This window comes from Cydia amplana, chromosome 9 (genome assembly GCF_948474715.1).
Source record: "Cydia amplana chromosome 9, ilCydAmpl1.1, whole genome shotgun sequence".
Taxonomy (NCBI): domain Eukaryota; kingdom Metazoa; phylum Arthropoda; class Insecta; order Lepidoptera; family Tortricidae; genus Cydia; species Cydia amplana.
In genome coordinates, this window is record NC_086077.1 from 1,902,904 (window position 1) to 1,974,992 (window position 72,089).

General features: G+C 38.8%; 2 protein-coding genes across 2 annotated transcripts; one reads left to right on the plus strand and one right to left on the minus strand.

Moving 5' to 3' along the window:
- Positions 1 to 10,264: 10,264 nt before the first annotated feature.
- LOC134650906 (outer dynein arm-docking complex subunit 4-like) lies at positions 10,265 to 31,355 on the plus strand. Its single transcript, XM_063505851.1, has 13 exons — positions 10,265 to 10,366; positions 11,012 to 11,081; positions 12,818 to 12,911; positions 14,952 to 15,109; positions 16,715 to 16,864; positions 16,975 to 17,181; positions 20,587 to 20,765; positions 21,405 to 21,528; positions 21,902 to 22,038; positions 25,997 to 26,142; positions 26,946 to 27,112; positions 27,823 to 27,974; positions 31,208 to 31,355. Exons 1-13 carry the CDS (start codon positions 10,296 to 10,298, stop codon positions 31,353 to 31,355), a joined length of 1,803 nt encoding a protein of 600 aa, XP_063361921.1. The 5' UTR covers positions 10,265 to 10,295.
- Positions 31,356 to 39,234: 7,879 nt separating this feature from the next.
- Positions 39,235 to 40,113, minus strand: LOC134650809 (uncharacterized). Its single transcript, XM_063505743.1, has one exon. It carries the CDS (start codon positions 40,111 to 40,113, stop codon positions 39,235 to 39,237), a length of 879 nt encoding a protein of 292 aa, XP_063361813.1.
- Positions 40,114 to 72,089: the final 31,976 nt, after the last annotated feature.

The following is a 72,089-nucleotide window of genomic DNA, read 5'->3' on the forward strand; positions in this document are numbered from 1 at the left end:
GATACAACCTCAACTGATCATTTTTAAAATAATCTGGTTGGAAATTCGAGATTAAAAAGTTCCGCGCAACCGGATATTTTTATTCGAAACACGACTTAAGTCATTTTCATCTTTGTTTTGAATAAAATTATAAGGAAAACGTTTTTTAAATATGTATCTAAGGTTTAAAACAAGGAAATCGTTGATCATAATAGTCCGTCTAAGGAGTCTTCACCGTGTGGTGATATTCCCAAAAACACAATTATCACTAAAATAACGCCAAAATTGCAACTTTGTATTACGGTCCATGAGTTTCATATGACATACATAGTTGTTAGGTACATACAAACTGTGTTATAAACTTATAACCGCGAAATCGAAGTTCGCAAAAAATTGCGGGCATCTTTCTCTGTTACTCTAATTACGCCTTGTCATGGAGTAAAGGAAAAAAACAGATATTTCCCTTGCGAAGTGTCAAGAATTGCCGAAAATTATTTTAAATCTTGTGACAATTGTCATAAACTTCGCAAGAGAAATATCTGTTTTTCCGATATAATAAAGTTTTTTAAATAATGCAATGATGGTGGCAAACAGGAATACGGCCCGCCCGATGGTAAGCGGTAACCGTAGCCTGGATGCCTGTGACGTCAGCAACAGTGATGTTTTACAATTGTCGCACCTGTCACCGATGTGAAATTGGGGCAGGTCAGTGATATGTTCCATTTCGAGCAAGACCACAATCACTATAGAGACGTGTACACACTCGTGCTTCATCAGAGCGGCCATCCCAGGTATCAAAGCTTTGACGAAGAGCACACAGGCATCACAATTACTTAGACGGAAAGGCACTAAATGGAGAATTTTGTCCGGTGTGTGAAAGCCTTACGAGATAGAAGCCTTATTTGGATACTAATATGTCAACGTTTTGTAAGAGAATACGGATTGTGATTTAAATCGACTTATTTCACGTCACTAAAATGTAACTTTATCACGATTCAAAACTGACCGCTTAAGCTTTGGATTCCTCCGAAAACGGTGCCGTCATATTACGGCCGCTATATAGCGTTGACTGACGTCACTAGAACGTTGTCTATGTAAACAAGATGGCGCGGTTTCCTAGACGGCGTTACGTTACGTTGATTGTCAACGTAAAGCTTTGGATTCCTCCGAAAACGGTGCCGTCATATGACGGCCGTCATATAGCGGCAGCAAAAGACGGCCGTCTTTACGGTGGCGACATGTGGAAAGTACCACGGCGTCATAACACACCGTCATCCACCAAGGTCAAAGCGGCAAATTTGAAAAATGTAGGCGCGATGGGATAACGTCCCATAGAAAATTTGAATTTCGTGCCTTTTCCTACTGACAAGATTTGCTTGATCATCTATAATTTACTTGGAGGATGAAATATCAGCAGAAGAGGAAAATAATCGTAGTACGGAATCATTTATTAAAATCTCGTGTCATTTGTTCAAAATGGCGTCACCGCTATCTAATAAAACGTTCACGAAACTATCGACAAGGTCATGACGGCCGTCATCTTACGTTACGTTGACAATCAACGTAACGTAACGCCGTCTAGGAAACCGCGCCATCTTGTTTACATAGACAACGTTCTAGTGACGTCAGTCAACGCTATATAGCGGCCGTAATATGACGGCACCGTTTTCGGAGGAATCCAAAGCTTAACGTAAGATGACGGCCGTCATGACGGTGTCGATAGTTGCGTGAACGTTTTATTAGATAGCGGTGACGCCATTTTGAATAAATGACACGAGATTTGAATAAATGATTCCGTACTACGATTATTTTCCTCTTCTGATGATATTTCATCCTCCAAGTAAATTATAGATGATCAAGCAAATTTGCCGCTTTGACCTTGGTGGCTGACGGTGTGTTATGACGCCGTGGTACTTTCCACATGTCGCTACCGTAAAGACGGCCGTCTTTTGCGGCCGCTATATGACGGCCGTCATATGACGGCACCGTTTTCGGAGGAATCCAAAGCTTTAGCATGACTAAAGGTACCTTTCCAATTCTGACTATATTGCAGCGCAACATTAATACTATCGACTGCATTACTGCAGTAAATATCAAAAATTCGGTCGCGCTGCAATAATGCTGCAGTAATGCTGCCGACTACATTACTGCCGCATCAATATAAAATATAAATAATAATAGTTTATAAAAAAATATTATATGTCCTTCCCGGGCCTAAAACTATCTAAACCAAATTTCATCCTAGGTACCTAATAGACAAGCAGGCAGACAGAGCTGCTTCATATTTATAATATTAGTATGGATGTACTCAACATAACTTAATAAAATTAGGAATACCTACTTAGAACCAACTTAGAACAACATATTTTAAAGAGACGCCCAAATAAAATTCGCGTGAAATTCTCGATTTATCGCCACAGGGAAAATATCAAATAACTTGCACACCTACTAGTTTTCAAACGCTGTTGAAGAGCTCCAGTTACAAACACACGTGTATTATAGACTAAGAGCCATCGCCGAAAAATGGTACATGTTTAGGGGTACAACAAATCCGTATTAGTTATAATTCCCCTTCATAGGTACTGTAACCAGAACTCTACAACCATCCTGCATGATTGTATTCTCTAACTTCCACCGATGACCAGCTGCCAGACGCCTTGATACAGTTATAGGGATCGTATTGTCTAGTTTCGTTGCTCTGGAAAATTTGAGCCATTATCTCGGCTACTGATGTGCCGTCGTAAAGTCTCCAGAATTGTGAAATTACCACATGGAACATTTTGAAAATGTATATATTTTTTGTACGGTAGGCAGAAATTTTCTTCTTTGTTTCTTGTGAATTTTTTTTGAAATTTCTACAACTTTCACATCTGTAATTCCAGGGTTAGCTCTCCGCCTACTATTTTCACAAAGTGACAACCATTAGTCAAAAGTGAGTCAAAACAACTGAAAACGGCGGCCCCGACTGTGAAACCGCCACTTGTAAATTTATACGTAACGAAATACCTCAAAGTGGGTCATATTTTATCGCGGGGAAACCGCATACGCTACATTAGTGTAACCGAAGTAGTTTAGGCAAGGTGGTGTAAGCTGTTGTTTAATGTGCTGTGAGGAACGGAGCACAACCTCGGGGATCAGATTTATGACAAGGCAAGTTCAAAACCTCACACAGCTGAACTGTAGGCCTAGCACATGATTATGCGCGATAGATTATCCGTCTTTTTCTAACTATATTAACTAAAGGGGGACGGTTAGTCTATCTCGCCGCGAGATACTGTCGCGCCAATCATGTGCTAGCCCGGGTGTGGAATGAACTGTCGCCGTGTCGGATACGAGCTTCATACCTTCATGAAAAGAGCGTATTACCATCTTAAAGGCCAGTATACACTTGAAACCACTCTGGTGTTGCAGGCGTCCATGGGCGACGTTAATTGCTCGCCATTAGGTGATTAATATGCTCATAATATTAGTAGGATATTAGTAGGAGGAGGAGTTCCGTCAATAGTAAGTTTAAAACCCACAGAAAGCTCATCCACCTCAGGTTTCGTCAAAATAAAATGCATATTTTCACATAAGTGAGTTTAACTCACTTAAAACTTATTATAATTAGGTTTCTATCAGTAGATACCAACCATTAGGTTGTGAGGTTGTGACAAAAATAGTGAGGATCTGTTTAAAGGCATATTTGGCATCGTGTTCTGATTACGAAAAGTAGAAGCAACATTATTTGACGCGAATTTTTTTTCCTTCTATGGGTCAGGTCTCAGGTCGTCCAAGTCGGCCAACCCTCAACACATTCGCTTCCGAGTACCTACTTCGGCTGCTGACTTTATCGAAGAGGACTCCGTCTCCTTTAAATTAGGTGTTGAAACTTCTGTTTTGACTCCTACAAACTTGGTTCATCGTGTTTGACTACCTCTAACAGGCCAATTCGAACGCAAACTGATATCAAAATGATATTTGAATCAATGTTATGTAGTTATATGTATAGGTATAGACTTGAGGGCCTGCGACGTTTCAGTAGACGACACGTTCGATCGCGCGAAGTGGAGAGAAAAGACCAGAAAAGCAGACCCCACAATCAGATGGGAATAATAATGCTGAGGAGAGAGAGAGAGAGTGTTATGTAGTTATATATCGTACGTCTCACCCGCGCCAATGCATAGTAACCTACAGACAAGTATGAGCGAAAACCACGATAACTGAATAACATCAGTTAAATGTCATTCCTGATATTAGTTTACGTTCGAATTGGCCTGTTAGCTTAGTATACGGAGTTGAAACATCTATACTTGGATTAATTAAAAGGTCTGAGCTCCCAAACTATAAGATGGAGACAATATTAGCATATAAAGTTTAGGTATACTTAAAACGTTTAGTATCTATTTAATACGTACATAAGGTGGTAGGTAGGAGGTATACAGTGTGTGGCCTATAACGCGGGCGAAAAATTAAAACGTAGATTCTACTCCTCAAACTAGACAATGTTTGTTCAGCGACTTTTAAAAATAACTTGTGGTTTGTATTTTAAAACACTTTAAAATTTAATCGAACACGCAATGTATTACGAAATTGATTATGCCTGTACGGTGACAAGACTGACGGGCAATGTCAATTAGACGGAATTTAAAGTACATTGAAAATATTATTTAGTTTGTTTGAAAAAGGGACAATTTTTAGACTACATAATTTCAAAAAGTTGTTGAACGAAAGTTTTATTGTTTGAGGAGTAGAATCTACGTTTTAATTTTTCACCCGCGTTATAGGCCACACACTGTATAATAGTGAAGTACCTACTAGATTATATGGTTCTAGTTGATGTCTGTATTATTGTATTTTTTAAGAAAAGTTTTACATATTTATTTCAAACTTTATTGCACATAAAAAAAGATACAAAACGCGGAATACAGCGTTATGTCCAAACAGAAAATTAACTTTTTTCTTAAATCTTTTTTGTTTTTTAAGTTTTTTGAAAAAGTGCCGAAGCCCTCCAGTGGTGAAGGCCGGATTCACTTCACTCGCGAGTCGGCGTCACTTTTTCTTTAAGTACTTAATCTTCTTCTTACTTATGGGACATCTATTTCAGTTTACAATTGTATTTGTTTTAAGGAATATTATTCAAAGTGCTAGTACCTAAATAGGTTAAAAAAATATACTTCCAGTTCTTTTTTAGGGTTCCGTACCCAAAGGGTAAAAACGGAACCCTATTACTAAGACTCCGCTGTCCGTCCGTTCGTCCGTCTGTCACCAGGCTGTATCTCACGAACCGTGATAGCTAGACAGTTGAAATTTTCACAGATGATGTATTTCTGTTGCCGCTATAACAACAAATACTTTTACTTTAGCCTTTGGTGTGTCCCACTGCTGGGCAAAGGCCTCCCCTCTTTCCCGCCACTTGACTCTGTCCAATGCACACTCCCGCCACTCCACACAGAATGCATCAAGGTTGTCCCGCCATCTCCGTTTGGGTCTTCCTTTGCCCCGAGATCCATCCTGTGGGATCCAGTCCAATCAACAACAAGTACTAAAAACAGAATAAAATAAAGATTTAAGTGGGGCTCCCATACAACAAACGTGATTTTTGACCGAAGTTAAGCAACGTCGGGCGGGGTCAGTACTTGGATGGGTGACCGTTTTTTTGCTTGTTTTCTTGTTGATGGTGCGGAACCCTCCGTGCGCGAGTCTGACTCGCATTTGGCCGGTTTTTTATTTTATTTTGCTTGTTTTGCTCTATTTTTTGTTGATGGTGCGGAACCCTCCGTGCGCGAGTCCGACTCGCACTTGGCCGGTTTTTTACATGTTATATCTCCAGTAACTTGATCAAAATTTAATCCCACGGGTAAATAAATAAGATTGGCGTGTAAAGTTTCCTTAAGGTAATTGTACTCTTTCAGCAGCCGGAGGTAAAAAACCTTTTTAATTAAACTTGGGGAAATAGTCCCGGCGAAGTTTGTTATGTTAGAAAGAAGGAATTGAGCAGTAGAGTCCCCTGAGTACGGAAGGGGTGAGGTGCGTTGAGGTGAATTCAGTATATCCATATTTTGTTACAGAAACACTAGATGCTGGCCTTAGGCACTGAATGAGTACAAAACTTTTTTCACTGTCTGGGAAAGTACTTTTTGGATTTCAAGGTACTTCCACTTTAAAAAAAAATTACGTGTGGCCTACACAATTTTGCCATTCAAATTAAATGGATTGTATAACTGGTGTTCTATTTTTTTTTCATCTTTATATTTCATATTTTCTTACCATTTCAGAGCGATTACTTCCGAAAAAAATCACTTTATCAAAAAAAATAATTTGAATATCCCTATATGTATTAGCACTTTGTCGGCGTTATATACCCATGCCAAATTGAAGTATTAATAATCTAGCTAGCACTAACGATCACAAGAAACTATACGGATTCCTAGTTGTCTATGAAAGTCTAAAAAAACGACAAATATACCAAAAAGTTTTTCTACGTGATCACAAACTTGACCATAATGAGCCCCAAAAGTATTATATTTAGCCCAAAAACAGAGCCATACTTAGCCCAAACAATATTACAATTGCCCCAACGCACCACACAATCCTCTTACACGATGACGATCCCTGATTAGGTTTTGGTCCTCCGACCGTCATTCCGTGATAAAGGCAGCATAATGAGACTCGGGTGCGAAATAGACCGCACGCTGCGAACACACTTATTTACGTTTTCCATTATGTTACATACCTGTCTCCGATCTACAATCGAAACTAAACCTTAACTCTTAAGAAACACGTCATAAATTCTATAAAAGTTTTACCAGACACCCTTTTTATTGAATCCTGTATGATATTAGATCAACGAGGTTGTTACCCGGCATTCATTAGATTCCCATTTTAAGGGCATGGAGAAGATTGTAAGAAATATTGCTGCTTTGTAGACGTAATGAATGAGATAAGCACCTGTATAACATTTTCAGATTCCATTATACATAGATGATTTAGATTTATTTCATAATATGAAATTACATTATAAATTATTCTAAGCTAATCTATACGAATTTATATTATGATCGTCAACTATTTATTATATACAAATGTCAATACAGATAAAAATCATCATCAAATATCAATAGCAAAATAAATTCATCACAAAGTCAAATAAATATTGGGAAATAAATATACAATGTCAAATGATAGCAATTGATGATGTTGCAATTCATTGAAAATAAGAGCTAATAAAACTGTCTACCGTAGGGAATCCTAACTTTAAACTTTAGCGTTTTTAAAGATTCATCCCCTAAGGGGGTTAAAGTGGAGTGGAAAGTTACACTCTCGCCCCCCCCTCTCCCCCCCCCCCTCGCCACACTCTCGCGCCTTTTAAAACTTTTTTTTTCTCATTTGCAATTTTGGCGCCCCCTTTGCCATTTTGGCGCCCCCCTTGCCATCCGGCGCCTAGAGCGGCCGCTCCACTCGCTCTACCCTAGATCCGGCCCTGACAATACAATAGGTATGCGATACGATACAATTGATACTTCGCACTAATTGTTCATCTTCGGAAGATTGCGGGTCACTTCTGGATGAGATTGGCTCAGGGATAAGTGGCGTGCTCGAAGAGAGGCCTATGATCAGCAGTGGGCTAAAATACTGATATGATTATGATGATGATGATGATAATGAATTTGTTAATTTTTAACGACTACTTGGTTTGTTTGCTTGCTTGATGCTCAGTGAACTTAATAATACCGCCTACGACTAATCATATTTGGGGCATTCTCTATGAAAAGGGACCTTATTGTCGATGGCGCTTACGCCGCACGGCGTCGCGTGGCCGCGTATTTATATCGTAGCATCGTTAATTATGGCGTAAGCGCCATCGACAATAAGGTCCCTTTTCATAGATAACGTAAAATTTTTGAAACTGTTTTCTTAAGTTACTCTTGTAACCTAAAGTACCTAGGTTTCAAATTTAGTAAAACTGGTAGACTAAGAACAAATTTCCTCTATCAGCGCTTAAAGTCAAGAAGTTTACTAACTTAGTCAGCATTTGAGATTTATAACTTGAATTCAGCCTTCCCTTTCGGCGATTCCGTATTCGAGAGACGGATTGTGTTTTCAATTTGATAATGTCTTTTATATTATTATGATACGACCTTGAGTATTGTCATCAAGAAAATAACGCGCACTTGTAAGTGTATAATATTGACTTCTTGGGCTCATTTTACTCAGAATCATTTGTACATTCACGCCTCATACATGAAAAAATGTGTCCCAAAATGTTGTATGAATTTTTTTTTCCAGTGCGTCACGTTCATTCAAATAAAAAAAAATTTCATACAAGAATGTAACGATCAGGAAAGGAAATTTTTGGACACATTTTTTTATGTATGAGGCGTGAATGTACAAATGATTCTGAGTAAAATGAGCCCAAGAAGTCAATATTTTGAAGACATGAATGAAATCTACACTTTTTTTGGAAAACGCTTAAGTGCGAGTGAGATGCATTCGGGGTACCGTTCGGATTCAGACTACATCAACATTACAGCTGCAGCATTGCAGCACGACACTGTATTGTTGCTGCAAATGTCCTGCGCTGCGCTGATTGGCTCTCACAAAGTACAACTAGGAGTAGTCTCATACTCATAAGGCATCTCACTTGCACTTATTGGTGCATCATATCACTACTCCACGTACCTATCAAAATCTATCTATCTAATCTATCTAATACCTTTAAACGAGCAATTCTTGTTTATTTATTATTATTATTGCGAGCCTATTGTGTCCCACTGCTGATGGGCAAAGGCCTCCCCCCTCTTCTTCCACTCCTCCCGATTTTGAGCTACATCTGGCCAGTCGCTCAAAAAGGAGTCTAAGTTATCCCGCCATCGCCGACGAGGTCTGCCGGATCCCCGGTTCGACTCACGGGGCACCCACTCTGTGGTTATCTTGGCCCATAAGTCATTCGGCATGCGGCAGACATGACCAGCCCAGTCCCACTTTAACTTGGCCGCTTTTCGAGCTACATCTATTATTTGAGTTTTAGAGCGCAGCGTGGTGTTCCGGATGCGATCCCTTAGTTTCACACCTAATATGCTGCGCTCCATAGCTCTCTGACAAACCCCGAGTTTGGACTTCTGAGCTTCCGTCAAAGACCAAGTCTGAGCACCATAAGTGAGGACTGGAAGTATGCACATGTCCATGAGCCTACGTTTGGTAGACAGAGGTGTTTATTTATATATTTATTTATTTATATATATATATATATATTTCGGGGATCTCGGAAACGGCTCTAACGATTTCGATGAAATTTGCTATACGGGGGTTTTCGGGGGCGAAAAATCGATCTAGCTAGGTCTTGTCTCTGGGAAAACGCGCATTTTCGAGTTTTTATATGTTTTCCGAGCGAAGCTCGGTCACCCAGATATTAAAATTAAAATCATATCAAATTGTTGAAACAGAATCGTTTTCTCCGTCTACAAAACTTGGCAAATTTTGCAATTTCCGTATTCGGAATTGGAATAAATCGCGGTCAACTGGATTATACTTGAAAATGACGAGCGACTGACAAACCTATTACGGTGAGTACTTTAGTGATGTGGACGGCTCGATATCGAATCAATCTGTATCGATTACAGATTATAGGTATTCTATAGATTATAAATTATTATAGATTATAGGTACCTATATATTACATATACGAGTATATATTATTACTTATACTTATACATCCAAAACATCCGTAACTAAGAAACAAGTATTTTTGATAAATGCCCTTACACGTAGGCAGGGTCACTACCGACTGGATAAGGAGGTAAATTATCAACTTCTTGCATAAGGGAAAAATATATATGTACTTATTTGGTGTAGGTATGTTTACGTGTGCAGATATAAACAACGACATAGCCACTAAAAAAACTGTGTATTCTTTTCACGCGATAACCGCGAAAATAGAAGTTCGCAAATTGCGGGTCATTTTCTCTGTCTGCGAATTTCGGTTTTCGCGGTAGCCCCTCAGTGTCAGTGACTATGGTATACGTAGTGGAAATTAACATGTTCACTGACGATTATCTTGTTACTAGTAGATATCTATTGGAATCTTGTTAAAATAAATCTGCCTATTTTTCACTACAATTAATTATAAACAGGACAGATTGTTTGTACGAGTAGTATTCAGCTAGGTTGTCTTTCTTAATATTAGTCAAATCTAAACATTGTTAAGTTCAAATGCCAAAAATTTACATACATTTCTGTTCGAAAACGACTTAATCAATTCATTACTATCGATATATATCACGCCCCATCACTAATCACTGTATAGAAAAAACTAACGAGTCAAGTCACGATTTAACATGGTTCGCAAGAAATTAGAGTTCGAGGAGCGACCAATATGTAACGCGGTTACAGTTTACAGATCAAGAGGGTACGTATCATTAACCACACGAACATAGCCGCCATCATACAATCGATATTACGGTCTCATTATGACATTCTAAAATAACATGAAATTTTACATGGACATACAAGTAACTTCTATGTCTGGGGCCCGTTTCTAAAAAGCTTGTAACTTGTAATACTAGTGGAAGTCCCTTTCTAACAAAGGCTATCAAAAAGTGACATCCGCTTGGATTACAAGTTACAAGCTTTTGAGAAACGGGCCCTTGGTACTAATTATCGTTGCTAGATTTTTTTTATACCAATTAATTAAACTGACTAGTTACTTACAGCTTTTAAGAAAATGACTAAAAATTCGGTCAGAATCCTGAAATGAATTCAAATTACATCTTGACATCAAACTGATGCCATTTTGCTATCACTCGCCCGTGCGTCTTGCTGGCGCCAATACTTACAAGAAAAATGGCATAACTAATTTTGATGTCAAAATATAAGTTTGTCATACATAGACTAGAAATTAAACTCTAAATTAACACGTAAGGTACGGTGCTCGACGCGGTCCCAGTACATGTCATCTTGAAACTTAAGTCATTGTCAATAGAGGTGACAGCAGGGTGTCATCTATTGGACATTAGCATGTCGAGCACTAGTACGTTTACCTTACCGTTTGCAGACACTACTTGCAGCGTCTGGACCTGTTTGACAAAGCGATACAAGCGTACAATGAAGCACTCCGGTGGAATGTAAGTAAAATACTAAATATTAAGCGTTTACCTCATCTTTACGGTCGCCAGGCATTTTAGTAAGGGGCCGGTCAGCGGCTGCTACCACTACCACCCTAGTTAATACCCTAACAGCAGTTTTCCGTTCACGTACCTGATCAGGACACCGTTACCGATATACTCAAAAATAAATCTACTTATTATTATTCACAACGACGGGACTTAATCGCGTAAAATTAAGTTTTAAATTTACTTTCGACGTTTCGAGGACGGCGATGTCCCCGTGGTCTCGGAGAAGACTGGCTAGTTGACATCAACATCTTCTAGGCGCGCGAGTTTTTCGAACTACCCGCACTTGGTTTTGTTTATTAACTTGAACGTTTATTTGCGCACTAGAGATGTCACCCAATCGACACACAAGACGATGTTCGATTTTTCAACCTGCGATATTTGTTATTACTTACATTTAGGTACTAATGACTAGAATAAATCTACTTTTACAATCGACATTTTTAGATGAGTTTAAGTGTAAAAATATCAAACATTAAATATTTTTTGGCAATTTAGTTTTTTTTCCGCAAACGCAGCTCGGCCAATTCCTGCCCGGGCAATCAATAGACCAATGGATCCCGGTCCCCTTTCGCAAGTGCCTGGCGCAAGTGCAAGTCAATCTAGATGTACAGTCACCTGCAATAATATGTTACTCTTCGAAGGCCGCAAAAATATGTGTCACGCTCTTGTGGCTCTATACAAATAAGATCGTGTCAGATATATTTGCTGCCTTCGTTGTGTAACATATTATTGCAGGTGACTGTACAAACAGCAACACTCTTAACTGTCCATCGGTGGACCTTATGGCTCTTGTAATAAGGTTTACGAACTGTTAGTTAACGGTGAGGGCGATGGTACTAGTAATAAGCACATTAAATAGAGAAGCGAACTATCTGCTAATGAAAGTAGCTCCGTTACATGTTTAAATAATTTACCTAACACGCATAACAGTTGTAACAGGCACTGGAGATTAGTTTGAATTTAGACCTTGTTGCATGGGAATAAGGTTAACATTTGAATGAGATTTCCGACGGTTGTTACTACTTTTATCGCTAAAGGGGTGGTATTTTAGTCAAATGACCAACTAGCGCTAGCAGCTAGTTATTTGAGATGAAAGTTTAAATGTAAATAATTCCTGTTGCAATTATATTCGGAAATTCAAAACGTATTGTTATTTTTGTTGAAAAGCTTTTTAACTTTAATCCGTGAAGTCTTTTGTTTCAAAACAAAAGCATTGGTGTATTATATTTTTGGCTGTAATTTTAGTTTTACGCATAATGATATTTTACTATTTTACTCACATATTACCTACTCATAAGCTTGGGAACAATACGCTTCCTAGTAGGTACATAGTCACCTGGTTATAATAAAGAGGTTAATTATGTGTAATTTGGTCTTAAATTACTTAATTATTGCACTTTCCTAGTTGTAGGGTCTCGCGATGCCCACGAGTATTTAGTGGGACCTAAATAGATTCCACTAGATACGGTAGGTAGATGTAAATACATCTAGAGTCTGTGCGGAAAGAGAAGAGTTGTGGAATGTATTTGGCCCCATACAATCAACGACTCTTCTCTTTCGACACAGACTATATATTTGCGTGATAGCTACATATACTTTTGACGCGTAGTGCATCCGCTGTATCATTATCCGTCTTTGTAACACCTTTAAAGCGTGGTATAAAATAATAATGTGTTATATTACAGCAAGATGACGTCCATTCGCTGCTCGGCCGCAGCGTGGCGAGAGCGAAGGCGACGTATTACAGCGGAGCTTTAGCGGACGCCATTCGAGCTACCGGTACCTGCGGGCTCAGCACGGTTCCATTTTTTATCCACTAGGGTAAAGGCACCAGTAGTCAGCCTTATAACGACTTTTTTAAGTTTGAACGTTCGGCATTTCTACAGGATTAGTCGGATAATTAAACAAATGACATGGTTAGATCAATTGTTTATCATAGTTTTAAAACAAAATATTTAAAAAAACAACAATCCTCTTTATAATATCTCTAATTAAGTTTAAACAAAAAGTGGCACTTTTCTCCAGTAGTCAGCCTCCAAAATCCAGTAAGCAGCCTCTGTGTACCCAGTACTCAGCCTATATAAACTATTCATAATAATTAGATCAAAATCACTAATATATATATCAAAATCAACGATATTATAATATATATTTTTTTATAATGTTTGTTACTTATCGTTATTGTAGTTAGTTGTAGTTTTTAATCTTAGTTTATATATTTTTTGCATATATGTATTACTTACCTACTTGTTGCCTTATTTAAAAAAAATCTTATAGGTACATACAATTCTTATGACACGAAATTTGTTGGCCATAGGTACTTAATTAACTAACACTATTCTTGCAAACTAAGAATCGCAATATTTATTTTCTAATAATTAATCCGTCAAAAATTAACGAGGTAAATCAGGTAATATAATTATAATTATGTTCCTAGTAGGTATTCGGTAAAAAATAATTAATCGAGTCTATGCAGATCTAATTATCATTAATAAACAAAGTCATATACCGACCAGGAAAAAGCAAAATGATAGTTATGTATAGTTAACGTCAAAAATATGTATACACTTTTGAACCTTATTTCAATGAGATAGGGTTTAAAAATGTGGACATATTTTTGGCGGTGACGTACCAAGCAAGGTCAATGGCTGAGTACTGGATCCGCGAAACCCAGTGCTCAGCCGCATTAAAACGTTATTTCAAATGCGGCTGACTACTGGGTTTTACTTTAAATTGACTAGGGCATGCCTAACTAAATTTGAAAATGTAAATTTAACGGTCCTAACGGTAATAATAAAATAAACGAATAACCCAAAGGTCAGCCGTGGGGGGCTGGGCACTGGATTCTTTGGAAAAAAGTGTTATCCAGTGGCCAGCCCCCTCAATTTATAAGTGAAATATTGATATTTTCATTCAAATATAATGCAATTTAATAGATAAACTAATAAATAAACCAATCATTAACAAAAACAATAACTTTTAACATTAAAACATAGTTTTTCTTGCCTGTTAAGAGAACACCACGTGCAGTAAAAAATATGGCGGACATGATACTATTGCACTCGTCGACAAACAGCACCTGTATGAACGAGTATATTTCTTCCCCCCGTTCCCTCACCGCACCTGTCGTGTGACGTATTAACCAATAAGGAATCAAAGCTCCTATTTGAGTACTCGCGATTCGTTTAAACGAATATACCAGATATTTATGACCAATAAACGACTCAAAAGGCTGACCACTGGTACCTGGCTGGCCACTGGTGCCGTTACCCTACCACTAAGCCCGTCACTTTCGCACTTACATACTTGTTAGAACGTGACAGGCATGGTGATAAATGATAAAAATGCGACCGTGCTACTAGGGCTGGCTTTATACTTTATACTTAGGTCCAGAATTTAATGTGTTACCGGATAGATGATACATGTGCATTCACTACTCGGGCAGAGTGAGGCGAGAGCGGAGGCTACGTATTACAGCGGTGCTTTAGTGGACGCGCTTCGAGCTACCGGTACTTGTCTTATTCGAGCTACTGGTACCTACTTGTCTATATACTTTATACTTAGGTCCTGAGTTAAATATGTTACGCCCTAGAGAGTCCTAGGGCCTACCTTTAGGCTACCCGGTCCAAATTATCGATTAAACAATCTTTGAAAGACTAGCTAGGCATCTTTGACTGTTTTTTTTTCTCTTTTATTACTTAAGGGCGAGCATTAGTCCTCCTATACGAATCTCATAAGGGATTACGATATAGCGAGAGAGATGGTGCTGCCATCTATACAACTTAGAGAACAATTTTATTTCCTTTATCTTTACTTCAGAAATAGAACCCGAGAATGTATCAGCCCTGCACATAAGAGCTCAAACGGCGTATGAAACATGTGCCTTTGAGCGTTCCCTTGTCTTGTCACACCGCGGGCAGTTGATGAGGAAGCTACCGCCAAACTTCGCGGAGTGTGCCAGGAATGCCGAGGAGACTGTATGTATCGACCACTATTAAATAAATAAAAAATATTATAGGACATTTTTACACAAATTGACTAAGCCTCACGGTAAGCTCAAGAAAGCTTGTGTTGTGGGTACTCAGACAACGATATATATAATATACAAATACTTAAATACATAGAAAACAACCATGATTCAGGAACAAATATCTGTGCTCATCACACAAATATTCGAACCCAGGACCACGGCTTCACAGGCAGGGTCACTACCACTACTCACTAGGCCAGACCGGTCGTCAAAATTTGAGACTATTTGAGATAGACCTTCAATTGTTCTCTAAGGACTTGACGACGGCCTATGGCCTTGAAATTGACGTTAGATATTATGATTTACTAAAACAGGACGTACACGCGTAAAATTAAGTTTTGAATTTAACTCCGACGTCTTCGAGGACGGTGTTGGGACACGGGACGTGGTCTCGAAGAATGGCTAAAGTTGACATCAACATCTTCTAGCAAAAACAGCTATGAAGTTCATTCTAGTGGTTTGGTGATTAAGTCCCGTTTTAGTAAATAATTATTAGTAAAAAGTCGGAAAGTTATAAATTGACGTTAGTTAAACAGTTTTTGATAAAAGCTACTTATTTGTTTTAGCGAAGTAAAAAAGTTATTGATTATCTTTACAAAGTCTCAAAGAAAATCTCTGTTTCAATACACCAGTCAAAGTCAGGGCACTCTATTTCGATGTTCCATCTTAACAAGATATTCCACGTCATCAATACATATAACAGAGCAACATAGGCTGGCAATCAGAGAGTTTGTGCAACTTGTAACAAAGTTAGTACGACAACAAACGTACACTCGCGAACCCGGGCCCGGGGGAGTTGCGGAGTTCACGCTTGCCATTCAAAAAGTATTTTCCTTGTGGATACTAGCAATATCATAGCAGTTTTCAATGGATTTTTTGAAGTGCATTACAATATAGGTAAAGTCTGTTTCCATAACTGCAAACCATTGACAAAATAAATAAAATACCGCAATATTCAGCAATATTAATATCTTAGCACCTTTGCATACAAACTTCTATACTAGGGTTCAACTGACTGTACCTAATAACAACATTGTACATTGTACGTTAAATGGGACTACCATTTAACGTACATTTTGATTTGACAAAGTACCAATGCAATATTTGCAAAAGTAGGTGTATTAGGCGCGAATAGCAATTCCTGTTGAGCCATCTTGATAGCTAGCTACTCCACTTTACCAGCAACCTGAAATAACTCGGCGCTATATCGGCGTAATCTGAAAATCAGCAGTTAAGTTTATCAGGCTTCAAAGGTTCTCCTGTACGAACACTTACATAGAATAACACTATAGGTATAAATAAGCCCAATATAACTGAATTTTTTTATTTTTCTCTTTTAGTATACTGGGTTTTGTTTTTATAGAATCGGATTACACTCTTATGACAAACAAACTATTCAGTATTCACACTAGACGCTCGACGCACAGTTAGAACGCTCGTCACAATTTATTATTTCAGGCACATGTAAACCATCACTATATTTTTTAAGTCTTTGTTTTATATGAGTGTGAAATAAATTATGTTTATGTTTAAAATGATGTTATTCATCTAGATCAGAGTATGCACCGGAGAAAGTGCAGGAAAGGTGCTGCAGTCGGTTAATCTACTACGTTCGGAGGCGTTTGAGGAGATGACCAAGGACGAATTCACGCCGATCGTCATTAAACATCAGAGTCGAATGTCACATCAGGCAGCACATAAGGTAATCGGCAGTTAATAATAGCTTACGTGACTACTACAAGTGCTACAGAATGCCGAATTATTATTTTGATAATAATTATAGGCATAATAATAATTTTGATAATATTTTAGGTCCAAGATATGTCACGCATTGAACAACAGAAGAAGAATCAAATGACCCGTCTAATGGCATCGAAGTATTTAGAAAGAATGGCCCACGACAAATACTTTCTTACAAGTTTGTGTAAGGATGAGCGACTGGCGTCGGCTAACAAGAAGGGAGCCGCGAAACTACAGGAATTAGCTACTAATGCGCTCATGGACGTAGAAAACAGACAGGTAAGGTCAATACGGGTAAGTGTGGCTGCAAAATAAGTGTGGCTGGTCTTTAAATTGGGGCCTGTTTACATATTGATTAGTGTTTATTGCGAGTTCATTGATTTTCAATTGAATTTAAGTAACAAATGTATGAACTCCTAATAAAACCTAATAATGTGTAAACAGGCCCAAATGTGAAGGATATCTACACTTAACCGTATGCCACTCTTACCAGCACTTAGAAGTTTTATTACCTACAGTAGTTCAATGAATAAACTGTGCGTCGATAGGTGTATTTAGATTTGGAGAGAAGACACAGACCTAACTTTAGTACGTATTTTTATCAAGGAGATTAGAATTTACTACTTAGCCTACCTATTGTTTATAGGTCCAGATTGCAGAGATGATTTGTAAAAATTAGGAACAAGGTAGGATTCAAAGTACTTCCTTGAGAAACTCCATAAATAAAAGGTAGGTCGCGACTTACCACATCACCTAGAGCAACATATTATTTACGCTCGCTTAAATAATCGTTAAATACTAGATTTAGAGTTAAACCACCTTACATTTTGTCCAAGAGCACCGACAAACATATTATGTACCAACTCAAAAGCCTTGGCTAAGTCCATATATTATAACGATAAACATCTTTTAATTTCGTTGAATGTTTTTTTGACAGTAATAATTTTAATGTTGATATTAATATCCTTTGATACAATATTTATTTCGTTAGTATACAGTTTTGCTTAATAGAATAGTCCACTATAAAGTTTACTAACTATCTATCTACCTTTAGAAATAAAGTTTCCTAATCCTAATTGGATCCAATCGCACTCCGGCTTTGCAGATAGCATCATTTTATCGAGCTAGGGGAACCGCTAACGGCATGCAACGACTTCATGCCTCATTACCCTTGCCGGCGAAGAATCCTAAGTTAAAACTATAGAAACTTTAGTGGATTTTAATGCGTTCTTTTGACAAAAATTAATTACATACTTCACCTGATACTACTTTGTTTGTCATACTTACAGGAAATTCCTGAATGTATAATAAAAACTAAAAGACGAGATAAGACCTAGCTAGATCGATTTTTTGCCCCCAAAAACCCCTAATAGCAAATTTCATCGAAATCGTTAGAGCCGTTTCCGAGATCCCCGAAATATACCTATATATAAATAAATATACAAGAATTGCTCGTTTAAAGGTATTAGATAGATAGATAGATGTAAAACTTATCCATTATTCTTATTTAATACCAACAATACGAGGATACATATGGGCTGGATGCATGCAACTCCAAAGGTGTCACATGAACTGGTGCACTTAATAATTATTTCTAAAAGTAACTAGAACCTGCGTAAGATATGATCTGAATGATAAAAATTTCAAAGGAAAAATACATCTCGAACAAAATCCGGAAAACGCTGGCGGCAATAACAAAATGATTATGTTAAGTTTGTATGTAAATGGGGCAAATCTGCATCAGGGACTTAAATCAGAAGGCACGGAGCCAAGCTATCTCAATAGAATAGATGCAAAATCAAAAACATTTTGGCACGGAAAGACATCCGTTTCTGCTGGCCGAGTTTACTTAATACTGGCTTTATTTGAATTTGGAAGTCTGTTCTCGAATTAAAATGAGACGTTTGAGTTTTGGCCTGAAATTGTATTTTACTTGCGTACCTTTTTATCGTTAATGTAACAGGATTCATTCGATAGCATTCAGAATCAATTTGACTCAAAAAATGGTAGAAGTTGACGTGACTATTGGAAGCTTAGTGTTATATTTGTGTAATTAACTGTAGGTATGGCTACAATATTTTGTGATAAGGGACAACTTTACGGAAGACCTGTAAAGTTTTAATCAGACATACCTGTGTATTGGTGAATGTCATAAACATATTGATAATTTATATACCATACACATACGGCGATATAGGATAGGTAGCGATACAGCAGTGGTCTGTGGTGTAGGTACCTAGTGAACTATACTGTTGAAACTTGGTAAGTAGATGTATTCTGTGAACCGCATTAAGATTTTCACACAAAAATAGAAAAAAAAAAACAATAAATTTTGGGGGTTCCCCATACTTAGAACTGAAACTCAAATTTTTTTTTCATCAAACCCATACGTGTGGCGTATCTATGGATAGGTCTTCAAAAATGATATTGAGGTTTCTAATATCATTTTCTTTTCTAAACTGAATAGTTTGCGCGAGAGACACTTCCAAAGTAGTAAAATGTGTCCCCCCCCCTGTAACTTCTAAAATAAGAGAATGATAAAACTAAAAAAAATATATGATGTACATTACCATGCAAACTTCCACCGAAAATTGGTTTGAACGAGATCTAGTAAGTAGTTTTTTTAATACGTCATAAATCCCCTAAATACGGAACCCTTCGTGGGCGAGTCCGACTCGCACTTGGCCGCTTTTTACATTAGAGTAAAACAAGAAGAATTCAGGCCCTGGCTTTATTTGTACGCAGCCGGTGCTCTTATTTATGTGTTGCATTTTGTATGTCTCGTAAAATTTCGTGAATAAGCACAACAGCAGCGTGCTTTAACAACATTAAATATTCATTACTAGCATAAACATAAACAAATGAAGCCTGACATGCGTTAAGTTGAGTAATTCCGTATTTTTTTTTTATTTACCTATACATAAGCAGCAGCTTTTGAAGATGATGAGTGTATATCACACAGCACTTGTGATTATTTTTTTTCAGTTCTAAGATATAACATCTAGCCTGTTTTGTCTGTTCACTAACGGTGAACTAACACTAACAACAGTTTCTGGTATACTTCAGATTGTCGGGAAACTCCGAAAATGAACTCTAATTTTGGGTGATTTTTAGGATTCCCGAATTTACTTTATCCGCAAAATAAACATGTATAATGTGGAACCATACAATTTATCATTTACCCCTCAGCAAACATGTGAAACCCTGGAGTTGCAATGCAAGCATCTACTGTCTACTGCAAGCACTTATCATTCAGCTGTATGCTTATTTACCACCGACCTAGTATTTAATTTATAATGGCAGCTGCGACAGTCACATGACTATTTCCATACATTATTTAAGTTTAGATCGACGTTTTTTATCAAGCTCTGTCACGTTAGCTAGGTCCCCAGCGGCGGTAGCACGCTCGCATTTTTATCGCTTGTCACCATGCCTGTCACGTTCTAACAAGTATGTAAGTGCGAAAGTGTCGGGCATAGTGACAGGCGATAAAAATGGAACCATGCTGCGCTCAGACTTCCAAGTTTAAGGGTCGGTTGCACCAAACTGTTCGTATCGTTAGAGTTCGCAAAATTTTTATGTATGGAAAATTTCATAGTAAAGCGCCGGGGCGCGCTGGCTGACGTTGATCAGTCTGTCAAATGTGGTTGATGCAACTTGCCCTAAATCCTGCTAACTTGACAGGCTGTTCTACGGGAACGTCGACCCATGTACGCAACGTCGCCAGCTGAGAGCGCTGCGCGCACGCGTCTCCGACAAGCCCGTAAAGAACAGCGGGAAAAGGCGCGGCGTCAGAACGTGACTGATGCCACCCGGCTTCTGTCAGCTGCTGTGGCTATGCAGGAACAGCATGATACTAACAAGTACCTACTGTTCATTAATAACTACATGAAGTGACGATTACGTCTCCTGACGTAGAAAGTGTTATGAGCAGTAAGAGAAAGCCCAGCGCCAGAACGTTATGGCTCCTCTACAAGATGGCCCACTGGACCAGCGAGATGGCTGTGCGATGGTTGAGAGCACGCACTATCGAATGGGCCACGTGTAGGTGTGTGAACGCACCATCGGCATCCCGCCGCTCTATAAGCTATCCGACACCACTACTCTCTCTACACGGTGGTCAGCGTGGACCAGCGTATGATGGCCCATCGTGTACGGACGCCACTTGGTGTCTGACGCTCCACGTAGGTATCACTGAGAGTTATCCCTTCTCTATAAATATACCTCGCCCGTAGCTTTAAATATTACCCAATACACAATTCCCCGCTATTAAAAAAGGTGTTATTGCCAAAAAAATAATTCTATGTTGGCTATGCAACAAATCGCATGCAAGTTTGCGCACCTGCTTCTCATAGTACAAGCTTTGCTCAATTTCGGGCTAGGTCGACCTCTTAGATTGTCCAAATATTCAAACTCAAACTCAAAATATACCTACTTTATTCATGTAGGCCTAGCAACAAGCACTTAGGAACACAAACGTATTTATTTATTTTATTGTCTAGATGTTTGGAGTTGGCCGAGTTCGGCATGCAACAAATAGCACGCAAGCCTGCGCACCTGCTGCCGGACAAAGAAAAGTTCCTGCAGGAGTTATACACCACTGTAGCCCTTGCTTTTCTGGACCAGGTAACTGTTGAAAATTATAACTATACTTGGTCAAGCAGATCTTATCAGTAGAAAAAAGCGGCAAATTTTAAATATGTAGGCGCGAAGGGATATCGTCCCATACAAAATTTGAATTACGCGCCTTTTTTAGTGACAAGATTTGCTTCACCAGCTATAGCTGTTGTCGTGGAATGTCGTTAGTAGACATCGGAAGGCGAGGGCATTTTTTATGACAGTTTGGGAGTTCATAGTTCGGTAAATTCAATTGCAGTTCCTTTTTTCATGTGCCAGTGATCCTTCCATGGTTTGTTTGTAAAAATAAAATAATAACTCAATTCCCTTTTTCTTCATTTTAATAGTTTTTTAAGTCGTTATACGACTTCACTTATTTCAGAAACGAGTCGCAGAAAGCATGAGCGAGGCGGACCGCGAAAAGAAAGCATTTCTCATGCTTGGCATAGCTTTGTCGAGGGAACCAAGCAGGGATTCGCTCTGGCGGGCTAGACCTATGGCGCCTCATACTGATGTCAAGTCAGTCTCTCTCTCTCTCTCTCTCTCTCTCTCTTGGTGATGACCTCACCAGTTCTCTCTCTCCGATAATAATCTATTAAGATTTGAAAGAAAGCATTCCTCATGCTTGACATAGCTTGGTCGAGGGAGCCAAGCAGGGATTCGCTCTGGTGGGCTAGACCTATGGCGCCTCAGACTGATGTCAAGTCGGTCTCACTTTCTCTCTCTTTCTCTCTCGCTCTCTCTTGGTGATGACCTCACCATTTTTGGCAGTTTTGGCATCGCAATATCGTGCGAACCGAGCAGGGATTCGCTGTGGCGGGCTAGACCTATGGTGCCTCATACTGATGTCAAGTTAGTCTCACTTTCTCTCTCTTTCTCTCTCGCTCTCTCTTGGTGATGACCTCACCATTTTTGGCAGTTTTGGCATCACAATATCGTGCGAACCGAGCAGGGATTCGCTGTGGCGGGCTAAACCTATGGTGCCTCATACTGATGTCAAGTCAGTCTCACTCTCTCTCTCTCGCTCTCTCTTGGTGATGACATCACCATTTTTGGCAGTTTTGGCATCGCAATATCGTGCGAACCGAGCAGGGATTCGCTGTGGCGGGCTAGACCTATGGCGCCTCATACTGATGTCAAGTTAGTCTCTCACTTCCTGGCCAAGCCAAGACGTAAAACTTTAAACAAACCACGGGCGGTAGGTAATTCGTAAAGCCCTCACCTTCGGTTCGGGCCACAAACACCTGCGATCTGGAGCATTCACTAATTCACCTCCCTAGGTATGTAATGTACTATTTTATGCTTACTTGTACATATGCTTTACAGCTACTAACTAGTATTATTCCTTTTTCAGCGATTGCTGAACAATACAGCTCTAAATAGCACATTGTTAAATAACTTCTTTTATTTATTAAAATTATGTGTCTCGATAAAAAATTCAAGAAATGGCGAGAAGCAGGGAACTTAAGACGCTTTACTTTTTCACTCAACTCTAAACGGGAGTTGTTTAGCTACAGGGTGTACCTAACTTGAAGAATAAAATAAATCTTCACACTGGAACAAAAAAGTCTCGAAATGAGAATTTAATAAAAGTAAGAAAAGACACGTGATTATTTCCATACATTACCATTTAAGTTTTGGTTGGTATTTTCTATTGACAACCGTTATCCTAGCCCCCCAGATGCTCAAGTTTTACAAGCAACTTTCATCAAAAACGACGTTTTAAACTAACCAGATTACATAATTAGATACACGATACTACTATGATAATTAGATACACGACAGTGTTCCTTTAAACCGATTAAGCCTCTTTAATCCACCCCGTATACGATTAACCCGCGTTCCCCATCGTAATGGAAACCTACAAAGCACTGGTCACAGATCACTTTACTAAGATGGATTAAATATCCACTACTCATTTTCCCGGATTCATAAGTTCATAAGAGTGGCCATCCTACTCGCCTGATCTAAATCCAATGGATTATAGTTTGTGGTCAATCTTAGAGACAAGGGCATGTGCTACTAAACACAAAAATGTAAACGCACTAAAAGCAACACTTACCAAAAAATGGGAAAAAATATCCTTGGAGGAGCTGCGGCATTTCGTTGAAAATTTTAACAAACGTTTGCGTTTGTGTATCAAAGCGAAAGGAGGCTATTTTGAAGACGATTAATTTTTGTTGCATAAAAAGAGTGGTTTTAACTTTTAATTTTTAACTTATTTTGAAGTAGTTACGTAAGTACCTACTTAATAAAATAATTAGAAAAAAACTGTCAACGTATTTTTGGGCCACCCTGTAAAAGAGCGCATATGTCTGTGACTTCGACTTCGCGGTATTCGTAAATGGTTTACGAAGCGGCGTCTGTGCATGTTCGTCTATAACTTGGAGGTATGTCCCGCATTCCCTGCTCTCGTGGTTCTAGCGTGAAACGAAACCAACGTCCGATGCCAGTGGAAACGAGGTAGGTATTTCCTTTTGCCTTTTACCAACGGCCGACCATTTCGTAGAGTTACTGATCAGTGCCACAAAGAGACTCAAATATTTCTAAGCAAAATGTATCTCAATATACTTCTGTCCTATGCTAACCACCGTTTAAAGTATTCGCCCGTATTGAATTTACACATATATAGTCTGTAATATGTCAGTAGCAATGTAAAGCAAACTGAAGTATGGCATCCCTAGTAAACGAACAAAAAGCACCAATTTACATCGAACAACGATGAAATCTAAACAAAACAGTTCCACAAATAAAATATAAACGTAGTGTTGCTAACCCGCGTTTTTAAAATTTTTACAAATACAAATACAAATACAAATGCTTTATTCGTCGATCATAGGTACACAACATGATATTGCATATGATGGTAAAAAAGGAAAAGGAATTTTGTCGCCTTTTGATACTGACAAGATTTGTTTGACCAAGTATAGTTACGAGTATAGCCGGGCATTAGTCAAAAAGTCATGGCCGGTAATTTTTCTGTAAAAGAAACTAAATACTATTGAAATTAGAACATCGAAGTCGACATAATTCAAATCACTTCTTGTCAAAATCATTATTTGATAGAATTTTATACAAAACACATGTAACAAAAAAGTTAAAATATTAAAAATCAAAAACCATTATAATATATTCAAAATTATACCACTTATTTTACAACAATTACTTTTTTAATTTAAGTAAATAATTTGAAGCACCTAAGCATAATGTCTTGTGGACCGTGTGGAGGTTGCTGCGGGTCGTGCTGCGGCTGCGGGCCTTGTGGGGGCTGTGGACCTTGCTGTGGAGGTTGCGGACCTTGTTGTGGCGGTTGCGGGCCTTGCTGTGGCCCCTGCGGTGGCTGCTGCGGAGGGCCGTGCTGCGGCGGGCCGTGCTGTAAGCCCTGCTGTGGCTCGCCTTGCTGCGGGTCGTCGTGTGGGCCTTGCTGCGGTGGGCCTTGCTGTGGACCATGTGGGGGCTGCTGTGGGCCTCGCTGCGGGCCGTGCGTCCCCTGCGGTAACTGCACGGAGCCCTGCCCCCCGCCGTCCTGCGCGCCCTGTCCTCCCCCGTGCGGTCCCTGCTAGCTGTCACATGGAAACCTAGAATCTGTGAATGTACCTTGTGAATTGTTTGTAAGAATACAATGGTTTACTTTAATTTTCTGTTTTATTTATGGTGACCGACAGAAATATTATAGGATCGTATAGTCTCCATCAGACATCATATACATCGGACTGGCCAAGGCGCTCAAATAAATATGTATGAGAATTCACCTTAATGTCTTGATAATCGAGGCTTTGTTCAGATGTTTGTGAACACCTTGGCTGCTCCGATATACTGGTGAAGAGTTGAAGACTGTGCCATCACGCTCTGCAATAGTTAACCCTTTATTGGGTAACTGCAACATATTTGCCGTCATAGGCATAGTCGTCAGACATTTTTTTTCTCAATGAATGCGTTGTTAGTTAATATAAATTTGAGTTCGCATTGGAGAATATACTCGTGTATCTACAAAAAACCGGCCAAGTGCGAGTCGGACTCGCGCACGGAGGGTTCCGCACCATCAACAAAAAATAGAGCAAAACAAGCAAAAAAACGGTCACCCATCCAAGTAGGTACTGACCCCGCCCGACGTTGCTTAACTTCGTCAAAAATCGCGTTTGTTGTATGGGAGCCCCACTTCTTTATTTTATTCTGTTTATAGTATTTGTTGTTATGCGGCAACAGAAATACATCATCTGTGAAAATTTCAACAGTCTAGCTATCACGGTTCGTGAGATACAGCCTGGTGACAGACGGACGGATGGACGGACGGACGGACGGACAGCGGAGTCTTAGTAATAGGGTCCCGTTTTTACCCTTTGGGTACGGAACCCTAAAAAAGAGCCGATAAAAGTTATCCCATCTCTTGTAAAATGTTAATTCTGTGGCCAGATCTTAGATATTTTGATAATGCCTACATTTTAATGACTCAATGACCAGTATCGATGTTTTACAGGACTCGCTTGCGCACGCTCGAGCGCTCCGTGGTCCTCGCCGAGCGCGCGTCCGAACGGTGTTACATCCTGCACGAACTAGCGCGCCTGTACGCTGATACCAAGAAGGCACAGAAAGCCAGATACTATTCTACCAAGTGCCAAGCAGGTTTGTGGTTGGCTAAAACAAATAATTATACTCTGTGATTCAGGAGCCGTGAGAAGTAACCAACTCCTACTAGTGTTGTGAATAACGCTCATTTCGAGGTTTAAAGACTCGAACCCTTAAGGCTCTCGAAGCTTAACGCCTCAAAGGCGGCAAAGACGATTTCTTACATCCATACGCGTAAAATAAATAAATATAATTCTCAAAATATAGTCGAGTCTTCAAAACTTACGAGTCTTGAGGGCTCGAGTCTTTAAGCCTAAAAATAAGAGTTATTCACAACACTGACTCCTACGCATTCAGTTAATGATAAGCTATCTACAGTATCATACTAGTCTGTCAAATCAGGGTATGTAGATGCAGGTAGATGTAAAGTATTTAAGACAGATAATTGCGACAAAATATTATAGTACAGTCAGCAGCAGAAGTTGCTAAGCGGGCCAGGTGTTCAAAATGATCTTGACGCGACTTTATTATTAAAAGGATAAGAGCGTGTCCAGGTAATTTTGAACAGCTAGCCCGCTTAGCAACTTCTGCTACTGTACAGTGTACGAGCATGTACCCATTGAAAATAGAACTAAAAGCTTAACCTTTTCGACGCCATGTCAAACACAAAAGCTGTCTCTCAGACGCCACGTCATCGAAGTGTCAAAACTGAAATTGAACTTTATCCATATGCACCTAGGTCTATGTTGCTCTGTGGTCTATGACCGATTTATACGTCTTTGGCGTTGGACCTGCGGTGCGTATATATTGGTCATTGGCGTCCAAAAGGTTAATCACTTAAATAATTTTGTTTAATCCAGAAGCTCGATCGTCAGGTCAAAGCGTGTGGCTTCTCAACGCGACCTTCCTCGTGGCACGATGTCACGTCCTTCAAAACAACAGACCTGACGCCCGGGCCGCGCTGCTGGAAGGGTCCTCTATGGCTCGAGCTTTTGGATATGGCGATGTTTCAGATTTCTTTGACACAGTACGTATTTTCTTAATAGTAGATGCTTTCTTCTGGAAATATGATACTACAAAACAACAGACCAGACGCCCGGGCAGCACTGCATTCTTTGACACAGTACGTATTATGTTTCTTAGTAGATGCTTTCTTCTGGAAATATGATACGAACTACAAAAAAATATTAGAACCGACGCCCGGGCCGCGCTGCTGGAAGGATCTTCTATGGCTCGAGCTTTTGGATATGGCGATGTTTCAGAGTTCTTTGACACAGTACGTATTATGCTTCTTAAGTACTCTTAGTACTTACTACTTTCTCCTGGCAAGATGCCACGTCCTTCAAAATAATAGACCTGACGCCCGGACTGCGCTGCTAGAAGGATCGTCTTTGGCCTCGAGTCTTGGGATATGGCGAAGTTTCTGTACCCCTAGTGTAAATTTCATTCGATTGCGTGACCCATAGACTAGGAATCCTCTAGACGGAGTTTAGAGCAATTATTTCATGAAACCGATGCTGCCAAAAATACTGGGGTGCGGGGGACGAGGTGAGCGAGTCCCGTGCCGTGATTGGTCCGTTCAAAGACACAGACGTCAAACAAAGACACTTTGACTCGAAAATGGAGTAAAACTACCGTATATTTGTGGCAGAGGGGGTAGCGCGTGACCCCTTCCGTTGTCCCTCATTCCCTTCTAATATCCTGTCTTTACGAGTTCTAATAAAAGTAATCTTGTAGTGTGCCAACGTGTCGAGTGAAGGAGAGATCCTGCTTTCCGAGGAACCACTGTTGAAAAGAGAGAAAGACATGGTGAGCCTGATGCAGGATGATGACATGAAGTCTGCCGCCGAACTACTGTTCAGGAGGATGTCTACAGTCCCCGTTGCCAGGTAAGAGGGAATATTACGCGAAACTCTGCGTAGGGGGCGCCACTCCCACAATCAGTCACAATCTTAGGGTCTACCGCAAACGACAGAGTCGAAATTTTGTCATTTAACCTCCTGACATTTGCGGCAGTAATGCAGTAACAGCATTTAAAATAGCCTCGTAAGTCCCCGTGTACTTGTACAAGTATAAATTAAATTCGAGTTTAGAACTCGTATACAAATAAAATAACGTTCCAAATACAAAATTGCCCTAGGTCCTACGAAAAAAATAAAATTGGTAAATATCTAGATAAATTGCCATTTTGACTTTTCTGACAGTAATGCATTAGGAGCTGCAGTTAACATCCTAAGATCACCTTGACTGATATAATTGTTATTTATTCCGCCCATTAAATAGGGCCATTGCGCTAGTTTTCGTCCAACTCCAGTTTTCGTCCACTTGACCTACATTGCTGCACAAATTTGGACTACATAAAAATGATATTTCCCAAGTAGCAAATTAAAAATGAAATACAATTTTTGATAATCCGTCAAGTGGATGAAAAGTAGACATATATTATACTGTTTTTGCAACGGAAGGGATAATAACCAGAGATCGGACAGATTGGCGTCATTGCTCGCAATAATGTGGACATGACTCCAAATTTGATTAAATAATTAATCATTTAATTATTTTTTTACCTGAGATTTAATTTTGTTCCCTAGTCAATAAATAGCACTTAAATATATTATTGATATGAAAAATGAGTACATACAGAAAATTTGGAAAACACTGATTATTATTTTTTAATAAATTTACGTAATAAGAAATCTCTGTGTTTTATATTGATTAGGAATCAAAATTAAACCTCAGGTAAGGAATTAATTAAATGATTAATTATTTAATCAATTTTGGAATCATGTCCACATTATTGCGAGCAATGACGCCAATTTGTCCGATCTCTGATAATAACACACAAAGGTAATGACTTGATTATTTCTTCCAGTATAAAGTAAAGCAAACACGGCAACCGAGTAATATATCGGAAATTATCGATACCGGCAGTATCGAGTACAACGTGCATATTGTTCGCCGCACGATGAATAAATTATTAACGAAATCATTACTGTATCGTTTTCCGTAAATAGCGTTGGTATAAACGGCGCGGAAGAAATTACGCGGTGATTTTTTTAAATGAACATTTCTAATAATAATCTTAAATTACATGAACAGTGTAGAATTAAATTCAGTGCAACATAATATGCATAACATAATTTGATATTATAATTACGAGATTTAGACGTTTACATAATTATTATGATGTGTAAAGATTTTACAGAAGCAAAGTAATAGGTAGGTATGATTGCCCGTCGGGTTTTCCTAAAAAAACAAAAACTGTTTAACAAACTATTTTAATACTTTACAAACTCTGTAAGTAGTGAAATAAAAAATAAATTAAAAAATCTCTGGTTCGTACCTAATGATCGCTGGGTAAGTTTGAAAAAGTTATGGCTTCAAAGTTTTACTGGAAGCCTTTTCCGTAAAATTATTGAAGAAAAGCAATATCTTCACAAACAAGTATTTACGAGGAACTCTAAAATCCAGTTTATTGCATGCAGAGTTTGTTCCACTGGGATAAAACTTTACACAAAGTTACGAAATTTATACTGGACTGGAAAATCTTATATCAACATTGGACGTTAAATTATTAATATCTGGGAGACCGAGCTTTGCTCGGAAAACATATAAAAACTCAATAATGCGCGTTTTCCCAGAGATAAAACCTAGCTAGATCGATTTTTCGCCCGCGAAAACCCCCATATGTAGCAAATTTCATCGAAATCGTTAGAGCCGTTCCCGATATCCCCGAAATATATATACATATAAATAAATAGGGTGCGTATCATAATGAATACGCACTTTTGGTATAATTTCAATTTACAAACGTTCAAAACGTATACTAATCTTATCTATAATGCACTAAATCTATATTTTCAATAAGTATAACATAAAAATAATATAACATACACTATACATACCGCTGTTTGGTATAACATACAAATAAACTAATTACATTTAATATAACATTCATTATGCATATAAATTAAAATAATGAATAACATCTCATATAAATATCTGAACAAAACACCAGTAAAATTATTTGGATAGCTCAGTATTTCATAGGTCATCGAAACTAATTACTGTCAGAAAAGTAGGTTAGGTTAGGTTAGAACTGTGACTCCCCAGAAAAAGAAACTGCTACCAGAAAAGTAGGTTAGGTTAGGTTTGAACTGTGACCCCCTCAGAGAAAGAAACTGTTACCAGAAAAGTAGGTTAGGTTAGGTTAGAACTGTGACCCCTCAGTGAAAGAAACTGCTACCAGAAAAGTAGGTTAGGTTAGAACTGTGACCCCTCAGTGAAAGAAACTGCTACCAGAAAAGTAGGTTAGGTTAGAATTGTTACCCCACAGAAAAAGAAACTGCTACCATAAAATAGGTTAGGTTAGGTTAGAACTGTGACCCCCCACAGAAAAAACTGCTACTAGAAAAGTAGGTTAGGTTAGGTTAGAACTGTGACCCTTCAGAGAAAGAAACTGCTGCCAGAAAAGTAGGTTAAGTTAGGTTAGAACTGTGACCCCCCACAGAAAAAACTGCTACCAGAAAAGTAGGTTAGTTTAGGTTAGAACTGTTACCCCGCAGAAAAATACAAGGTTAGGTTTATTGCGTGGTATTTGTTTTGTATATTATATTATTTCAAAGTTATACCTTTTTATACTTATCATAAACGATATTATATGTAAAGTTCATTATACATTATAAAATTATAGAATTCATTGTTATACGTATTGCACGTTATACTTATTGCACGTTATTCCATTCAAAATTATACTAAGTAATTGAATTTATATATTCTGAGCAATATATTATAGGTTTGTATACGTTCTATTACTTACTCATTCTTGTGTAAAGAGCAATTGTTGAGTACCTACGCGATACACCGCCGTCGTGAACGCTGCTCGCACTGTTAGTGCTTGAGAAAGGAGACTTAGGCTCTCCGAAACATGTCGCGCGAGTTAAGGGATTCAATGTTAGTATTATGTCTCACAACAGTTTAAATTCGAATTCTGGTATATTTATTTGGGTAAGTAATCGTGCTCGTTTAAAGTTATAAGATTTGTTAACTTTAGCCAGTTTAAAAATCGCCTTGCTTTTCGTAATCCAAATACTTTCAGCGTGACTCTCTATTATGGTTCCAGGCGTTTCTCAATAATGCCCGGAGCGCGCATGGAGGCTACGCCCGCGCCAACGAGCGGACGGCGCGCGTCGATCCTGCCGCGTGCGCAGCCCCCCGTGCGACACTACAAGACCTCGCACCCGCTCGGTTTCCAGGACTTCGACATTTAACTTTGTTTTGTGTAGAAAATACTTTTTTGTGTCTTGTTTTTATGGTACAGTCAGCAGCAAAAGTTGCACGGTGGACGAGGTGTTCAAAATTACCTTGACGTGCTCTTATTCTCTTACAATAAAGTCGCGTCAAGATCATTTTGAACACCTCGCCCGCTTAGAAACTATTGCTGCTGACTGTATTAGGTTTTATTTATTTTTTAATTTTCTTTGATTGGAAAATAGTCGACAGTAGATGAGTAGACGAAATTGATTGCGGATCGTTGCAAATTTTACTGCATCAACCATTTTAGTAACCTTCATTTAAATTGACATTTGATTTTAATTTAATTTTGAGTTCAGCCGTGGGCTTCAATAGTCCACCATCCGTGTAAAAGATAAAATTACTAATGCTACAATTTTCTTCAAGATTTGTAAAATTGGTGGTTTTTTTTAAAGGTAAACTTCCAGTCTTTTATTGACAAAAATGTCATTGTCAACCTCGACAAAAAGCTTTTTGAAGTCGTCCGGATTTGACAAAAAGTCAAATGTGGTAAGAAAACTAGTCCTCCTATCAGAATCGGAATCGGGCAACGTTTTTTTTTCTCTACAAAAGGAACAGTAAAAAAATCTACAGTGTTCTTCATGTCCCGTTGTTGCACTTACCCCACCTTACCTCAATTAAAGTCACAGTTTTCTAATCTGTTAGCAATTCCATGCCCTTTTGGCGTTATACCTCATAATAACAGGGCAGCCGCAACCACAATTTGAAATTGGAACGCTAAATGCGGAATTAACCGCCGCAGCGTTGGAAGTGTCCTAAATCATACCCAAATACCCGATCCCTATGCTTGATGAGGAACGAGCAATTAAACTAGCATACCGGAGACAGACAAAATATATGGATCTACCGTGGATCTATCTACACAACACTCGCACACACACACACACACACACACACACACACACACACACACACACATACACATACACACTACACTACACTACACTTTGTGATTTTGTAATTTTAAGTTGGTAATAAATTTTGTTTGGTAGGTACCAGGTACCTACACTTATATTCTCCTATGGATCAGAACCAATATTTACCTACAATTAAGGGATAAGTACACCCAATGACACCCAATGTTGTTTTATTTATATTTGTTTTTCTGGCTTCCTGCCGGAAAGCGTCAGATTTTTCCCGCTGCGCTAAATGAAGTTGCCACTTCGGTTCAAACAAAAAATATATACACACCTCGGCCAATAAATAAGACATTTCTTACCTAAGTAAGCCCTAAGGCTCATTTAGACGGAGCGCGAACTCGCATGCGATTTTAGTTACATTGCGGACCACTGAGGCTACAACAATTCAGCCGACCGATCAAGTAACGCAATGTAATGTAATGAAACTCGCATGCGAGTTCTTGCACCGTCTAAATGAGCCCTTACTGTGCAAGGTATATGCCGTATTTTGCTTACAGTTCGAATGGCTCTAAATCGGCTCTAAAACTACTTATTTCGCAAAGAACTATGTCAACAGTATCGCTCACAATTCAAAAGCATTTCAGGGTTCTCAAAATCATTGGTCGGCTCTGACTTATTTACACTACGTAATAAATGGGAATATGCATATGCCGTTAGTCAGGCTAGGGGATATAAAAGTGGTGGTAAGCTGGGGCTGGGGATACATTATTATGTATGCAACCTGATGTCTACGCGATAACGTGGGACAAGGGCTACATAATATTTTCTATAACGCCACGCAATGCGTCACATTGTTTGTAACTTGGCAAGAACAGTAGCCCAATTTTATTTGAGATCAGAAATAAATAAATAAATAGGGTAGGTGCGTTAGTTTTCGTCCAGCTCTAGTTTTCGTCAACTTGACGAATTTGAATTATAAACCTACATTGGTGCACAAATTTATACTTATTGTCATCCTTAATCATTGGCAATCCTTAACGTCAAAACAATATAGTAGTAGTAGTAGTAGTAATCACTTTATTGTACACAACACAGGTTTACATAATATTTACAGAAATAAAGGTACAAAGGTATATAATCTCTCTACATAAAAAATATATTTCGCAAGTAGAAAATTAAAAATCAAATATATTATTTGCAAATCTGTCAAGTGGACGAAAACTAGAGCATGGACGGAAACTAACGCAATGACCCTATTTGGAAACAATCTTGTAAGATTCGACCTACATAGCCCCAAACTTTTTCAAATAGAGATAAAACTACAGTTCGCGATAAGAAGTAACTATACATGCTAGTTGTTCTACATAGAAAGATATATTTTATTTAGAACAGCTATTTTAAATGCTGACTATTCATGTCCATATGTCTGATCTCATTGCCATTCCACAATGTCCCAACAAATTAATGGACACTGTGTGTTTACGTTTGTTCCGCAAGTTATTTTATTCCATTCGTCCTGTTTATCGTGACGTTCATTAGGACGAGTTGTTGCTGTTTTGTTTACCCCGGTTCTACTACATATTTGAAATACGTGTAACGGATACTGTCTAAAAGGGTTCATGACTAATTTGGAGAAATGGGACAAACGCATTTTAGAAATGGATAATACAATTAAAGTTAACGACTCTGTATGTTAAATGTCGCCATTTGCGCCATCCCACTGACCCGGGGTTAACCTGTTAAACCATTACCCAACGTTAAATTGCACTGGTAACCATGGTAACTCCAGGTTTAGCCGGTTAACCCCGGGATGTGGGATGGTGCAAGTGGCGCTAAGCGTATCAAGTGTGACGTGGAGCGCGACGTAATTGGTCGTTTGTGTGACGCATGCAATAAATAGCGGTAGCCTAGTGCTCGTGACACCCTCACGTCAAATATAGCCTCTGTCTTGGCTGCTATTTATACTTGCGCTTTATACAACTAACTTAATGGTCACTTCAAAGACAGGACTTGTTTAGGTAAGTACCTAATATCCTTTGTTTCCCAAAAAAATTTAAGTCATAATGTATTGATTGTCATATTACATATTATCATTAGTCCTAATACTGAAACCGTTAACTTTTCAGGATTTTCGTAAGGTTATCCTATAGATAGGATAGGCTAGGTTAGGTTAGATTTGTTTTATGGCATCCTGAAAAGTTACTCGTTTCTAAACCAAACAAATCATGACTAACGAAAATGCGGACAAACAATACATTATGATTTAAAACTTTTTGGGAAACAATAGAGACTAAACATGAACATACCTAAAGCCTTGTAAGTAGGTGTAATGGTCGTTTGAGAATAATGTTAATTCCTGTAATACGAGTATCAAAGAGGATAATGTCCCTGAGAGTGTCAAGTGTGACGTAGAGCGCGACGTAATTGGTCGTTTGTGTGACGTATGCAATAAATAGCCGTAGCCCAGTGCTGCTCGTGACACCTTCAGATGTCAAATAGAACTACCGTGGAGGGTAGTTATTTATAGGACCAATTCAGTAGAGTTAGACCATGATAAGTCAGCAACGATTTTGATAGCACACGCATTGCAAGGGTTATTTTAAAATTATTTAGAAACAGTTTCGTTTATAACTGTAAATCCATTTATGTATACTATTGAATTACGTATACTAAATTGTATCTTTTTCTACATAATTTTATACAATCTCACGTAAATTTTCTTATTAAATATTTTTTTTTCGGTAGACCGTTTTTTCTTCTATTAGACAACAACTACTACTAACACGCGACTAGCAAGATTGCGACAGTCTTTTGTTTTGCCGCGAAAATTCCGGGCTCTGCATATTTGAAGCGAGGTTTAAGACCGTAGTGGCTGATGGAGTTTAGTCCTAAGAGTTCAGATCGATACGATACTAAAAGTAACGATGGCGGTAAAACTTGATTTAAACCCCCGATGGACAGAGTTTATTATCATCGTAAACTCAGTGAAACTCGCCGTTTTCCGCTCTCGGGTGAAAAATATCACCGTTAATAATTGAACCCATTTTTGGGTGACCGTTTGTAAATATTTTCCACATAGCTTGGGTAAGGTGTCAGCTGTCATCTCCATACAATTTATATATAACCTTTAGTGCTTCTACTTAGTAGATATTTGCTATTCTAATGCACCATAGGTATAACCATGGGTATAGGTGGGTTACTCAAGTACCTAACCTTTAAAAATGTTACCAATTCAAGACTAGAGGCTTATGTATTGGAAAATTACTAGTTTTATCCGATTGTGGCGAAATTAGGTAATGTATTTAACCTGAATATAATATTCGTTCCTACGTTCCGAAATTGAACAAGTAATGGGGTTGGTCGGTCGAAGTATTTAGCGGACGGCGTCAGCATAGTATGGTGTATGGTCGGGGTTGTGCACTATCCACTGGGTCTTGTAAATAATAAATGCAGACTTACAGTTCAAGTGGTATACTTCGTTAAAGCACACAGGAAATCCATACACGAGCAATACAGAAGGCACAGAAGGGTAGAACACACAGGCACAGGTTTAAAGCAGAAGTAGAACAGTTCAGAAGATAGAATTAGGTAAAGTAAACAAGCGGGAAGCGAAAAGCAAAACAATAGGATCGCAGCGAGAGAGACATGCGTTCCGCGTCGTATCATGGCAGTGACTGTCAAATGACCTCTGTTGCGCGGACGCCGGGCCTAGCTACAAGACCGGTTCGCGCTAGGACGGAGGTGAAGTCGATAGTATCGATAGTCGATACGGTTTATCGACATATGTAGGAGTGTATGTAAGTTTAGGTAAAATATATAAATATAAATATAGGTATATAAAAATGTATGTGTATAAAATGTGTATAAGTACCTACACCACCCCCCACCAGAGTCCCTCAGGGACGATAATAATCAGGAAACCTAATTGTACGACCTGAACGAGTTGTTCTGGTTTCAGGTACCTGAGGTGTTTCTGTCACAGGAGCGGGAGTGTCTTTGACATTATCATTATTGTCTAGCATAAAGGCTGGCTTGAGCCGGTCAATAGACACTGTCGCCTCCTTGCTATTAAGAAGGATTTTAAATATTTTGTCGTCTCTGACGAGTACTTTGTGAGGCCCGGAGTAAGCTGGGGTGAGGGAACCTCTTGTAGTGTCATCGCGAAGGAAGACATGACTACAGGTTTCCAGTTCCTTGTGCACAAACACTCTGGGCTTACAGTGTCGTGAAGCAGGAACGGGTCGTAGCTTCTCCATGTAGCTTTTGAGTCTGGCGGAAAAGTCGGATATATCCGAAGTTACACCAGCGCTCGGCTCCCAAAACTCGCCAGGGAGTCGTAACGGCTCTCCGTAGACCAACTCGGCCGAAGATCCTTGCAGATCTTCTTTGAAAGAGGCACGTATTCCCAGGAGGACCCACGGCAACGACTCAGTCCATCTGTCATTTGCATGACAGACGATAGCCGCTTTTAGTTGTCGGTGATACCTTTCCACTAAACCGTTGCAAGCAGGATGGTATGCTGTCGTCCTTTTATGCTCGAATCCGGCTATCCTAGCTAAGCATTGAAATAGGGCCGACTCAAATTGACGGCCACGGTCAGTTGTAATGCTTGTAGGACAGCCGAACCGAGCAATCCAGGTGGACAGCAGTGCTTTTGCAACGGTTTCTGCCGTGATATCTTCTATCGGTACTGCCTCTGGCCAGCGAGTAAATCGATCTACTGCTGTGAGGCAATACCGATAGCCCTGAGAAAGTGGGAGGGGCCCCACCAGGTCTATATGGATCTGTTTGAAGCGGGCGCGCGGCAAGTTAAAGGTGCCCAGTGAGGAAGTCACGTGACGGTTGACTTTAGCTCGCTGGCACGGCAAGCAGGAACGCGCCCACTCCCTGCAATCTTTTTTAACACCTGGCCAGACGAAACGCTCGGAAACTAGTTTCGCCGATGCGCTGCAGCCAGGATGGCTTAAGGAATGAAGGCTATCAAACACCTTCTTCCGCAGAAACTTAGGTACATAAGGCCTGGTAGCCAGTGTACTGACGTCGCAGTACAAAGGGGTTTGGCTTCCAGGAACATGAAGTTTCTGCAGATGCAGTGATGACCCGTTGCTCAAGAGCTGTTGAAGTTCAGGGTCGGAGGCTTGGTGTTGGGCTATTGTCTCGAGGCTCACAGGTGCTTCTAGTTCCTCAATTCGTGACAACGCGTCCGCGACTACGTTGTCTTTGCCACTTATGTGGCGGATGTCTGTCGTGAATTGAGATATGAAGTCAAGGTGTCTATACTGCCTAGGCGAACAGTTACTCTTCCTTTCATGGAAGGCGAAACTGATGGGCTTGTGGTCAGTATAGACAGTGAAATGACGAGCCTCAAGCATGTGCCTAAAATATTTCACCGCCTCGTATATGGCCAACAGCTCCCTGTCGTAGGGCGAGTATTTGGCCTGAGAGGGGCTGAGCTTTCGGGAAAAGAAGGCCAGAGGTTCCCAAGCGCCATTTTTAAATTGCTGGAGTACTGCACCGAGAGCCTTGTCGGATGCATCCGTGACCACCGCTAGCTTTGCAGTGCAATCGGGATGCGCTAGCATCGCTGCATTTGACAAGCTCTCTTTACAGGCCTGAAAAGCTTTCAGCGTCTCTCCAGTGAGGTTGACTGCTTGCGATCCCTTCACGGAACCTGTCAGCAGTGCATGCAGTGGGGCTTGTATCTCGGCTGCTCGAGGAAGAAACCTCCTATAAAAGTTAATCATGCCCAAGAAGCCCCGTAGTTGCTTGATGTTAGTTGGAGGAGGGAAGTCCGTGACTGCTTGGACCTTCGACTCGAGGGGTCTGCATCCGCTAGCTGAAATCAGGTACCCTAAGAAAATTACCTCCTGGGCTCCTAAGACACACTTTGAGGTATTAACCAGCATGCCGTACTGCTTCAGCCTAGCGAAGATTACACGCAGATGTTCCTCGTGCTCTGCCTCGCTCCTAGAGTAAATTAGGAAGTCGTCCAAATAAGCATATACGAAGTCTAGGCCCCTGGTAAGCTCATCGACGAACCGTTGAAACGTTTGGCCCGCATTGCGAAGACCAAACGTCATAAACGGGAACTCGAATAACCCGAAGGGGGTCGTGATGGCGGTTTTGGCGATATCGTCGGGACTGACAGGTATCTGATTGTAAGCTTTTTCCAAGTCTAGTGTACTAAAGATTTTACAACCAGCTATATCGTATGAAAAATCATGGATGTGCTTAATCGGGTACCTGTCAGGCACGGTGCGAGCATTCAGGCTGCGATAGTCTCCGCAGGGCCGCCATCCGTTGCCCTTCTTCGGGGCCAGGTGGAGGGGCGACGACCATGAGCTCTCCGACGGCCTGGCTGTACCACTAGCCAGCATGATCCGGAACTCTTCTTGGGCGATTTTCAGTTTGTCAGGAGCTAAACGACGGGGTGGTAAAGAAACTGGGGGACCCGGTGTGGTGCGTATGTGATGGACTGTGTTATGGGGTATGTTAGTGTTATGTTTGCCAGCTGGTCGAGTAATTTCGGGAAATTCGTCAAGAATTTTGTGATACCGGGACTCGCCAGTTACGACTTTAACGGAAAACACGTCTTTACAATTGGCTGTGGTGCCGATGGCAGCTATTAAAGTTAACATGTCAATCAAGCGCTTATTAGGACAATCTACTAGCAGATTATAATGATTGAGAAAATCTACACCAATGATTGGCTTGGTAACATCAGCTACTACAAAACGCCATATAAAAGATCTGCGCAAACCAAAATCTAAATCTAAAGTTAAATAGCCATAGGTAGCAATGTTAGAACCATTTGCAGCACTCAAATTATACCCAGTCCTAGAACGACGATCACACAGCGCCGACCGTGGATAGACGCAGAGGTCGCTTCCAGTGTCGACTAAAAACTGCGTCTTTGAAGTGCGGTCGGTGACGAACAGGCGACCAGTAGGTGTCGATGGGCAATCGTCAGTCGCCATTATCGACTGCCCCTTTCGTTTTCCGCCGGCTTGAAGTCGCATGGTCGAACGCACTTGCTGGCCTTGTCTCCAAACTTCCCATGGTACCAGCAGAGAGGATACTTGCGATAGTTCGACTGGGATCGTTGCCTGGATGCGTTACGCTTGCCTGGAGATGCGCGCGTCCTGGATCTGCTACTCCTGCTTGGTCCGGACGCCTGGAACTGCTGGAACTGTTTCCGAAGCTCTGCGATTTCTCTGGCAATATCGCTGGGAACTGAACTCGCAGCTCCACCACTCACAGCGGCGACTTTCGGCGAAGAACTGGCCAAGTCGTTAACACGATCAGCTAAGTCGCAGATTTCTTCATGCGAAGCCGAAGATGGCTGGCCCGCGAGCACCATCTGCACACCATGAGGAAGGCGGGTCATCCAAATAGACCTGATAAAATCATCTGGTACTGCAGGTCCCGCCAGATCCTTAAGATGCCGGAAGAAATGCGAAGGTTTGCGGTCCCCGAGCTCCTCATGCATCAGCAACTGCTTGGTCTTCCTCTCATTGGAAATGCCCAGTCTCTTGATCAGCTCGGTTTTAAGCTTGTCGTATCTCTGCGACGCGGGAGGGTTGATAATAAGGTCCTTCACCTCACGAGCATACTGATTGTCGAGGTGGGAGATCACATAATTAAATTTTGTGACGTCACTGGTGATGCCGGAATTATGAAATTGACCTTCGACTTGGGCGAACCATATCTCCGGTTCTTCTGCCCAGAATGGTGGCACTTTCACTCCAACCTTAAAAATGTTTGTCGCTTCTATCAACTCTGTCGACCCTGTCCCCGCACTATTTCCGGATGCTTCATCACCGATCACATCCTTAAATTCCTTTTCGTCGCTCATATTTGGGGTCACCAGTATGGTGTATGGTCGGGGTTGTGCACTATCCACTGGGTCTTGTAAATAATAAATGCAGACTTACAGTTCAAGTGGTATACTTCGTTAAAGCACACAGGAAATCCATACACGAGCAATACAGAAGGCACAGAAGGGTAGAACACACAGGCACAGGTTTAAAGCAGAAGTAGAACAGTTCAGAAGATAGAATTAGGTAAAGTAAACAAGCGGGAAGCGAAAAGCAAAACAATAGGATCGCAGCGAGAGAGACATGCGTTCCGCGTCGTATCATGGCAGTGACTGTCAAATGACCTCTGTTGCGCGGACGCCGGGCCTAGCTACAAGACCGGTTCGCGCTAGGACGGAGGTGAAGTCGATAGTATCGATAGTCGATACGGTTTATCGACATATGTAGGAGTGTATGTAAGTTTAGGTAAAATATATAAATATAAATATAGGTATATAAAAATGTATGTGTATAAAATGTGTATAAGTACCTACAATCCCTGCCCTGCCCTTGCCCTGCCAATCCCGACTTGTGTCAAATTTTAGAGGGCCTAACGCGAAAACCGAAAATCTTTCTCTTTGAATCCAGTGAAGGTGTAATTAGAGTGACAGAGCAAGATGCTCGCAATTTGATGTCATTTAAGCCAAATCTCATAGAAAAAGGGGCAAGCTATGATGGCGCCATCTATGCAAACCTTTGACAGTTGCCAACCCCATTAAATGGCGGATCTTCAGCGACGAATGTAGGCACATTAGCAAAAAAATTCCTACACACAGCGACTGAAGTATCCATGTACAGATGTTTTTGAATGGTGTTTATCACTACATAGTATAAAACAAAGTCGCTTCCCGCTGTCTGTATGTCCCTAAGTATGCTTAGATCTTTAAAAATACGCAACGGATTTTGATGCGGTTTTTTTTAAATAGATAGAGTGATTCAAGAAGAAGGTTTATGTGTAATTTGTTAACCCGTGCGAAGCCGGGGCGGGTCGCTAGTATAAAAATATATGCAATTTTATTACATTTTATACTTGTTGTGTAATATTTTAGGACCTAAGTTTTTTTTTGTGAAACGTTGAGTAGCATTTACTCGTATTTTACATACTAAAACATAAATCTAACTGTAAAATTATGATGATCATAAACTTCATTCTGCCAGACAAGAAATGGTTACCTAGCAGCTATAAAAGCGACCATTAAAGTCTAGATTCTGGACTAATATATTCCTAACTATAATACCTGGGTACGTTGCCGTGATACACACGGTGTGCGATTATGCTAGTATCGCGTTACGTCGCATCATGAAGAATTTATACAACCGCGACGCAGAACCTCATACCTCGCGGCAGATTATATAACACTAGAAGATACACCAGAAATAAACTACGTCGAAATTATAGTTTGTCTAGTGGCTTAAAGGTAGAGAGTCATAAAGATAAGCTAATTCGTTATCGATTGTAAAAAGAGCGTAAGTGATTTTTACATATACAAAAGGCTAACATACCAATAGTAGTTTGTACCACGCTTGTACTAAAGTTCAATGTCAAATAATATCACTAAAATTGGAAATGCAATAAAAGACATTGCATTAAAAACTAAAATAACTATTGATTTTCAAAATATTAGCTGTATTAATGCAATATTTGAAATAATAACGGAATTTATAGCCAGGCGGCCTAGCCAAGGAGACGATCGCTATCGCTTCGCCATCGAAGCGCTTTGTGTCTCTCTATCACTCTTCCATATTAGTGTGACAGTGACAGTTGCGTTTCGATCGCTACGGATCCTAAGCGATTGGCACGTTGTCTACGCGGCCTGTGCAACTATTTTAAATATTCCATTATATTGGTTGTATAGCCTTAACTTGGTGCTGGAAAAACAGGGCCTCCTGACACAAATACTATCATATTTACCAGGAGCTTTTCTTTTTCCATATTTTATAAACACAATGATTGTGACCACTAAACGATTTATATTTGTCATTTTTCAATCATCATTACAAGTTGAAAATTAACATTTATACTAAATTTATGGTAGTAAGCAAATCTAATACAACTCCACACATTTTAATATTAAATAATACACCAATAGAAAAAGTACAAAAGTATAGGTATCTGGGCTGCTGGCTGAACGAGAACTGGGATAGGGAGCAGGAAATACGTGTCAGGATAGAGATTGCGCGAAACGCCTTTGTAAAAATGCAGTCGATTTACACCAACAAGGATATCAACCTACAACTTCGTTGGAGACTTGTGAAGTGTTATGTACTATCAATACTTTTCTATGGCTGTGAAACTTGGACTCTAAATAAAGCTATGGAAAAGAAAATAGAAACATTTGAAATGTGTCTATTACGCGTATGCTTAAAATCTCCTGGACCGATAAAGTTACGAATGTGGAAGACTTAAAAGAATGAAGAAAAAGTTAGAGGTTTTGATCACGGTAAAAAGAAGAAAAATATCATACTTTGGACACATATACAGAAATGACAAATATAATATACTACAACTAATATTGAAAGGAAAAATTGATAGTAAAAGGGGAAGGGGAAGAAGGAGGGTCACCTGGCTTGACAACATTAAAAAATGGACGAACGTGGATAACGCAGCCATACTGGCAAGAATGGCTAAGAGCAGGAGAGAGATGGCAAAGGTGGTCGCCGACGTCCGTTAGGGCATGGCAAATAAAGAAGAAGAAGATTTTTCAATCATTGATTTTCGTGTGGTGTATCTGTCATTATTTTATCCCTGTTTACACACGTAACACCGTACTTTATGCAAATTTGCGCCGGCGTGTAATTGCAGTGGCAAGCAGGAGACAGTTTTAGTGCTGAAATAGGCATAATTCCTGAAATACCGGGAGGCTAAACAACTGGTTGGATTCGTAAACAACCGGTTAGATTCGTTGTTTGAAACTGCGAGCGGAAATTTTAGGCTGAATTCAATTGGTTTGGCTTTGGCTGTACCTAATAGCGGAGTACCTAGTTTAATTAATCGTTATACGTGGTTGTTGCGTCCATGATAATGTAAATGTGCCTACTTTGCTCCAAAAGTTGCTTCAAATTTGAAATATATTTAAATTTGAAAATTATTATATCGTGGTAGAGGGTCATACCACAACTACTCTCTAAGAAGAAATTTAAATACGTATACGGTTAAGACTCGTATTTTATTACATTTTACATTCAACCTTGAGTAGATATGGCCAAAAAGTTATACCGTGCGCTAACATTTCGCGATTTAAGATTTTGAATAATTTTGATAATCACATTAAGCACACTGCCCATAACCATCAGCGTAAAATGTCATCTATCAGTACGAAATTAAAGTCTTGTTCTTTTTCATTTAAATTCATTTATTCATCTATCTATTCATCATTGATTTTTACCTACACATCAATACAAAAAAAGCGTTCTTTTTTAGAATTAGCGTATCGCCGGTCAGTTTCCTAATTCGTCAATTTTGCTGATTCAACAGTTTAATGATTAGACTGTTTCTTAATTCGCCAATTTCCTTTTTTGCCAGTTTCACTAAATTGTCAGAGCCCCTATTAAGCCAGTTTCTTGAGTCGCAAACTTCCTTATTCCTCAATTATCTTAAGTTGTCAGTTTTGCTATTTCGTCATGTTTATGATTTGCTACTTTTTTGGGGTTCCGTAGTAAACTAGGAACCCAGCTGTTTTTAAGGCGATCTTAAGGCAATACAAGACATATTTTTGTACTCGGCTAAAAGTCACGAAATGTAAGTTTAATATTTTTAAATCACATTGCCGTATTCTTTAAAAAAAAAAACATAGTCATGTCTTATTGACTGTACCTACAGGAGAATAGCAGATGACATAACTTTGTATGGTGTCGGATAATAGTTTTAAAATAACATTTAATAAGGTGACTAGAAACATCAATGAAGCATCAATAGGTTCATCTTTTGATTCTGCATCAAGCCTTGGTATCTTGCTACTTGCCACACGACCCTGAAATCACCTTGTATATTTGATACACCGAAACCTGACCGAAACACGACTATAAGACCCTGGCAACTAGTGAAACTGGCGAATATAGAAACCGATTATCTAGGGGAAATTACCATTTGACCAAACTGACGAATAATTAAATTAATAAGGAAACTAGCAAATTTACGAAACTGAAGCCTAGCAAAACTGGCGAAAGAGTAAACTGAAGGTTTAGGAAAATGACCCACTAGCGAAATTGTCAACCTAGTGAAAATGACCAGAAGGTAAACTGTTGAATCAGCAAAATTGACGAATTAGGAAACTGACCGGCGATACGCTAATTCCTTTTTTGATCTCAGATCTCTATGATCATTCACTCAATAAATAGCTACCATAAAATAGTTTACAAAATACTTTGAAAGACAAGAAATATATATGAAATTTATAAAATGCCCTTTGATTTTATAAAACTTCGAATGTAATAAAATGAACAAGCCACGTGTGTTCATCGACCTTTAACTTTGAAAGTTCAACAATAAATGTTTCAGAAAGTTAATCAGTGTTTCGATTTTTCCAAGAACGACCAGACGTCTAGTTCTATTACTGGTATTCACATACTCTTTAAATTCTTATGTCTTTAAAAGACGTCTATAGCTGTTCAATTTTCATATAAATTACATGTTCATCGTTTGATGAACAACTCAGATATCACTACATAGTATAAAACAAACTCGCTTCCCGCTGTCAGCCTGTCTGTCTGTCTGTATGTATGCTTAGATATTTAAAACTACGCAACGGATTTTGATGCGATTTTTTTAAATAGATAGAGTGATTCAATAGGAAGGTTTATGTGTAATTTGTTAACCCGTGCGAAGCCGGGGCAGGTCGCTAGTTTTAAATATAAATAGTAAGGTATCAATCAGTGTAAGGGCACTGATTAAAAAATGCATCACACATTCGTTACATCCATTTAAAAACCATTTCGAATCTGGCATTAATTGCGTAAAAGGACGTTACCTAAACAATTCAGTGAATCAAATGTCACTTACCGTTGTTATACGTAGGCTGAATGCAGCTCACAATGATCGCTGACATGTACATTATTGGCTCGGTGACACAATTAAGTAACACTAGCTCATTTACCTTACCAGTGAAATCAAAATACTAAGACTACTGACATTGACCAATTACATGTACCTTAATGTAAATTGTTATTTTGTTATTTATTTTTAAGTTGTTTTATTTCAATTATTATTCTTATTTTTCATTTGACATGTATATTTTCTTTTTTTTGTATTTAACTTGATATTGTTTAAATTTTTCAAATTATTTATTGATTGGTACTCTGTAGTACCACCATATTACAATTGTTTTTATTTTTCATTATATTATAAATTTTGACATTGTATGATTTGCTATTTGAATATTTTGTGATAGATTTATATACCATTGTATATAACTACTCCCAGACTATAATATGATATAAATTATAATAGAATTATCTGTTTTGTATCTAACGATCGCTATACGATAAGTAATTGCTTCTGTATTCTTTACATTAACTATGAACATTGTATTGAGAGATAAATAAACTAAACTAAGCGCCACATGGACTATCCCGGTGTTAACCGGTTAAACCTGGAGTTACGAGGGGCGTTCAAAATATTCTCGGTATTGATATCTTACGACCTCTTCTAAAATTTCTTTCGTTACTGGCCGCTAAGGTTTATTCATTGACATTAAAAAAAAGTATAATTCGAACCGAGATAGTCTTTTGTTTTTCTGCAATTGCTGAACAAACATGAACATCCTGTGCGAATTGACAATGTTAACTAAATTAGAACATCGATGCGTGATAAAATTCTTGACAAAACAGGGTAAAAATCAAAAAACCATAAAAGAGGAAATGGATTGTGTTTACCGTGAGTCTGCTCCTTCTTTATCTACCATTCAAAAGTGGTCAAGCGAGTTTAAACGCGGAAGGGAGAGTATTGAAGATGACCCTAGACCTGGCCGGCCTGTAGTAGCTACTTCACAAGAAAATATTGATAAAGTGGAAAAACTTATATTGGAAGATGGTCGAGTGAAGGTAAAATCTATAGCACAAGTAACCAATCTCTCTATTGGTACCGTACATGATATTATACATGACCATCTTAATATGTCAAAAGTAAGTGCAAGATGGGTTCCGCGAATGCTGACTCGGCTTCAAAAAGACATGCGTGTAGCTTGTTGTTCCGATTTTATTGACCTGTGCGGTGAAAATCCTGATGAGGTGCTGCAAAGAATAGTTACTGGAGATGAAACCTGGGTTCATCATTATGACCCAGAGAGTAAACAAGAGTCCATGCAGTGGCACATTAAGGGTTCAGCTCATCCCAAGAAGTTGAAGGTCATCCCTTCAGCTGGCAAGGTCATGGCCACGATATTTTGGGATTGTGAAGGAGTATTACTAATCGATTATAAAGAAAAAGGTGTAAATATCACAGGACAGTACTACGCTAACATTCTACGTCAATTAAAGGATGTAATTAAAGAAAAGAGGCGAGGAAAGTTAACCAAAGGTATTCTGCTTCTGCATGACAACGCCCCCGTCCATACTGCTCATATTGCCAAGGCAGCTATTGTTGAACGTGGGTTTAAAACTGTTACTCACCCACCGTATAGTCCGGACTTAGCCCCCAGCGACTTCTTTTTGCTCCCCAATCTTAAAAAGGATCTGCGTGGAAATAAATTTTCTGACGATGAAGCATTGAAGGCGGCAGTGGAGGAGCATTTTTACACGAAAGATAAAAAATATTTTTACGAGGGATTAAAAAAAATAATTGATCGATCTTTTAAGTGTATGAACATAGGGGGGGAGTATATTGAAAAATAAAAATATCAAACTTTTCGTACTTGTTTGTTTTCATTCTCATACCGAGAATATTTTGAATACCCCTCGTACCATGGTTACCAGTACAATTTGACACTGGGTTAACGTTAGTGGGATGGTGCAAGTGGTCCGTCTAATGGCTCCTCTACACGATGGGCCAGCGCCGGCCACTCCAAGGGACGCAGCCATACGGCAGAATGAGATAGCAATATCACTTGCTCCCTCTAATGCATAAATGCGTCCCTTGGAGTGGCCGACGCTGGCCCATCGGCATCGTGTAGAGGAGCCATAAGCTAATTTTGTACCGGCTTCGATAGAATTAATAAAGTGTATAGTAGCGCCATGACAAACGTCATATTTTCATGGAAATTTGACATTACCATACTATATTATAGCAAATTCCATGCTATGTTTGGTTGGTTCGACTCTCCGATGTTTTAAATCCGGGGACCCGTTGTTTCCCATAAAGTTTTAAGTCATAATGTACCTATTGTTTGCCATATTATCATTAGTCATAAAACTGAAACCGTCAACTTGTCTAGATTTTCGTTGGCTTATCCTATAGATAGGTAAGGTTAGGTTTGTTTTATGGCAATCCTGAAAAGTGACGCGTTTCTGAACCAAATGAATGACTAACGAAACAATACATTATGACTTAAAACTTTTTGGAAAACAATATCCCATCAAAAACATTACATGTAATCAATAAGATATCTTTAATTTGTAATACGTATAATGACTTGGCCATCGCACGGCTGCATAATGACAAAAGGATCATCGTCACCTATTAAAAATAATTCTAATTGAACATAACGCTAGCGCTAATTGCAGTTTGAGCATTACACATATAGGTATTTACGAGTACGGTACGAGTCTTTATGTGCGATTGCCAAGTCATTATATGTATTACAAATTAAAGATATCTTATTGATACGATTTTAACACCCCCTGGCACTGATTAAAATAACCGACTTGGTTTCCAATACATCTCAAAACTTTTTTGTAGTAAAAGCGTTGCGAGACTTGCACCTTTTTACATGTAATGTTTTTGATGGGATCTCATATCTTTTTGTAGGCAGTCCTTCTTTTCGGGTACTCATACCCATACTATGTATACACATATCATAACTAAACATATCTTCATTCATACTCACATCGTACATCGTAGTGTACCTTTACTTTACCTACTATTTGTAGGAACTGCAACAGGAACTTTGTAATATCATATATTTATATGGGATTACAAACTTACTTATGCAGTTCTTAGATCTTTAAAACGTGACTGATATTGCAATATTTTTAGGTTTACCCTTTATGTGGCCATTAAACCCTAACTCTGTACAAATTTCAGCTCTCTGAGTTTATGGGAAGTACTAATTCTATTCTGATGATCATGAGTGAATGAATGAGTGTCATAAATGCGAAACTTTGCTTTCGCTTAACTTCGGAACTAAATGACCTACAGACTTGAAATTTTGGATTTTAAGTATGTGATTATAGCTTACTGGATGACGAAAATTTCTGCGTTCTGGTCTTATCCAGAGGTTCTCAAATAGGGGCCTGAAAATGCGGTGAAATGGTTCCAGTAAAGGATGGTACGGCAGTGTTTGCTTTGCGCTCGACTTGGCGGGGGCACTGCCGTGCCCCCAGATACACCCTTTAAATCCACAAGCAAATCAGAGTTTTTCTACGAAAGCGTACTCCATTGGTTAAACCTGTCATTTATCGCATAAAATGAGATGTCTCTAGTCTCACGGGTGAAACTCTGTCAGCCATATACACTATGCCAGATCAGTGGGACTGATTTATCTGTCGGTATTTACTGATTTCACTGCGAAATGGATTGGAAAATGAGCAAACCTCATTACTGAGCCTCGGATGGGAATGACAGCTTCTGCTATAAATAAGTAAGTAGTGGTTCTGTGATGCGAATCTATCGATTTGACCTCATTCAATGTTGATTCTGCGGATGTGTGGTGCTTTCGGAAAGTTTTTCCACGTGGGTCGTTTACGAGTAGTAAATCGAACCTGTCCTGGAGATACCATACATACTGCCGTATTCGAACTTCAAGATATTCACAAGAGACGACACGTACTAGATCCATTCTAGATAAGTTATAGTTTAGATTTCAACTAGTTCTCTTTTGCAGCGCAATTCGGGCAACCAATGTCACTTTTACGATAGATCGTGTTAGATATCTATTAGATGTGAATTAGATCTCTAAGTAATATCTTGTGGAAATCGTTCAAGAGTATCTCCAGAATCGCGGAAATGTCAAATTTGACAGGTTAGATCTTAAACATATCGTTATCGTATCTTGGCGATGTCTAAAAAATATCTAATAGATGTCTATTACAAAATCCGAATCGGGCCCTTGATCGTTAGCTATTTGGTTTCATTTTGCAAAGGCTTTAGTCATATAGCTTTTAAGAAATATTAAGGTTTGAACGTGACTGATGTAGAACTTAGAAGTAGTTATCTACAGTATTGGTAGCGCGAAAATTTGGCTTTAAAGACTAGGTATAGTTAATTTTTAATGTTGCTTAATTTAAAGTATGTAATTAGTTTAGGACACACGAATGTTGTGGCATAGCCGTTTGGCATACGAACAGAAGGCATTTAATTCCAATTTCACTTCGTTGGTACCTTGTCAAAGTGAGAATCAATACAAAAGCCACTAGGGGTCTCATATTATCGTCATTTTGACGAGGTACAAAGTGGTACAGAAATAGATTGCCTTGACCGAACTAAATACCCTGCACGTACACAGATATTTAATTCATCAGCCCTATCTGTAATGTACAGTTGCCATCAGATATATCGGAGCGGCCAAAGTGCTCACAAATATCTGAGCGCGCCTCTATTGTCACGCGTTAGAGGGCTTGTTCAGATATTGTGAACAACTTGGTCGCTTCTACTCGCTATAATTTCTTTGTAAGGAATGACAACTAATACAAGATATACCTACTCGTATCTACGAATTCTTGAATATTCACCGATTGTGTAACGGCGGCTACGTTCGTGAGTACCTATCTTGAGGGATCTCTTCCAGTAGGTACGATATATGAGAAAATAGTTATTTTCGATACAAGTGCGAAAAAGAGGAAATTCGAAACGAGTGGCGATAAATTAAAACACGACCGAAGGGAGTGTTTTAAATCGACACGAGTTGCGAATTACCTATTCGCACGTGTATCGAACAACGTTTTACAGTACATATGGCACTTTAAAGTTTCGACATACGCACGAAATGTGATATTTTACGCACTAGTGCCCATATGTACTGTAAAAATATTTAAGATAGGTTCCCAGTAACCGGGGTTAACCGGTTAGACCGTTAAATCAGTGTCATATTACTAATAACCATGGCAACTCCCGGTTTAACCGGGTAACCTCGGGTTAGTGAATGGTGCAAGTGGCCCTGAGTGAGACAGAACTCCTTCACGAAATTCGTGAAGGCCGTGCGAAAAGGCACTCCTAAACGGTGACCTACCGTATAATAAGAGTCCCCCGGGGCCCTAATGACTTGTTTCGGGATAGGTTCATTAATTATTATCGTGCCACGTCAGACCACCGACGACCAGTTGCGTCGTTCCTATGCCTAACCGAATTAGAGAGAGTCGGAGGCTCAGGTGAACGTTAAAACACATTATCGGAAAAGAAGACACATCTCGATTCCTTATCAAGTACACAAAATATATAATCGACAGCCTAAAAACCTTTAATAAGACTTAATAAAATCGTTTACCTGACTTACACCATGAAACCGCCAACCCCGGCGAAGACCTGGAAACTTAAGGCAAGGCCACCCGTACTCGCTGCGGGGACCTGCCGCAACAAATCTGTAATATGCACCTACTAGACACATCACATATATCTTCTATCCGACTAAGAGCAACCGGCCGCCCGTATTTCTACTATTTCTAGCGAGGACCGATTGACTCACACAAGTGATACAAAAAAAAGAACGTGCATTTTAGACACGACAAATGTTTTGAAAGCTATATTTTGTTGGACTAACTTTATTGTTGTCCGCTCTGCCAAAATTAGTTTTGACTGAAAATTCTCAGTTGTATTGTAATTAATTTTTACCGAAGCCTTACGGAAAACCAGTTTTAACTAGTGAATGGATTATGATTATGATGTCATTTAGTTAACGAGCTCGTCGCTCGCACCAATACATGTATGCATGAGTACGAGCAAAATGCACGATATTTAGAATTACATAATTAAGATGTCATTCTGATATCAGTGTAGGTACGTTCGAATTAGCCTGGGTAACATATAAATGGTACTTAGGGTAGGGTTCTAGAATCGCCCACGCTCGCGGCATCCATGGCAATACGCGACCAAAACTGACAAATTCGTTACATTTTGCCCATGATTAATTACTTATTTGAAGTTTCCGTTATTGTTGTCACAGTGCGAGATAGCTCGTAATACGCTTGTGATAAATAACATATTCTGGCACAATACCTAATACCTGCTTGTTTGTTCATCAGCGAGGCTTTGCGATAGAATTAATTTGCATAGAGAGAGAACCTTGTTATAACGATAATAGTAAGGGGTAGGTACTCGTATATATCAATACATCTATATACGTACATCTTATAAAACAAAGTTATAGGCCGCGTCTGTCTGTTTGTATGTTCGCGATAAACTCAAAAGCTACTGAATGGATTTTCATGCGGGTTTCACCTATCAATAGAGTGATGCTGAAGCGCCGCTTGTACCATAGGGTTAACTGGTTAAACCTGGTGTTACCATGGTTACCAGAAAATTTGACACTGGGTTAACGGTTAACCCCGGGTTAGTGGCTAACCCTAGTTGGCGCAAGTGGCCCTAATTATAAATTAATAAGTATACATTAAGTTGCCATCACTGGTTATTTGATTTATTTCAATTTTAACTTCGATCATGCAATAAAAAGGAAATAGGTAAAATCCAATAATTACAAAGATTAAAGGCCACCGCAAAATGATTGGAAGCCTGCACGAGGCCGTAAACATGAGGCCGATTGTGTTTCAACAAATTGATATGGTTTTCATCTTATTTTGATACAACATTGAAGTTAAAATTCGGATGGCAACTATAGCTAACAATACTGTGGTGGCATTACATTTATAAAATAAGTGGTGATGGCGTTCGCCGCCGCATTACCTAATGGCGCGATTATAGCGCTCATTCCGTTAATAACAGTTTTGAATGATTCACGGTCAGTTTCACAGATGGACTTATTCCGCACTTATTTTATCAAAGAAATGAACAGCACAACACACCTCAACAATGCAGCTGCTAAGTCGTATCAAAATAAAATCAGCTTCTAAGGTGATTTTATTTTGTTACGACCTTGAAGGTCGCTCACACTGATTGGTAGTAGTAGTAGTAATCACACACACAACACAGGTTTACATAATATTTACAGAAATAATATATATATATATATATATATATGTCGGCGACGGATGGTCCCGATGGCGGTGGGCGCGTGGGGGTAGTACCTGTACTTCACAGCCAAAATAGTAGGTATGCTACCAACGCATGAAATAAACATTCAGACTCGTTACCCATACTAGTGCCTACTATATTTCAGTACTAAGTAATCAACACAACCAATCACTAATTGGATCCAAAATTATTTGAATTAAATTAAAAAAAAGATCACATGAAATCGTTCAAATCTTTATTTTACAAAAGTAAGCTTCTAATGGCACACAAGAAATCAAAATAACACTTGGAATAAAACACTTAGCTAAACGGTTAAAGAACGTGAGAATCTATAAGCTTTCAGAATAATCCTTCAGGTGTAAGCCTTCAGGAACGTAGCGAATTAGGCACGAGCTTGGCTAACGTCCGATCTCTAGCGCGGTCCGATCAAGAAGAAGGAAGCCAGTTCCAGCGGCGGAGCCAACCGCTCCCGCCTCCAATTCAAGTTGGTAAACCTGCCTGACCAGTCTACCAACATAACGACAAAAATGCCTGCCCGTGCCTACGTTCACTCAAGATAGGTACACATCTTGACGTTCCAAAGCCTTCTACCTGACATTTTAGTTCAACAATATGCCAAACATTGCTAATCGATTTTATACAGGCGTCTAACTATGAACTGTAATGCTGCAATACGTCTTTCTGGTGTCTCGCTCCGACACGGCCATCCTGCGTTACACACGTCCTCGTGTGTGGGTGTACGCATTTGTTACTGAAACAAAACATACAGCACAGTATCTCATCGCTCGGTCATTCCTGACCAACAATTTGGGTCTCACTCAAATTACTATTGAAATCAAACTTTGTTATCAATCAAACCAAAAAAAAAAATTGTTCAAAATTACTTTGACAATCCTCAATTCTCTAGTCAAAAATAGTCCATCGAGCAACGACTAAATAAAAATAATCATCGGTAATCATCGCCGCTATCTAACGGATACACTCCAATAATCATCGCCTCCATCTGGCGGATACTCTCAAATTTATGTGAAAACAGAACAATCCCAAACATCAAAAACACAAATCACAACAGCTCTAATTCATTGCTCGACAGTATCACTACTATTGTCGTCAATATCAATTTACGGGGAAATTATCTGGCATTAAAAAAAAAAATTGGTCATAATTATGTGATCTAAATTTTCGTAAGACATCTTAAAATAAATAACATTCCGAATTGATAGTTCCAATTTTACTCATATGAACACAGTACATAAACGGGAATTCATTTTTTACAATACAACACCAGTCCTTCGGTGCATTGCCAGTCCTTCGGCAGATACCAGACCCTCGTCAGAAGTAACCATCTCAGCTGCGTAAGTGCTACTCCTCGCAAAGAGCATTCTGCACATAAAAAGCAGACCACGTGCACCTCTTACATGCTCCGGCACTTCTGATGCGGTTACTAAACAATACCCAGTCCATCGAAAGCAAAACACTAGTGCCCAGTCCATCGGGCGTACTTTCAGTCCATCGAAAGCAAAACAGTATTGCCCAGTCCATCGGGCATGCCTTCAGTCCATCGAAAGCATGACAGTATTGTCCAGTCCATCGGGCGTGATTTCAGCCCATACGAAAGTACAAGCTTTCAGTCCGTCGAAAGCAAAACAATGTTAACAGTGAATTCCAAAAAAAAGAAAATAAAAACAGGTCTTTAAATCATGTTACTCAGAACCATTGGTACTATCAGCGTCAACTGATCAAATGAAACTGAACATTACTGATCAAAATCACTAAAGATAGCTTTCTTCTTTAGCTTTAACAACAGAAACTCGCTCAAGACTTCTATGCAGAAGTAAAACATCTCAAAATAATCCCAACGAAATGGGAACTGCTCACCAGCTTAATAAAGTATGATGCACGCGACCAACTCAAAGGTGGTGGTGGTGAGGTCCAACCCAAGCACGGATGCTGATCCTTTCCGCTTGCCGTTGCCGTTGCTGCGGCAGATTGCGAGAGACACGATGTGGTTCAACATAGCTGGCTGTTACTGAAATCATCATTTGCACGGTATCAGGTTTATCATGTATGCAAGCTAAACTCGAAAGGTTTATGAAATGCAAGGTAGCAGACACAAAAAACATGTTTCGAATGTATACGGGACTTCAAAAATCTCAGAATAAAATTTAAACTTCAATGAGTGCGCATTTCAATCTATGAACAAACAAACACGTGTTCCAAAAATAAGTAACACGGTAAAATGGGCCAATACGAAAAGTGACAGCTTATTAGTTACGTTCGACTTATGCTTCGCCATTACACTCAAAATAAAATTCACTAATAAACAATTGGAACGAAACCTGTCCTTTTATTTCCAAATCTCTAGCACATAAGATAATGCACAGCTGCTTCTGTGTCACGGGCGTAATGGTGTCTGCAAGTTCGCTCGGCTCTGGCTGCAGGACACTGTAACATTAATTTTCATATGCGTAGCTCATGTTTCCATAGTATGCACGATTTGTGATCTATCACGGCATTACGAGCAATAATTTGTCGCAATTTTATTAATTACTAAACGTTACCGGGTAAAGATTACATAATCCTTGCATTGGCAAATCACAGGATCAATTTCTAAGGGTGCATTGTATTTTCATGAAAAAAAATATTTTTTGAGGGTAGATGCACAAGTGAGCGATGAAATAATATCACGTCGCGACAGCCAATATTTGATTTTAATTAACAATATGGATTTCATATCAAAATAACTTAAGATCACTTAGGTTTAAATGGATTTTAAAAATTAATTGTATGTTCAAATCAATTATTGAGGGTAGATTCACAAGTGAGCGATGAAATAATATCACGTCGCGACAGCCAATATTTGATTTTAATTAACAATATGGATTTCACATCAAAATAACTTAAGATCACTTAGATTTAAATGGATTTTATAAATTAATTGTATTTTCATGAAAAATCAATTATTGAGGGTAGATTCACAAGTGAGCGATGAAATAGTATCACGTCGTGATTGCTAATACTTGGTTTTAATTAACAGTATGGATTTCAAATCAAAATAACTCAAGATCGCTTTGATTTAAATGGATTACAAAAATTAATTATAAAGAAACGTGGCGATACCAGAGATGACGTAACGTAACGACCACTCTGTTCGACAGCCCCAATCATAATTCACAATTTCACAATAATTCTCACCAAATAACAATGAATCACCTTTCAATGAAGGTTAAACACGTGAGCCTACCTTACCACGTGTCCAGATTAAGGAATGTAGGTCACCAGAAATACACCACGCTCCCAGGTGGCTGTGTAAGCAATACATGAAACTCCGCATCTATCCCACTTGCTGATGTCGGCGACGGATGGTCCCGATGGCGGTGGGCGCGTGGGGGTAGTACCTAGATGTATTACTTCACAGCCAAAATAGTAGGTATGCTACCAACGCATGAAATAAACATTCAGACTCGTTACCCATACTAGTGCCTACTATATTTCAGTACTAAGTAATCAACACAACCAATCACTAATTGGATCCAAAATTATTTGAATTAAATTAAAAAAAAGATCACATGAAATCGTTCAAATCTTTATTTTACAAAAGTAAGCTTCTAATGGCACACAAGAAATCAAAATAACACTTGGAATAAAACACTTAGCTAAACGGTTAAAGAACGTGAGAATCTATAAGCTTTCAGAATAATCCTTCAGGTGTAAGCCTTCAGGAACGTAGCGAATTAGGCACGAGCTTGGCTAACGTCCGATCTCTAGCGCGGTCCGATCAAGAAGAAGGAAGCCAGTTCCAGCGGCGGAGCCAACCGCTCCCGCCTCCAATTCAAGTTGGTAAACCTGCCTGACCAGTCTACCAACATAACGACAAAAATGCCTGCCCGTGCCTACGTTCACTCAAGATAGGTACACATCTTGACGTTCCAAAGCCTTCTACCTGACATTTTAGTTCAACAATACGCCAAACATTGCTAATCGATTTTATACAGGCGTCTAACTATGAACTGTAATGCTGCAATACGTCTTTCTGGTGTCTCGCTCCGACATATATATATATATTTAATATTTATTTATTTGCTGATTGGTGCATGTGAAATGTAGTGAAAACTGTGAGATGCTTGCCAATCACCAAGACGATAGTCAAGGTCGTGTCAAAATGCTAACAAGTTTGTAAATCTGAATCGATCTCCAGATCGATGGCTCCATTTGTTCGCCGTTTTCATCTCGCTGGACAAACATAGTGCCCACGCTCGTGGGAGTTTGTTTGTTGAACATAAGAGCTTTAAACATACTGTTATGTATACAATATAGTTCAAGATAGAATATAAGGTATAGGTTAATTATTTTCCATCGTTTTTTTCACGGAAACGTACGAACGCGTCTTGCTGTTTCAGTCAGTCTCGGTACAAAAAGTACTGAGGTTGACTGAAGTAGCATGAAAAATACGAACGTTTCCAAGAAAAAACGATGAAAAAAAACCGGCCAAGTGCGAGTCGGACTCGCGCACGGAGGGTTCCGCACCATCAACAAAAAATAAAGCAAAACAAGCAAAAAAAAAACAAGCAAAAAAAACGGTCACCCATCCAAGTACTGACCCCGCCCGACGTTGCTTAACTTCGGTCAAAAATCACGTTTGTTGTATGGGAGCCCCACTTAAATCTTTATTTTATTCTGTTTTTAGTATTTGTTGTTATAGCGGCAACAGAAATACATCATCTGTGAAAATTTCAACTGTCTAGCTATCACGGTTCGTGAGATACAGCCTGGTGACAGACGGACGGACGGACGGACGGACGGACGGACGGACGGACGGACGGACGGACGGACGGACGGACGGACGGACGGACGGACGGTCGGACGGACGGACGGACGGACGGACGGACGGACGGATGGACGGATGGACGGACGGACGGACGGACAGCGGAGTCTTAGTAATAGGGTCCCGTTTTTACCCTTTGGGTACGGAACCCTAACAATTATGCATTACATTGGTATGTTATAACACATTTATTCCGAATGGATTTCCAAACGAAACTCAATCCCATAGACATAAAATTATACCTACTCACGAGTTAGTGCCAAAATTACCTAGTACCTACACAATAGCATTCTCGCGTTTGTAATGTTCTGTTACATTAACAGTTGGTGTGTTAGCATTCTAACCGCGGAATGTTGTGGTGCAACTTTCAACTTGATTCCGCAACATTAATGTTCTGCAGTAGAAAATAACACTGTACACGCTATACACACTGTTTTAGCGTTATTGCTGTTGTTATTGTTAACATAGAGGGAAGCTGGAGACAGCCGTCGGGAGAGTTTATGCACCTTGCAAACTTTAATTAGAATTTCTTAACGACATTTTAAACAAAACTTGTGTGAGACATATTTAGTAAAAAGTCACAAGTCATATATAGCTCAACAAATAAGCATTGCAATTCAGTGATAAAATGTTGCCAGCATCTTTGGAAATACATATGTCTCAGGGCAATTGGCAGGGCTTTGTCAATACGTTTTTAGATTTAAATTTCTAGTTTTAATAAGATAAAAAATCTAAGAAAAGACTACTTACTTATTAATTGTTCGCATACGTGAGTTGTTGTTTGATTAGTGGTTAGTAGACGCTTTTCGCTACAAATCGTAAATAACAAGTCATCGGCTACGAACGCAGCGCGTAGCTCGCACTGGCAGTGAATCCGTTAATTGTCTTCATTCCAATGGCCCGCGATTTAAAATACAGACATATTCGAACTTTAAGATACTTCAAATATAAGATATTGAAACGATATGGATGGGATATGTCGGTGTCAAACAAGTGTAAAAAGTGACGTTTCTTCAAAGAAATACGTAACTTTTAACACTTGTTTGACACTGACATATCCCATCCATATCGTTTCAATATCTTATATTTGACGTATGTTAAAGTTCGAATATGGCTGACAGTTGTTCTAAGTAATAAGTATTGTGACGGTAAACCACCGGTAAACATATATTACAAATGGCAGCACTCATATTCACAAACAGCACCATATAACTTAGGCATTAAGCTGAGAGCTTATAAAGCTCCTGGCAGCTCAACATTGCAACGATCACAAAGGACAATGGTCAAAGTAAACTGTTATGAACTCTTATTTCCATTGTGGAGATACAATAATAATGGAGATGGCTCTAAGACGACGCTGAGCTCCGTACACTGGCTGAATGGAATTGGAAAATATTTTCTACACAGACCATTTTGGTCGGACCACAGTATATGAGAACAGTAATATATCTGGGTCAAAAACGTTTGGGAGAATTAGAGCCTTTCTTGTGGACAATACAACAGTCAACGTTTTGGATACATATATTTTCTTCTTCCTCGGTCCCTTCACTGCTGAGGATCGCGACCATGTGTGCTGCGTTTCCACAGTGTGCGATTATAAGCCATAGGGGTCACGCTCTGCATGTTGCCGCCAACCACCCTCTTCACAACATCAGACTATCTCGCCAGTCAGTAGCATTATATTTTATTGAGCCTTTAATCACACAGCTTTAAAAATTAGGAGAACTAAACATACATATATGGATACATACATATATGTATTATTTTTTGTATTTGTATATGTATTTTTTATTGAGGTGTGCCAATAAAGAGTATTCTATCTATCTATATGGACCCGCAATTTTTTTTACCGAAAATCATATCGAGAAAGAGACACTGAAAATTAAATAATAACATGTCAATAGATACTAACGTGTGATTCAGTTTAAATGTCATAACTAGGAAACAAATAGTGGGACAATTTATACGCGCATGTACAGTCATGGAGTTGTTGAGCAATTAAGGGTTTACTCCGTTTAAGTAATTTATTACATTGGAATCATTGGATATTTCATACCGTTAGTATTGACATCCAAATTAACTTAAACCTGGGTCAGCAATAAAGTCTGTGGCCGTACCTTCGTTTGAAAATGATCTACTCTATTTTAAACTAACTCTGTGTTAAAGATACGAATCTTAGCAGAGTGCAGTCGCTGATATTTATATTCTTTGATATAAAATATTGGAACGTCCATTGTGGCCAATCCTGCTTGGATTGGCTGACCTTATGAATATTTAGATCTGGTGTATGATATTATGTTAGACGTACAAGCTTTGAAGGGAAAGCTAAGAAATGAAATGAAATGAATTGAAATGAAATGAATTGAAATGAAATGAAATGAAATGAAATTAGTCATACTTTATTTGGTTTAGAAACGCGTCTCTTTTCAGGATTGCCATAATACAAACCTAACCTAACCTACGAGTAGGTATCTATACTCTATACTCTATAGGATAACCTTACGAAAATCCGGTAGAGTCATAAGAGCGTGTCACATAATTTTGGAGCCTTCGAAGAGTAACATATTATTGCAGGTGACTGTACTAGGACAGCATACCTACACTGGTTAGTTAATTATCCTAAAGTAGATCTCATAAATCTTTGAAAATATACCACTAAGATTTTAGAAGATTATTTGTAATTTTCGAAGTTAACTGTTTTTTTGCGCAGAGAGTAATTTTCCCTGCTTCGCTAAGCAATTCAATCTAACTTCAACAAATTACTTAAATAAACCTCGAAACTTTTCCACTAAGTATACAATTTGTCTATCTTTTAATTTAATCTCTCAAGAGAATACACAATTTTTTCTTGAAGAGCTCATCTTCAATCAAACTAAATCTAAAATTTGCGGTAAAAATTTGCGAGATAATCGTGAAAATGCGTTTTTGATTATTCCAATTTCTTATATGATATGTATAAAACACTTGCTTTTATAATGCGAAAACGATACAAAAATGCTCTAATTCTCATCTCATTCTCAATAAAAACAACGGGTTGCACTCAGGGAGTGCCAGCAGAAGTGAAAACTCAATGACTAGTGCAAAATGCACTATGCATAATTGAGGTTAACGCCATCTAGCGTTAGCGTTAATTACTTGAAACCCCTAAGCACATAACTGTTAGTACTCGAGTTATATTAATACCAGTTAGAGCGAAACTCACTAGATGGTATTTAAATCAATAAAGAAAAAGTCAATGACATTACATGTAACAGTTTTTCGATCAGGTCACGTGTCCGTCTTACGCTGTCTCGAGTTTAACATTTTTTCCCCACCTCAAAAAGTGCACAGCGCCGCTAAATAAGTTTTCACTTCAATATTATATTAAGGTAATGTATACATATATTTGGCACTTTTGTCTGTGTCCATATTTAATACCTCGACTGAACCACAATGTCAGACGTGCAGTGATTGGCAATTGGCAGTCAATTAACTATATGAACTACGTTATTGGCAATTAGTTCATTCGGATCTAGTGGTTAGTTAAAATTACCTATATTGTCATTGTTAATTTTATTCGTCTATGTTGGCTCATAATATAATATCTCATGCTTCTGCTTTCAGGCTCTGAGCAGCAAATATATTTACCGGGTCGGCGTTACGTTGCGAATTTCCTATTTTTAGCACTTGTATCGTAAATAACACTGACTTAATATAAAAGAAATAGACACACAAAGCAGAACAAAAACGTCAAGAAATGTGGATCCCAATGACGTTTCGCACCATTTGCATTGATGATAAAAACGCTTACGTAAATTTTGAGTCAAGATAAATGTTTCGTACAGAAAAGAGCTTAATGTCGTAAGCATTAAGTGTCAAATTTGCAAACATAAGTACCAACACTGTTAAAAAATTTAGTCCGATGGCACTAAACGTAACGTATTTACGTCAAACAACGTCAAACGAGAATAATTAACGAATGGAGTCAATTTGGTACACTTTAATATGTATTACTGTACAGGAAAATATTAAAATTGAAGTAATAAATAAAACTAATTTTATTTAATCGGGAGCTCAAATAAAATTAATTCGTGGTTCAAATTCAAACAAATTAAATTTTTAATTCGTAGGTATACGTCTTTAAATACTAATTTCCTTGAAATAAATTCTACTTATTAAATAACTGTGTATTTAAGATCTACATTTACTCATAGCACGGGTGCACGGGGACATTTAGATACTGATTGGATTTTTTTTATAAAGTCTACCTATACTTTATAAAAAAAAATCCTGTGGTTGTTACTGTGTTCCGACAGGTTTAGCATTTACAGTTAGTCGATATAAGCCCTTATTGGTGGTGTATATGTCGGAAACAGGGAAATGGGCCAAACACACAAGTGCCGTTTTGCCTTGTTTAAAACTGCATCACCCCTATCTCTTGCTATAATTAAATAGCAGTCCACTTTGCACGTCGCATAGGTTTTCTTGGAAATCTTCAATTTAAACATAATATTATTTCTTATGAATTCCATATAAAAATATAAAAAAATATTGACCTCACATCGACTCTATAGAATTTTGTTCCTTGACATCCCTTCTTTGGTACTAACAAATTAATTTATTCAAAACCATAAAATTACCACCAGATTACATAAATTATGTAATGCTATCCAAAGAACTAACCGAAAGAAATACATTCCATCCTTTTTCCTTGTTTTATCATTGTTATTTTTACATATTTTAACGGCACATTTCGTAATTGTTGACAACTTCACATTTGAGCGTTTCAAACAAGACTAAACGAAAAAGTAATGCATGATCTGTTTTGACATCACTTTTGTGGGGCCATTTTTGGCGGCTGATTGGGTATCCAGTTCTTTATACTATATCAATGGTAAATAACTATTATGCGATTTGGTATAATATGCCCACACCACAATTATTTATGTTTGCATGCAATAATAATAATGTTAATATGTGAGGGTCGCGAAGTTGGAATCTCGACACAATGCGAATTTTAATTCGTTTGTGGTGACCGTTCCGACTGAACATCTAGCGACCTTCACCAAGGAGGAGTTTTGGCCGAAGGGTGTCAAGTTTCGGCGGTTCCGCGGCCGGTTCCCTGATACTGCGGGGTTGCGTAATGCATCGCAATCATAATGTGTTTTTTAGTGTTTAGTTATATTTTTATAATATGTATGCTAGTTTTAAGGTATTTATGTATGGGCCACTAGTTGCCTGAAATAAACGATTTCATTTCAATAGTCTTTTGTCTGTCAAAAAAACGAAACTTTAAGTACTACTTATCCACCACATTTCTCATGGCTCCTCTACACGATGGGCCATCATACTGGCCCACTAAGATGGGCCAGAGAGAGGGTAGTGGTGTCGGATGGCTTATGGCGCGGTGGGATGGCGATGGGATGGCGATGAGATGGCCAAGGTGTCGATTTTTCGTCCGCACATCAAAGGTAGTGGGCCAGCGATGGTGCGTACGCATCTACACGTGGCCCATTACATAGTGCGTGCTCTCAACAGTCTCAACCATCGCATGGCCATCTCGCTGGCCTAGCGCTGGGCCATCGTATAGATCAGATAATTAATGAATGGCATTCTAATAAAATAAACATAAAATTACATAAATCCAGTTACCCACAGAAAAAGCTACACATATGGTTAAAGAGTTAATCCGTTTTAATTGCAGGCTGTACGTTAAAACGGTCCAATTTTATAGCACTTTTGTGCTCCATTTGTCACAGGGAACAAGTTTTATGGCTTTTGTAGCGACCAATTCGAATGCACACTGATAGAACGGTATCTGAATGATGGCATTTAGTTATCTTGTATTGTATTTAGTTATCTTGTACGCTCGAGTGTCTGGACATGTATTTGCGCGGCCGAGACGCACGATAACTAAATAATTTTTCACATCACCAAGTGCCTTTTTAGGGTTCCGTAGCCAAATGGCAAAAAACGGAACCCTTATAGATTCGTCATGTCTGTCTGTCTGTCCGTCTGTCCGTCTGTCCGTCTGTCTGTCCGTCCGTATGTCACAGCCACTTTTCTCCGAAACTATAAGAACTATACTGTTGAAACTTGGTAAGTAGATGTATTCTGTAAACCGCATTAAGATTTTCACACAAAAATAGAAAAAAAACAATAAATTTTTGGGGTTCCCCATACTTCGAACTGAAACTCAAATTTTTTTTTTCATCAAACCCATACGTGTGGGGTATCTATGGATAGGTCTTCAAAAATGATATTGAGGTTTCTAATATCATTTTTTTCTAAACTGAATAGTTTGCGCGAGAGACACTTCCAAAGTGGTAAAATGTGTGTCCCCCCCCCTGTAACTTCTAAAATAAGAGAATGATAAAACTAAAAAAAATATATGATGTACATTACCATGTAAACTTCCACCGAAAATTGGTTTGAACGAGATCTAGTAAGTAGTTTTTTTTTATACGTCATAAATCGCCTAAATACGGAACCCTTCATGGGCGAGTCCGACTCGCACTTGGCCGCTTTTTTCCCGTTAGGAGGGATCATAAAGATACTTTTGTTCCTTAGGTACTAGGTGGAATCTAATTGGCACTTTTCTGTTCTAGGACACTATTTATTTTAATTTTTTCATAATTTTTTAGCTTAAATAAAATTTTGAAACAATAATTTCCTCATAGGTGATGTGAAAAACAGTATGTCTCACATGGCAGCAAAATTATTTCCACCTTGGACGTTAACACTGGAATCCTTCACTACGCTTAGGATTAAATCAGAATTATGGAATTCTTCAGTTCGTTCAGGATTCAATGTAGGTACGCCCTCGCTGTAAATATGTAGTTTTGCTCTCTTGTGGCACAATAAGGATTCATATATCAGTCTGATGGCAGTATTTATTCGAATTGGTTTGAAAAAAGAGCAATACAAAATCTGTTGATGAGCATTGAGCACTTGGACAAATTCAGCCGCCATTTTTGCCGACCATAAATACTTCAGCAGTGACGTTTCGGAACATTGTTAGCTTGGAAAATGTGTGCGTTGTGTTTTTGTTGAGGTTTGTTGCGAAAAGTAAAAGGCTGATGTAGGTTATTTAGTTTGTCTAGTTAGGGCTATAACTTGGAGCTTGAATAGCTCTTTGAAAAAGAATGTAATTGCAACCACAGACCTATTATGAACAAATATTACTTATCTACTACTTGACGTAAATTAGATTCATAGAAATTATTCAATAAATAACATGCTAGTTTATAATCTACTGTAGAAATGACTGACATTTGGATATCAATGCAGCTTACTGTTGCGACATTACTGCAGCAAAATCTGTAAATTTCCTTGATTAAAATTAATGACGATTTAAATATGTCGTGTTTCATCATCACCCTAATAGTAATACAAGGGCACACGTCACTCATTTTAGAAAGAAAATTGACACTGATAGCACCCGCGTCAAGGCCGCAGCAAGCAATGTCGCAACAGCTGCAGTTAACATTAGAATGACACCTTAAGCCATGCTGTGGAGTTGCTGTGTTGGCCCTCCTCCATCTTAGCAGCCTGTGGGTGGGTGATATACCCAAAAGTCATACAATGATTAGGGTGCAGTACAACAATGCCTTTAGGATGCTGATTGCAGTGGCGTAGCTAGAGGATATGGCGCCCGGGGCAGGTACCAAATTTGCGCCCCCCCCCCCCCAAACGAAGTGAACTAACGAAAGGGTTACTTTTTATTACTTATTAAAGTTTACTTTTGATTTAGACAAAGAAGTGTTTTTTTAGTCCATCGGTGGCTAACAAGCTTACGACTCACCTGATGGTAAGCGGTCACCGCATCCTATGGACGTCTACACTCCAGGGGCGTTACATGCGCGTTGCCGACCATTTTAAAACTTATACACTTCTTTTTTGGAGATCTCCTTAGACTTGAAGATTCAATATCGCTTGTAAGTTTGGGATCGTAGACTATTCATAGCGCGCCTTTGGACTGATTTGAAGGGACCAAGGTGGCATCTAGGTGCTCCTGCCCAAAGGTGACAGCAGTACTCATTATATGGGATCTGTCCATGGTCGTACGCAGCATTTTTTAAGGGGTGGGGCAGAAGTAGGGGAGGCTGGGGACGTTGTAACAGGGTACGGTTGAAACAGAGATTCTTAGCTTATGGTCAGAGATCAGGGTGGGACAACTGCCCCACCTTGCCCCACTGTGGGTACGCCTATGGATCTGTCTGCCCCAGAGTAAAGTATCGCCTCCCTTTATTGAGCACACCGAGTTTTTTGGATACGAGCGCAGCCTACCCAGCAAGGTGGCTACGAAATGATTGGACGTCACTGATGGAGATGTCAACACCGAGGCTCCCAATACTCCCTGACATGGGAAGGGTTGTGCCTTGAAAAATGAGGTTTTCTTAGCGGTAAACGCGCAAAATTGAGCCTTGGTGGGATTGAATTGGACTAAATTCTCCCGATCCTACACCGAAACTCTGGATAGAATGCTCTCAATAAGTACCTGACACAGCTTTTCACGGCATTCTAGTATCACAGAACGAGCGATGTTGGCACGGCATGTGTTATACAGGTTGGGCCAAACCTTGGCGTCCAAAAATTTTTTTTAGATTTCTCACGCTGTGGGCTATCAGAATATGTATATTAGCCCACTTTTCGTAGTTTTCGAATTATGATTTTTATTTTTATTACTTTTAACTTTTGTTGAGAAATTCCGGGGTGAAGCAATTATTTATTAAAAAAAATATTGAACTTTTATGAATATTTTTTTTTGTAACATAATCCTTCACAACCGGCGCAGTTGCTAAAAAAAAATCAGCATCCTCACTTGGCTGAGTTGGGAAAAAAGACAAACTTTTACGTTCAAGCATGTCAAGCTTAGATGTTGCCCTTACCTAAATAAACTAGGGGCTCTGTGAGCTGTAGACCTCGCGAGCATAGCTTATTGGAACCGTGCACGATGACAGCGCCACACAGTGGTTTGATCAATCAACAATACAAAGATTTTAATTTATTAAAAAAAATACGAAGTTTAAGTGAAAAAAAAAAATACAAAAAGTTATGTCTTACTGGGGATCGAACCCAGACTTTCTGTGTGCAAACAAAAAAAGCGACTGTTTACAAAATGCGCCATGATAGTTCTTAGCTAAGCTGACGAAATTCGGCTACTCATTCTCGAGTACAAACTAAATATCTAAATACCGCCTAAACCAGCAATACAATTTTTCTGCATTTTTTTCCTTTTACTATGTAAATATGTCTCAAAAAGAAAATACTCTTGTGATATCGATACGACTATTTGTTTCAGCGCGAGGTATCACAACTACTCCATTTTTAATAATTTCCAAAAACGGGATCGACAAAATTTTTTTATTTACTCATAGAATCTGGTCACAAAATTTCACAAGAATCGGTTGAGAATTGTGACCTGTGGAGGAGAACATCCGGACATACAAAAGCAAAATGCCCGAGTCAAAACGTAGACCTTCGCTTACGCTTCGGTCAATAAAAAATACAAGCGATTTCAAGGACTTTTGGTCATTTTAGAAACTGCTAGACCCTACGTTTTTTTAAAAGGTCAAAAAAGTGATACTTAATAGTCATAATTTGTCAGAGTCGCCGTCAAAGGAACTGAGGTGCAAAGCTTCCAAATTAGTAATTCATTACAAAAATCTTCTTTTGTTATTTTTACTATTATTTTATGGGGTCACTTCCCCATCGCTATTTCATGTTATCAGTGCAAATACCACGAACAATTATTAGAAGGCATAAAAGCAACGCAAAGCTTCACCCCGGAATTTTTAACAAAAGTTAAAAGTTAAACTCGAAAACTACGAAAAATCGGGTAAGATACATGGGGTATATTCTGATAACCAACGACGAGGATTCTAAAAAAATTTTTTTGACGTCAAGGTTTGGACCATCCTGTATACAGGGTGGCTAAAAAATAACTGCATTTCCGTTACCAGGGAGGTTTTGGGATTATACTGAGCAATTTTTACTATGAGACCAACCCCTAAGTCGCGAAAAAAAAATTTGACTGTTTCCTACATTTTGGCTGGTCCATTTTCTATGGGAGGTCTTTTGCCCATTTTGGCGCCCCCCCTTGGACGGCGCCCGGGGCACGTGCCCCCCCCAGCCCCCCCCTAGTTACGCCACTGGCTGATTGGCCTGCCCAAGTTCTGCAGCGCATCCAACATGTTCGCGGAGCCACGCACGGATGGATTTGCAGCAATTTTGCGCAAAAAAGCAGCGTCTCTGTTGAACAGAACGGACAGCCCGAACAGCATCCTAAAGATGATAGCTGATCATGTGTGTTGTCCTGTAATTAATGAAATAATTTTAAATGTCAAATCCAATTTAGCTTTTAAGTACTAACATTCTTTTTAAGAATGTACTAACAAATAAATAAGATCAGTGTTATCTTTATTAAATAAAAAAATTGAAATTGAAATTAGTCAACTAGAACGTCTGTTGCCCAATTTGTAGCTAACTTATCCCTCTGTGGCATTCGGCAGCCCTGCTCAATTCCATTTTCAGCCCCGCAGATATTTTACTAATATCTAACCATAAATCCAGTTTAAAAGCATCTTGAGATTAAGCTATTCATCATTCAAAAAGCCAATCCTTCAGACTAACCCCTTTTATTAAATAGAGTGCTGTAATAACATCAGAGGTGTTTTTTCATCTGGGATCCATATATTGCGCTCAGATATCTCCGGCTGGAGAACTGAGCATATTTACCCTTCTGATGAAAGCCTGCAGTCGGTCAATATTAACTTTTTATGTTAAAGTTCCCGATTGAATGGTAGAGTCTTTACTCTTCATACATTACGTAACAATACATTAATATAACGCTAACGAATGAGTAGTTATGGTCTTACAACGTACTACCATTGTAGAACTTCCACAAAAATATGTCCCATGGTTTTTAATTCGCTGACATAAGAGCTATGGAACATATTTTTGAGTATGATGAGTGCACCCATATTTTTACACTTGATTGCGCCAAGGAGAGTTCTAAGTTGTCAAATTTCTACATGTTCTCAGAAATTTAAATTTAGCAAACAATTAAAACATGTCAAGACCTATAGGTACCTACTTTTTTTGTACTTGCATTATTAGATATTTCTTTACCTGTCTAATTAATATGTAAATATAAATTTAAAAATAATACTTTTTTTTAAGATTCTCCCAAGAATCTTTCTTAAATTCTTATGTAAGTTTCCAGAAACTTGCAAAAATATTCCTACATTATTGAGAAACACATTACTAATTAAGACTGCATTTGATTCGTTGTATCCAAAGTAAACCGCTGGGTGAGAATACGTTTGTGCCATACGCCACTTACATTGGTTTACAGGAGAGCGAAAAGAAGCAAAAAAAAATATTTCTCGAAAAGTTTTACATTTGGGAAATATTCAACTTATTTATCATTTAGGCACATATGTTAACTATTTCTATTTTCAAATATTGTGAATATAGTGGTAATCATGAAATAAAAGCATTTTTATTATTGCCATATCCGTTTTTGATGAGTAAATGTTAAACGTACAATGTATGATATGACACAAAAATTGTGGGTATGTCACACTTTTGTGATAATTTTCCGTTAATAAAGTGTAAATATCCCATAGTAAGATGCGGATATGACACAACCTTTTTTCAAAAATGCAATTTTTCAAAAACCGATTAGTGTCAAGTCAATTATAGCATATTTTTTGTTATTTTTTAGAAAACGATTTTGCTCAAAAATGGATATGGCACAAACGTATTCTCAGCCGACGCAACGCTCTTTATTAGCAGCCCGCCCGTTATAGTAACAAGAAATTATCACTCTAAGCTAGGTTACCTAACATCAGAAATGTCTTGTACGTGCCCTACATGAGCGTTATTCGGTTAATACGAGCAACGTAATAATCAATTTCGTCGAGCTTATCACTGTTAAGTCAGCTGCAGTTTCAGCCTTTGTAATTAATTTTCAGGGCTAAAATCACGTCTCTATTGAATTATCCTAATTAAAGGCGAATATGAAAACGTTTAGTTTCTTCATGTTTCTTTAAGAACTGAAAGTTATGAAATTACTCATACAGCTCATACTTAATGCTGTTACGCTGTCATTTTAAAATGGCATACTTAAATAACGTTAAACTTTGTGTAATTTAAGCCAGGGATCGGAACCGGTTTTTTGCAAAAACTTAGAAATAACCATATTTTTCGAATTATTTCATACTCGAAATGTAGGACTCAGTTGTGTTTTTAGGTTACGACTTCATATTATTAGATTGCCCAATTAGAAATGAAGTAATTAGCAAAGAACGAAAAAATACCGTTTCCGTTCCCATACAAAAAATACCGGTATCCGATCCCTGATTTAAGCATGTCGTTACAAAACGAGAGCGTAACTTCGTTTAAATATGGCGGCGGCCAGGTTTGTGTAAGTATTTATTGCTGTAGCTAATGTGTTAACCGAATCAAATACATACACGTGTAGGTACCTTAATCTTATCTACAATATATTACATACATATGGAGTTGCCATTTCTATGAATTCTCATTAATTTGCGTATATTACTGTGAGCCAACTTGAGCCTGAAAAGGAACAATGAAATATACTTAATGGCTTCGAAACCTAACATACCTTTAATTTATCGTGAAAATAAAACCTCACGAATTCGCCATTGTCATTAGGGACAAAACTGCCATTTAAATCACAAATAAGTATCAGGGGTTCTAAGGTATCTTTTATTTCTTATTTCCCCTCGCATTACGCCAAATGAAAATAAAAATAGAAACGTAAAAATCCTTTTCGAAATTCAATTTCGCTGTATTATACGATCGCTGTCCCTTTTGTTTATGTCAAAATACATAAAAAAGTAAGATAATTTATTATTTTTCCCCCTGAGGATACGAGAGCTTTGCAGTAAAATGCTAACAGAATTTTAGTGTTCATTTAATAAAATAATTTCCATTATTTCGCATTTGTATTCTCTTCTGTTTCCATTTTTATCAAGGAACGATTTTTGTTGAGATACATTTAAAATGAATCCCAAGGGACACGAATTAACTAAACACCTTAAGTACCTCTATCTAAGGAATTGTCATGTTCCGTACCCAAAGGGTAAAAACGGGACCCTATTACTAAGACTCCGCTGTCCGTCCGTCCGTCCGTCCGTCCGTCCGTCCGTCCGTCTGTCACCAGGCTGTATCCGAACCGTGATAGCTAGACAGTTGAAATTTTCACAGATGATGTATTTCTGTTGCCGCTATGACAACAAATACTAAAAACAGAATAAAATAAAGATTTAAGTGGGGCTCCCATACAACAAACGTGATTTTTGACCGAAGTTAAGCATCGTCGAGCGGGGTCAGTACTTGGATGGGTGACCGTTTTTTTGCTTATTTTTTTTGCTTGTTTTGCTCTATTTTTTGTTGATGGTGCGGAACCCTCCGTGCGCGAGTCCGACTCGCACTTGGCCGGTTTTTTATTTATTAACTCTAATAGGGATTCGTATTCCATAGCTATTAAAATGCTAATCACTACATAGTAGAAAACAAAGTTGCTTCCCGCTGTCTGCCTGTCCCTATGTATGCTTAGATCTTTAAAACTAGGTACCTACGCAACGGATTTGGATGCGGTTTTTTTTAAATAGATAGAGCGATTCAAGAGGAAGGTTTATCTATAATTTGCGTGCGAAGCCGGGGCCGGTCACTAGTATGCAATAAACGATTCTACCAACGCTTAATAAACCCGTGTTCTAAACAACTTTTCAACCAATTAATCCAGCTCCATTCTTTTTTGCCGAACGCTTCATTTCGTAAAAGGTATTTGTACACGAGAAAGCTATTTGATTATGCATTTTCCGAGAGAGGTCGGGCCACAAATTTACCGAGCCATCGAGCGAGACCCGCCAGAGAGCTAGGTATCTGCCTGTAATTGAAATTACTGGCATAGGTATAGGCACCCTAGATGCGACCTAGTGACGACCGGTCTGGCCTAGTGGGTAGTGACCCTGCCTGTGAAGCCGCGGTCCTGGGTTCAAATCCCAGTAAGGGCATTTATTTGTGTGATTAGCACAGATATTTATTCCTGAGTCATGGTTGTTTTCTATGTATTTAAGTATTTGTATATTATATATATCGTTGTCTGAGTACCCATAACGCAAGCTTTCTAGAGCTTACCGTGGGGCTTAGTCAATTTGTGTAATAATGTCCTATAATATTTATTTATATTTATTTATTTATTATTATTTATTATGCCGGTTCTGATTTCTAAAATTATACTGATATCGTTTGCATGCCAACGGTAATAAAACTGAAAAAAAAAAACAACGGGCTGCACTCCGGGAGTGCCGGCAGAAGTGAAAACTCAATGACATTGTAACAGTTTTTCGATCAGGTCACGTGTCCGTCTTACGAATTTTCAATCTGTCGAATCTGTCGGTGACGTGACCTGTCGCGAGTTTAACATTTTTTCCCCACCTCAAAAAGTGCACAGCGCCGCTAAAGAAGTTTTCACTTCAAAAAATTATAAATTAGACATTCTCGTGATTTTTTTATCGAGCCTGTAGACTAGTAATTAGGAGATTTTTCATTTGATTAGCCTTTGATTGAAACGTGAAAAATTTAATACAAAAACTAGTTTAGCTTGAACTCCCTCCTAAACAATTTGTAGTGATTCTAATACCACGTTGACGAATGCTCAATCGTACCCTCCAGGACCACAAAGTTGAATTCCTAAAATGTTGAAATCCCAAAATGTAGACATTTCCAGAATGTTATTTTTTTTTAGTTTCACAAAATATTGAATTCTTATAACGTTGAAATATTAAAAAGTTGAATTCTCAAAATGTATACTTTCAACATACTGAGAAAGTGAACATTTCGGGATTTCAACATTT

What these genes read in the sequence shown, in the direction of transcription:
- LOC134650906 (XM_063505851.1), top strand. Translation starts at nt 10,296, where the DNA reads ATGGTTCGCAAGAAATTAGAGTTCGAGGAGCGACCAATATGTAACGCG. An exon ending in GAACAGCATGATACTAACAA is followed by an intron (nt 20,766 to 21,404) that starts GTACCTACTGTT and finishes TTTATTGTCTAG; the next exon opens with ATGTTTGGAGTTGGCCGAGT. An exon ending in CCCTTGCTTTTCTGGACCAG is followed by an intron (nt 21,529 to 21,901) that starts GTAACTGTTGAA and finishes CACTTATTTCAG; the next exon opens with AAACGAGTCGCAGAAAGCAT.
- LOC134650809 (XM_063505743.1), bottom strand. Translation starts at nt 40,113, where the DNA reads ATGAGCGACGAAAAGGAATTTAAGGATGTGATCGGTGATGAAGCATCC.